At 49.0% G+C, this 67459-nt stretch overlaps 3 protein-coding genes and 1 long non-coding RNA gene across 5 annotated transcripts in view; 2 read left to right on the forward strand and 2 right to left on the reverse strand.

The window, feature by feature from the left end:
• The first annotated feature begins 2215 nt into the window (after nucleotides 1–2215).
• Nucleotides 2216–37212, forward strand: LOC144159282 (uncharacterized). The gene is made up of 10 exons (XM_077690675.1): nucleotides 2216–2356; nucleotides 7975–8106; nucleotides 11965–12128; nucleotides 12202–13939; nucleotides 14949–16202; nucleotides 24053–24405; nucleotides 26473–27535; nucleotides 28327–28803; nucleotides 30130–30264; nucleotides 32188–37212. The coding sequence occupies exons 1-10, from the start codon at nucleotides 2332–2334 to the stop codon at nucleotides 32250–32252; spliced, it is 5406 nt and encodes a 1801-aa protein (XP_077546801.1). The 5' UTR covers nucleotides 2216–2331; the 3' UTR covers nucleotides 32253–37212.
• A 4861-nt stretch (nucleotides 37213–42073) lies between these two features.
• LOC144159283 (cytochrome c oxidase subunit 6C-like) lies at nucleotides 42074–48420 on the reverse strand. Of its 2 annotated transcripts, none has more exons than XM_077690676.1 (4): nucleotides 48294–48420; nucleotides 47319–47487; nucleotides 45720–45791; nucleotides 42074–42158 (listed from the first exon to the last, which is right to left on the reverse strand). In XM_077690676.1, the coding sequence occupies exons 2-3, from the start codon at nucleotides 47471–47473 to the stop codon at nucleotides 45722–45724; spliced, it is 225 nt and encodes a 74-aa protein (XP_077546802.1). In that variant the 5' UTR covers nucleotides 47474–47487; nucleotides 48294–48420; the 3' UTR covers nucleotides 42074–42158; nucleotides 45720–45721. The 2 variants fall into 2 exon arrangements, with proteins under 2 accessions (XP_077546802.1, XP_077546803.1); XM_077690677.1 differs by having other exon boundaries at nucleotides 47319–47484; nucleotides 48294–48385.
• A 6440-nt stretch (nucleotides 48421–54860) lies between these two features.
• Nucleotides 54861–61909, reverse strand: LOC144159285 (uncharacterized). Its single transcript, XM_077690678.1, has 5 exons — nucleotides 61755–61909; nucleotides 58011–58257; nucleotides 57257–57440; nucleotides 55760–55874; nucleotides 54861–55397 (listed from the first exon to the last, which is right to left on the reverse strand). Exons 1-5 carry the CDS (start codon nucleotides 61906–61908, stop codon nucleotides 55000–55002), a joined length of 1098 nt encoding a protein of 365 aa, XP_077546804.1. The 5' UTR covers nucleotide 61909; the 3' UTR covers nucleotides 54861–54999.
• Nucleotides 61910–65637: 3728 nt separating this feature from the next.
• LOC144159284 (uncharacterized) overlaps nucleotides 65638–67459 on the forward strand; it is a 2978-nt gene continuing 1156 nt past the window's right edge. Inside the window, exons 1-2 of the long non-coding RNA XR_013320272.1 lie at nucleotides 65638–66025; nucleotides 67241–67459. The exon at nucleotides 67241–67459 is cut by the window's right edge and continues 1156 nt beyond it. This is a non-coding gene — a long non-coding RNA (uncharacterized LOC144159284). The remainder of the gene's footprint in view (nucleotides 66026–67240) is intronic.

Below are 67459 nucleotides of genomic sequence, written 5' to 3' on the forward strand. Positions count from 1 at the left end.
TGTGGGGTGTGTCTCACCAAACTCATCTTTATTCCCTTCTCGGGTCAGTTCAGACAATGGTGCACAGCCTGAAAGATTTTTTTTTTGAGAAGGAGGATGGATACCACACCTTGGCATCCGTAAAAAAGCACAATCATGCGTGGACCCTGTGCATTTGTGGTTTAAAAGGAAACTGCCTCTCCCGCCAACCAACACTACCTACAGTCCTTCCAAGATGGTTCCAGGATATCTCTTGATGGTTGGGGGGTAGGCACCTACAAATGGAAAATGGAACGCACGAGAAATGAGGAAATTTGCGGTGGCTCGGTGGCTATGGCGTTGTGCCGCTAAGCACAGGGACGCGGGTTTGATTCCTGGCCGCGGCAGCCGCTTTTCTGGTGGAGGTGAGAAGCAAAAATGCCAGTGTGTTCGATAATTTAGCACACGTTAAAAATCCCCAGGTGGTCAAAATTAATCCGGAGCCCTCCACTGCAGCGCGCCTCCTTGCCTGTGCAGCGTCAGCGCGTTTAACCTTACCATCAATCAATTAATCAATCAGAAAGAGAAAATTTGGATGTATGAAGACGGGCACGTATGCAAATGACAACGCTTTATTCGCATTTCTGCACGGCTGGAGTGAGGCTGCAAAACACAGTGCTGCTCACAGCACAGCGACTCATGCAACCAGTTGTTGAAATACGAAGGATTGGTTGTTGTAATCCTTTATTTCAAAGGGAAGGCCATGCAACCAAAATACGGGGGGAGGGGAAAGAGGCAGGGAGGAGTAGCCGAGTAGCACAAATGGAAGAAAAAGGGGCGTTTGAGTACTGGATGGGAACTCACAACTTCCTTGCCAGTCAACGAAATTTCTCCAGGGCGGTTTTCATTCGCACATTCATGCATGTCTGAAATGGTGTGTACACAACATGCGCGGTGTGGTGGTGCCACTGATGCAGCTCATACTCAGTCAAGGGGGGATTGGCTAGGAAATGATCGCTCAAAAAGGGAAGCAATGTGGGGGACGAAAAAAAAAAAAAGGAAATGAAAGTCTGAAAACTTAACCAGAAGGGAAATGAAATTGGCGAACAAAAATACATTCCTACAAGTAAGCCAAACAACGGCTGGGCGGATTTTTTTTGTGCCTCTATTCCTTGAAGCCGCTTCCACCCCACCCCTTTTCGGCCAATTCCTTTTAGTGAAAAGCTAACCACCTGTCACCCCCGTGTCCAACGAAATCGGCACCCGCAGTAGGTTTAGGATGCTTATGGCATGATTTCGGCTTTTCCTGGGAGTTTTGGTTCGGTTTTTCTCCGAGTACCACCACGTGCCACGGAATGCGTTTGAAGAGCTCAGTGGGACAGGAAATAAATGCTGCGGGAGTGGCCGCAATTAAGAAAATACGAGGAGAGGCTATGTCGTTTTTATCACAAAATACGATACGCGATGTCAACAATTTTTCGAAATTTTGTACTCAAGTCACGACGGGCCAATTTCTCACCGAGGGAGACGCGGAACAGGACCACTGGCGGATTAGCGGAATGACGGTGCCTCTCTCGAGGTTTCGGTATCGTGATTTCCGCTACACGGATATCCGCGCTACTGATGTTTTGATCGCGAGGAGTGACAATCAGAACAATGATGCCCTCAAGGTGGGGTGACGAGCGGCTTCAAGAGAAAAATGTCCGCACGTGCGAATTACCAAACTTCTGTACGGCTCCGAGCTGTTAACACACACTGACACATTACACGCGTTTTATTAACGCGTGCGAAAGTTATAATGTGAGCTACACCTTCATTAATTCATTGCAAAGGTAACTTCCGCCGATGGTAACGCCAGTAACGCTTACACCGGGATCGGTTGTCATTGCATGGCCAGCAAGGAGTCGAACAGCTGGCCAACAGCCACTCAGAGTACACACAAACTTACACGTCGCAAAATTTCGAGCCATAACTACAGCCCGATCGCATGAAAAACACCACTTCTGTTCCGTAAAACACGCACAGCAGGCCACGCCGCAGACACCGATATGCCGGTACTTGCTCGGACAACGCGTGGACGGGCACAAGATCGCAGGCTTTTGACTACACAGCTTGTCGGGATCATATTTACGCTCTTGAGAGGAAGGGAGCGCTTTCTTCGCAATAAAACTAGACATGGGAATAATTGTGTTCACGAAACGACTACGCCCAGCCGGGAGTAGCAGAGTGCGCGGCGGACGCCAAGCCGCCAAGCGGTGCCCGAATCGGAACGTTCCCATGATTCCCGCTGATTAAATAACGCATGCGCACTAGGGTCATTGCAAATGGCGGATTCTGTTATTGTTCCATGGCGCACATCACAGGGATAAAATTATGCTCGAAAAAGTATCTCAAGCAGGTGAGTTGACGTTCATTTTGCTTTCACGCCGCATCGGTTAGAATTGAGGTGTCGTGCGGACCACTTTTTCAGCCGCTACAGCGCTGTGGGAGACGTGATTACCGCCGAGATCCATGGGTGTTCAGACGATTTTTCCGATCGACCCATTTGAGCCTTTTGAAAACTGTCCCCCGAGTTGGCGAAACAGTTTCGATACGTCATTGCACTTGAGTCGGATGCAAGCGCTGCATCGGCGGCAAGGTTTCAGCCACGGTCGAGCTCTGTGCGGAGCGGAGAAGTTTTGCCCAGCGGGGCAACTTCGAATCAGTCCCACTCCCCCCCTCCTCCTGTTTGTTGCGTTGGCTCGACTGGGATCGCAGAAGCCTTGGCACCGTTAGGCTTAGCCGGACCCCGAGTTTTATCCCGTATCGCGAACGAAAACATCCGCAAACCGCTCCAGACCCGCGGCATATTGTCGACAAGGCTTTAAGTGAGACGCGTGCAAGGCGATCTCGGTCGGAACGTGGCGTGAGAGCCGATGTCGTGCCGTCGCGCCGAGCGATCACCGCTCAGATGCGGTGCACGGCTCATCTGTTCGGTAACCTTCAGCAACCAAAACTAGCGATCGCCGCGATCAACATGCCGGACAGGATCAGACGCGCAGCGGTTTTACACTGGCAATGTCGCTCCAATTATTGTGGCAACTATTCCGCCTAAAAAGCGGCGTCTTTCATCGTCCTTCAAGCTGTAACCGATAGCTGGTTGCACGCAGATCGCGACGCTTTCCAACCAGACTGCAGTACCGCTTCGCCCGCGCTAATAAAGCATGTGATACGTCGCATCGTTTGTATTTGTGCACGCGACCGTGTTTTCACCCATTGCCAGGGCGCCCCGGCGCACATTGCGTTGCAAGGACGGCGTGCACTGTCGGGAAGGTCTGCATTACGGGACCTCCATCGATTTTGAGACACGGGACGGTGTTAGGCCTACTTCCCTACTAGTCCTAGCGTCGGACGTGCGGCCGCCGCTGGTCATCGCCGCTGATTCCGACCGCCCGGCGCTAGCGCCGGGTTCTCGCCGCACGCACGTGCATTGCACTTTCCGTTACACTGCCGGACGCGGCCAAGCCAATGCTTGTCCGGCCCGGTTGCCGCTGTTGCGAGCGTATTTTCGTGCGGCGCAAGTGCGCGTCGCGCGGTCGTCCGTCCGCGCTGCTCGCCGATGTTCCGACCCGAGGACATTTTCCGACGCTTATGTTGCGTGGAGAACGTTCACCGCCGACTCTTTAGCTGCCCGCAGTTCTTTGCATGTCCCTTTCGGCCGGGTATTTTAGCGCTGTCACTCCTACGCACTCGCTTTCGGACTAGCGGTTTTTTTCCGGGGTGGCTTCGGAGTGCAGGCATGGTTCCGTCGTGGTAGACCCGCCGGGAGCGTGCAATGGTAGCGTGACATGGCGCTGGCCGTATTTTAATGTCAGGCCCTAAAAGTGGTGTGTGCTTGAATGAAAAGTTACCGGAAGTGCGAGGTTCGCCCGCGTTTTTCGCTGTTCTCGGGTCCGACGCTGCCTGGCTTGACACCTAGGCACGCCCACTCGACCGAATTAATAAACCGGCAACCCAGCGCCCGTCGCATGCTTTCCTCGGGAGCGCTGTTCATAATTGACGTGCCTGATGCAATTTTTGCTGCCAGACAGGCGTGATGGCTTGGTGGTGTAGAACCTCTAGGAACTTAGCGCCCCTCTAGCGCGGTCCTTTCCTTTTAAGACTCGGCTTTCCGCTGTCGCGTGTTCTTTAAACGGGGGAAAAGTCGTTCCCGCAATTATTATGAACAAGAATTGTCTGAACAAAGCCCTCGTAATGTTATTTTTTTTTTCGATCACGAAATGAGCTGGTGTTTCAAATTAAACCAAACCCTCATCGAGGCTGCGCGATCTGCACTCGCCATTGCAATTATTTCATCACTGTCCATTTGTTAAATCACGAATAACCTCTTGTGCATAGTTTGATTTCTGTTTTTGCCCTGAACGAGAACGTTCTGCCACAGAGCCGCCACATGCCAGCAACATACACCGCTGGACACAAATTTACTGCAATCAAAACACAGCAGCTGGCAGATTCAGTCCACAGTACCGAGAGGCAGGCATGGCCTGGTTTTCCCCTAATGTGTTGCATGATTTAAGGGCCTTCTGTGGTGTCAGCCTGTGGGCCACTTCGAAAACATTTGGTTGTTGGAAACCTTTTTGACAACACTCTCACAGCAAAGTTGTCATCTTGTTAAAGATAATCCCAGCTGCCTGGCTGGGGCATCCAAGTTGTTTCACTTCTATGATGAAGGGTGGGAGATTCATTAACTTCAAGATGTGGAATCGCTGAGAAATCTTGTGCTGTAATCAACTGTCAGCTTGGGGGCCAGTTTCAGTACAATCGGATATCTGAGTGCAGCTAGGCGGGGTAAAAACATTTGAGATTAGCCATCGGCAGGAATGAAATTGATGATGTATTGACTTGTCACTTTGATTGTAAAACGTGGAGCTTCTCTACACTTTCGTCATATGAATCTTCTTCTAGTGCCTCCCACAAAGATACATAATGAGGCTAAAATAATTGCTCCGTGATGGACTTTGTTGGAAGAGTAGCTTCTGGGACGTGAAAAGCACTCAATGGCAAAGGGGTTTAATTTGGGCTTGTACCATGTAGCCTTAATTTAATGCAAAGTCACTTGGCAGCTCCCAGATTTATCGCTTTTAATCGCCCCTCTTGTGCCGTTGTTATGCAACAACCTTGATGACCAGAGGTCAGGGATGCGAGTGAAATCTGCTGCCACGTCTTGTTTCGCTAATGAGCTTGGATGCCTGCCAGTCATTTGTTTGTGCACGCTACGAAGCAGGAAGTGGCAGTGGTGTTGGGTTGTTGTGTTGCCAGAAATGTTGTGGTTGGCTCTGTTAAACTTTTACGCGCCATAAATTTGTGTCAACATCCTGATGGTTAGCGGCAATGCTCCGAGGAGCGGCGAGTATTTGAAGCACGTGTAAAATAATTGCAGAGCATTTTTGTCGTGTGTAAATAATTCTGTCTGTTGCATTGCCAGCCAAGCATTTAAACCTTGTTGTTTTTGTCTGTTTCACTACATTTTGCGGTCAACAAAACGTAGAACCTTTTTTCAAGGTCATCCGAGTTGCGGTGGTGGGGAGGTCTTTGTGTTTCCATTGCTGGCGTGCCCTGTTAAAAATCATTCCTTGAAGCACGCAGTGTCGTCGCTGCAAGCTACGCTGCGCTTTGTGTGTTGCATTGAAATCGTTGTATTGCTTTGATGCACGAACCAGGAACTGCAGTCACATTTGTCAGATTGTGAAATGGCAGCGAATGTGCAGAGAAGTACACTGTTAAAGGGGGTCTGAAGAGAGTTAAGTAATTACCTTACAAAAAGGAAGTCTGGTATGTGTAGTTTATGATCCAATTCGGCCCACATCTTATGATTCTTATTCATCGTAAAAGTGCCAATTCCCTCACGTCCCCGTAGCTAATTTTTGTTGATGTCGGCACTTTGAACTAGAGCAAAGGCTCCAATGATGTACTCGAAAGTGAAATTAGTGGTTGCCGGCCACAAACGAGTTCAACAAAATTTATGTCAGTCGTGTCCCTTTGAGTTGGGGCAATTTGTGAATGAGCTGTTGCAGCAACGCACATGAACCCCCCTCTCCAAAAAAAAACGGCTAATCAAGGTCGTCACGTGGGGCCACTTTCCACTTGTAGAAGTCAGTCAGTCAAACTAGCAGTGTACTAATGGCACGTGATTGCGTGGCACCATAATTGCCTCATTATAGAGTCGAGGTGCGTCACATGTGATGCAGTGGTGGTTGTGGTTTTGAAACCTGGGCACAGTGACTGCTCTTGCGAGGAAGACGATAAAAACCTTCTCTTGAGGATCACACTAGAAGCACGTTAAAGGCAGGCTGTCGACATGTTGGTTTGTATCAATGGATGCCTGGTTACTAGTTTGCAAACACGCTGTGCGCTTGGTGGCACGAGCTTGTTCTCGGGATAGAAAATAAAAAAAATTAAAAAAGCCAAACAAAACAAAGTAGTAGAAAGGTGCCGCCATTTTTCCTTTCTGCGGTTTGTCACCTTGTGAAACTTGTAGCCGCATTTGTGGAGCCTGTTAAAGGCCTGCGATAAGAAACAACCCGCTTGCATGCTTGCGAATGTGTGAACGGTGGATGCACTTTAAAACTTTCGGTACGTGGCCTTAACAACTGCTGCTAAAAGGAGTGTTCCCCCTTCCGGAGTTCACGGTGACATGATGTCGTCACGAAAAAAAACAACAAACAACAACAAGAGAAAACACCTTCTGCTACCAGATAAAAGCTGGGAAAGCTATAAAACCTAGTAGGATAAAAAATTGGCCATTAAGGCCCCTTTCATACTTACTTCTTATGGTGCGGATATTCCTCTATTTTTTCGTAATTACGTAAATTGTTTTATGCAATACACGCAATATATGCAATACATTGTTGTATAATAATGTGTTGACTTCTTTCCTTTTTTTTTTTTTTTTGTAATGGCACAAAGCATAAATTAATTGGAAATGCTCTTCTAAAGTTTCATTCAGCAATATGTGAGTCAGCCCGCAAAATTTGCGCAGTTAAAAGTTAAGTATAGCTAACATAGTTAAAACAAAGTTATAAATTGTATCTCTTGCCTGCAAGGAACTCCTCCATTCGAAAATATTGGTTTTTGATGGGTTGTAGGTTGTGTGATTGGTTTTTGACAAGCCGTAGTTGACGTCATCAGCAGGTGGCAAAGGTTGATCAAACAGTGGTGTACTGTGTCTGCTTCATGCTGGAAAGATGGAAATCTAGTTCTCATGAACATATTTTTTTCTTGCCACATATCACCCCAGTGTATGTTTGAAGGTCACCCTAGGCAGCAAAATTTCAAATATTGTGGTGCATTTTCCCAGGCTTTGCTGTTGCCACAATCTGTGTGACACCGCATAAGAAAAGTTTACTTTCTTCACCTGTCAAAAACTTGAGGCAACTACGCACATTTCAGAGAAAAAGAGAAAGGAAAAACACGTAGCAATGAGGAGTCACAGCTGAAGTGAAATCTAGGTGACCTGAGATCACGTATGTAACATTATTGCTGCGGGCTGACAGGTATGCTTGGTGTCCTACCACAACTTTGTTTACTTATTTATTTATTTTATTGGCGCACAGTGCAATCCTGGTGGCGTGTTACGACCCAGTGCCATTATTGCAAGGCAAACTTTTGTTCTGCAAAGCTCCTCCAGGTGAAAACAACGGGTGTAAAACCAAAACGGGGTGACCCTTTTCAAAATCCGTACCAAAAATATCCCAAATTAATTTTTTTTTTAGAAGTGTGTTCAGAATCATTGACCCTGCCAAATCGATTCCAAATGCTGGAGTAGAGAAGGGACTTCATAACATGAACTGCCCAAATTAGAGTCCTTCCACCAACCAGCCTTGCGAGATTCACTTTGGCACAACCAACACCGAACGTAAGGTGGCACGTATTTCTTGCCGTGAAAGTCCGTTGCTTAGCCTGAACGGAGAGATGTTGGCCCACTGCTCGTGAGGAGCTGTTTGCGGAGTGCTGACCCTGGGACCCTCTGCGTTGCAGATATGGAGGAAGGGGAAGGCGGCCAGGACCTAGCCACCACCGTTCTGACCTGCGAGGGGGACCTGCGCGACCCCGGCTTCCCGGGACGGCTGCAGAGCCTGGTGCTGCGCCTCCGGGAGCTCATCTCCGATGGTGAGTGCGAGGGCCTCCGGAGGGGCTCTCTCGGCTGCGAAGAGGGTCTCCGGAGAGTGCCTCTGGAGAGGTTTCTTGGCTACGAAGAGGGTTTCTGGAGAGGGTCTCTTGGCTACGAAGAGGACCCCTTCTGCTGTGGCCCTGGTGCCGAGCATTGCTACGCGGACATTTAGAGAGGGACACGTACGGCTCATTCAACAAAACCCTCGTATGTGCAGCCTCTGACTGCGCACAGTTTTGCACAACAATTGCGCCTCGTTTACGGCCTGGTATCCAGTTCAGGGGCATTCGAGGCAAACCTGAGTGCTGGAGAAACCTCTGCTCAGTCCGTTGGCTGCTGTCGGGTGCAAGTGGTTATGTGCCGATCCTAGAAGTTGAAACCGCAGTCGTCTTCAACAGTGGGAGGAAACGGGAGGAGGGGGTTTTGCTAAAATCTCATCCAAGCACGTGATTCGTCAGTTGCATTGTCATAGCAGATTAGCAGGATTTTTTCATACAATTAATAAAAGAGGAGAGGGCAATGATTTTTTTTGTGCCTATTTCCTTTTGTCCCTCCTGTTTTCTTTCCTCTTTTCTTTTTTTGTTCAAGAAAGCCTCAGTGTAGTACACCTGTCAGCCGCAGGAATTATCTGCACTATTAAATGGCACCGCTTAATCGGAAATTTGCTCAACCTCGTTGCGGAATCGAGCTGCATTGGTTGGCTCTGGCCTTTCTTCTCCCCATGTAATTTTTCTGCCATTCAGTCCGTGAAGCTATAAGCTGCTGTGGCGCTAGGAGGCACATTTTAAAAGAGGAACTGAAGAGAAGTGGGGATTGAATCACTGATGCTAATTATCAGGATTTATTAGACAAGGCAGCGCAGCTGCTGTATCTGACGCAGAGAGAAAAGGCAGTACGGCAGAACTACGCACCTGCAGTATGGGCTGTGTTGTGTAACCAAGCAATTTGAACCTGCCGTAACACAAGCACAAAAACTTATTACTTTGTAAAGTCAACCATTTTGGCCAGTCAGCACCAATTCTCATCCTCGGAAGGTTCCAAACGTATGTTCAGAGATGTCGTCAGGTGGGCTGCATTGAGCAGCAGTGCAGCTTGTCCTTAACCAGGGATTGTGCTTTGTTTTGTTTTTTTAAATACGTATGAAGAAAGACTAGGCAACAAAAAAAAGCACCTGCTGCTCAATAATTCCTAGAAGGTCGGAATTTAGGGATTGCCCTGCATTTCGGTTCAGAACGGGTTCTTACGAAAAACGAAACTAGACAAAGAATGCGTGCTTGCTGCATCAGCTGCAATTTCTAGCGGGCTGCAGTGTTTTTTGCAGTGTTTTTTGGAACTTGGCTACAGTAGATTTCCTTTTGCTGTAGATGGCTGTCCTGTTTTTTGTTCTGTGCGAGTGCAATTTTACCAAGAGAAAATGTCCAGTGGCAGAGCAAGAGTCAGTTGGTCGCTTTTTTCTGGTAAGCAGATTATCAAAGCAGTAAACTTTTAGGTAGTGCTGAGGTGTTGCTTATCAGTGCATGAACCGTGCAGTCTCTAGAAATACTTGCAGACATACTAAGGCAAGCATTACTAGACCAAAGGAGAGGGAAAGGGGGGGGGGGGTCATGTACATTTTGATGAGTGCATCTATCTCATTTGGCCCTTGTTTTGTATGGGCTTGAAGAAAAATAACTGAACCTGGTTCTAGTTACCGCTGAAGCCATTTCCCTTCCACACTGCTAGTGGTGGCCAAATACGTAGATTTATGGTGGGAGTTCTGTCTTTGATAACTAACACACAGCGTACCTGCCGAATTTGCTAGGAGAGGGTGCTAGGCATTTGCACAGGTGTTAGCAACTCAGGTGTCTTTATTTAGCCTGGTATGTTGCTGTCATGTTCAAGCTTTTATTTATTTATTTATTTATTTTGCTTGCGGCTAAAATTTTTATGCTCTCAGTCAGCTTTTTTGACTGCAGCAATTCCATCCCTGGGGCCACAAACCCTCCGGCCCCACTGTATAGCACTCATAGCAACACCAGTTGCTTTTTGGTGTATTTGTGCAAGCCCAGTCTTGTAGACACGGGTGGCCAGTGTTCTGAGGGTGTGTTTCCCCGGCTGAATTCCCTTCATCAGCGTGCCCCCTCTGTGGGGAGCACGGCTCACTAAGTCACTCCATATGGGAGTGCCCCAAGACCCCTTCTCTAACCACCAGCAGCGAGCTGTGGAGGGAGGCGTTGGGTAGCTCTTACTGGACTATACAACAAGCCCTGGTCAAAAGAGCCACCGAAGTCACCACCACCGTGCTCTGGCCACTTGCTGGAATAGAGCTCTCTCTCTCTCTCTCTCTCTCTCTCTCTCTCTCTCTCTCTCTCTCTCTCTCTCTCTCTCTCTCTCTCTCTCTCTCTCTCTCTCTCTATCCCTCCCCTCCCCCAAGCTAAACACTTCCTTTGAGTCATCCTGAGTGACACTTCTCGGCTATCGCCATATGTTGGCAGTAGATCTTACGTCAGCAGCGAAAGTAGCCAAATCTATTCTTGAAATACAATGCGTCATCAAATAAAGCCTGTTTTGCATAATGGTGTGCGAGGAATGTGGGTTACATTGCCCTAACTGTGATAAGTTCACAGCACAGCACAACCGAGACAGGTTCACTGTTCTGGCTTGTCTGGTTTTTGTCAGGCACCTTGTCAACATGGCTGGTGTGATGAAGAATGCGTCCGCAATGGATTAGAGATCGTTGATCTAGCTCCTGACAGTCAAGGGGTGTCTCTCGGTTGAAATGAAGTGCAGAATACAGAATACAAGGCTGCGTTTGGTGACAGAGTGTGACGTGAGCATTAATGGGATCCGCTACAAGGACGTGTTGCTACAGGGCACTTTGTGCTTTGTATAGCACTCCTGGCAAAGAGAAGCAGAGGCATGGGTGTCCTTATAATGCCGAAGCATTAAATGGTCCATAGAGCAGAAAAGCTGCCAACCTCTGTAGCAGTGAAGTGGCTCCTAAAATGGCCGCTAGAGTGAAGTAAAGGGATCGATCCGAAAAAAAAAAAAAAAAAGGAATTGGAAGGTTCAGGACTATGGGAATCGAACCCACAACCTCCGCAATGCAAGTTGATTATGCGTCCCCAACTCCACTATAGCTGACTAAAAGTGGACCCAGCGAATGCACTATGGCCGTTGACTTATAAAACTTGAAACCGTTGCACACAGCTTGACCTACAATGAGTTTGATGTTGCTTGGCATGTTAGCCTCAACGTTGAGGTAACCACACCTTACGGGCAAATGTAGGCATAACAGCGTAGTCAACCGTGAATTGGCCAGTGACAATGACAGCTGTTGTCGGAAGCTCGTGGGCGTTTCTGGGATGGCGCCTTTTTTCTTAGTGGGCCACCAAATGTTGTTGCATTAACAAGCGACCCGGCATATTTTTGTCAGCTCTGATTCCGTTGCACCACTATGGTTGTTCTCTCTCACTTCCACACGTGGGCTGTGGGAATTTTGAGGTTTTCCCGCACACCACTTGCCCTCTTGGATTTTCCCACCCCACAGTCCGCATCTGCTTGTTCTTTCTGTTCTCTCTCTCTCTCTCTCTCCCCCCCCTCACCTGATGCCAGCTGCATCCACGCGTTTCCCATTTTATTTGCCCAAGTGTTTTGTGATCCCCAAGGCCTGATGTGTAAAGCGGACTGAACTGACAGGTTGTGCATCGCATGGCATCATGTCAGCAATGTGCGTGGCCTGAACTGGCTTCGAATGGCGCTGGTAAAGTGTCGGTACTCAGTGGCCGAGCACGGGCCTCTACTGGAGAGGCGGCAGCACCGTTTTTCCAACCGTCTGCTCCCCATTAACCCTGACCTTTCTCTCCTCATGGGTGCAGAGGAGCAGCCGCTGTGGGTGAAGAAGGTGGAGCCGTGGAACAGCGTGCGGGTGACCTTCACGCTGCCCCGGGATGCGGCACTGCGGCTGCGGCAGCTGGCACAGCGGGGAGACCAGGCGCTGCGTGAGCTCGGCATCCTGTCGGTGCAGGTCGAGGGGGACCAGGTGGGTGGACTGGCTCTTTTTTCTTTCGTTGCTCGAAACTGTTCTGCCATTAATGCGACGAATATCCACGCAGATCATCAGCCTCACCCTTGCCGGCCGCTATGGAGAACCGCCCAAGGAGATCATCATCCAGAAGGCAGCGGAGGAGGGCGAACAGGACTCGGCGGCCTCCGCGGTCGGGTCCGGAGCGGCAGCGTCATCAGCCGTGGCCGGGCCATCGTCCAGCCGTGCCGGCCCCTCGTCCTCCCCCTCTTCCTCCTCCACGGTGCCCGCAGAGCCCGCCTCCATACCCCGGAACCCAGCCTTCGCGGCGGTGGCGGCAGCCTCTACCAGCAGCGGCAGCAGCTTTCGCTCTCCCAACGTAGTCGCCCCGCCTCCGCGAGAGCCGTTGCCGTTCCTGTCGAGTGGCTCGTCGCGTTTCGTGCGCCCTGCCACCAAGACGCGGCCACCGTTCCCCTTTGCGAGCATGACCCACTCGATGAAGCAGAACAGCGCGGCCGCGGCGGCCACGACGAGTGGAAGCCGTTTCCCCTTCTCGCCTTCGCCCCCGCTGGCCGCCGCGCTGGGGGCGGCGGCGCAGCGCATGGGGGGCGCGTCGCGCGGCAACGTGGCCCTGTCTAGTCCGCTGCTCGTAAACCTGCTCCAGAGCGAGACGGGCTCCGGCCCGCAGAAGCTGATGATGCCTCCGCCGCTCGACACGGGCCAGCCGACCAAGCGCAAGAGAAGACCGCCCAAGGGGAGCCGGGGCAAGGAGGGCTCCTCTCCGCCCGGCTCCCCGTCGCCACCACCACCGACGAGCCCCAGCTGCGACGCGGCCAGCATGCTGGGCACTCGCAGCTACCCTCTCTCCCACATTCCCCTGTCGCCACCCCGCACGGCACCCCCGTCGTCCACCGTGTCCGTCGCACCCCCGTCGCCTCCGACTGCGGCCGAGAGCCGCGCCACCACCCACCTCATCAACCCGTTCACGGGCCACCTGGAACCCATGGCCTCCGACGAAGAGGACGACGAGCCGGCAGTCCGGGACCTGGAGACGTCCGAGTCGTCCGAGAACGGCGGCCACTCGGAGCGCAGCCTCTCGGACGGCAGCAGCGGCAAGGATCCGGGCAACCCGTCGTCGGACACGGACTCCGGCATCGGCAAGTCGTGCTCCTCGCAGTCCCCCAACGAGCCCGAGCCGCTGGCGCGCGAGGAGGTCTCTCGCGTCTCCCTGCCCCCCAGCGAGGGCGAGAAGCTCAAGCTGCGCCTCAAGCTCGACTCCAAGAGGAGCGGCCTGCCCGTCAAGGCCCTGGACGTCGAGGCGTCGCCGCCACCCTCGCCGCAGGGAGAGCCACCGCGCGTCCCGCCCCTGCACATATCCCTGCGCGGCCCCAACGTGGCAGTGGTGGTGAGCCCCCGGAAGCCCGAGGCAGCGGCGGCGGCGGCAGCGGCAGTGCCCAAGAAGCGCTCCCCGCGCTCTCCCCGATCGAGCAACGCCGACAGCGAAGCGCGGAGGGGCTGCCGCGGTGCCCGGGCTCGGGGAGACAAGGCCTCCGAGCGGATGCGGGAGCTGAGCCTGCTGTCGGGCGGTGGCATCGTTCGAGTGCCCGTGTCCATGTCGCCGACCGTCGTGCTCACGCCGCTGCAGCTGCAGCACCCCCTGGGGCCTGCCCGCCGCACCCTGCCCAATGCCTCTCCCTCCTCTTCCTCCTCCTCCTCCTCCTCGCCCTCTTCCTCGTCCCCTTCATCTGCCTCGTCCTCGTGCGCACAGAGTACAAAACCCCACTGGTCTGCCACCTCGCTGGGGCCCGAGGCAGACTCCTCCGTCAGTGGTGAGTGCTGCTTGTGCGGCGTGCTGTGCAAACAGAGGGGCTTGCTTGCTTTCACTGCATGATGGCTGTCACACTATTCTTTGTTTTGACATGTTTTGGCAAAGCTGAAGGAACATCTTAGTTGGAGCTAGACCATCATTTTATCAGCCCTGATTTTTTTATTTCAAGCAAAACAATGTTTTCTGTGTATTTTCTTAAATTTTAGGGTCCAATAAGCCCCCAAAATAGAGCTGGAAGTGCAAGTAGTAACAGATTTATTAATGAGGCATCTAGGACATCAAGCAATTAAAAATTTTATGTCGAGCAGAGACATCACTTTTGCATATTTTTCTAAACTATATGGCTGCATGAACCTACAAACAAACAAACAAATTAGCTTCGTAATGCATGTATTTATAGATTTAAAAGCTTGGAAATAAAACTCGGGCCGCCGTTTTTTTTTTTTTTTCTTTTTCAGCCTCAGTGCCGTAATTTCGTCTTCACCAGAGCTTCTTCTTCTTCGTAGCGTGCAGCTCCACTAATGAAACAACAGTGATATCCATTACAATAGGCATCAATGAAGAACAGTTCCCCAAAAAACGAGCTGTTTTCGTTTCGTTCTCTGTGCACTAGAGGAACTGTTATGTGATCTCGCCAATTGACACCACCAGGGCGGACAGGGTTAAATGTCAGGGCAGTAAGTGAAAGTTTAGTGAAAGTTTGGTAACACAAGCAACAGTACTTCGACTTTGTGTGTGTGTAACTTGCACTTTACAATGGAGCATCAATTCTCAATGTTTGTTTATACTCTGTTTATTTTTCTTGCTTCGTACTGGCTTCGGCAACAAGTGCTGATAAAAGCGGCACCTAATTCTGTTATTAGTCCGTGCTTTTTGGGTACAGTTGTGTCAGCGTTTTATTCTGTCAACGTTTTTCGGGATGGTGCGCAAGGGCCCATATCCCGTTTGTAGCATGCTCTAGAGCATTTGTCGATGTTGCAGAGAGACCTTCCTTTTCCCGCCCTCCGCAGATGGTTCAAGCCCGCTGCGAGACCGTCCCGATCTACCTCACGGCCTGCGGTCCGCAGACCACCCCGACTCTGGCGGCGGCCCCGCCGCGATGACACCGACACCGCCAACGGTGGCCACCCCACTCCTGCAGGCGGGAAACGGCGAGCCTGCCGCCGCAAACAGTGCCTTGGGAGCCCTCGAGTGCCACGCGACGCCCCACCGGACGGCGCGGCCGGAGGGCGCCTCCACCCCCGAGACGAATGGCGTGCTGCACCCCGACGACCAGGAGGAGGCCGCGCGGCATTCGCCCAGCCCCTGCCGCACCTCCCCTCCCCCGGCGGCCAAGACGACGAGTGCAATAGAGAAGAAGAACCCGCTGACCGGCTGCCTCGAGGGAGGGACCAACCACATCGGCTCGGCCGGCGAGGATGCCCGCGAGGTGGCCGAGCGGCGGCTCTCCCCGCCCATGGCGCGCATCATCTCCTTGGACACCGTCACCGCCAAGAAGGCAGCGTTCGGCCCCGTGTTTGAGGTCTCGGAGGTCGACGTGCCTGCGGCCTTGAAGCTCGGCGGCTTGGTGGGTGGCAACCACCGTATGCCGCTGCTGATCCCCCAGGGCGGTGGCGGGGCGGCCTTCCGCGGCGACGTCATGCTCCGGCAGGAGTACGCCGCCACGCACCACCACTTCCACTGCTCCACCACGGCCAATTCCGTCCTCAAACCCGGCATCGTTCGCATGAACCGGCTGAGGTTTGGTGCCGCCGCGGGCTTTGCGGCGGCGGCGGCGGCAACGCAGGCGAGGATGGAGGCGGCGCCAAGCGTGATGGTGAAGACCAACGGCATTGCGGCGTCGCCGCCGCAGAACGAGTGCGACTCGACGATGGACGCGGAGTCGAGCCTCGACTCGGACGACCTCGTCACCAACGGTCCGACGTCGACGACGCCCGTGTCGCTGTCGTCGTTGGCCTGCGTGACGTCACAGACGCTGTCGGCGACAAGTGCAATTGTGTCACGGTCGGACGGGTTTTCCTCGGACCTGCCCGCGTCGTCTCGGGGCGTTTGTGACTCTGCGTCCAACGGCAACGCGGAGTTTGCCGCGGTTGCCGGCAGTGACAACGGTGTGACGACGACGGGGCGGACTGAGGAGGGTGGGGACAGTGTGTCGCCGGACTCGAATCACGAGCGGCTACCGCAAGACAGGTTAGACCCCGGTGACACGGACAGCGACAAGAACGGCGACGGGGAGGCCAGCCCAGCCCTGTCCGAGGGAAAAGGTGAGAAGCTTGCCCTGCCAATTTGGCAGAAATGCCTAGTCTTGCAAGCCGACTTTGACTGCATCCTCTAGTACGGGATATGTGCATCCTCAAAGTACGCGTGTTGGTGCCAGTGGAGACTTGCAAGATTCCTCGGTTAGTGAACTCAGTGGGAATGTTTTGTGCAGCTCTTCTTCTGACAGCCAAGTACGGACGGTAACTGCTGGAAAGCATTCATGTTGTTCCCAGTAAAAATAAAATGTTCTTTACTCTGAGACGAAAGGCCGAGGTCCGGCTAGTTGTGGTGATAGCCGTCCAGTGCAAAACTGAGTCCTCTTTAGGAGTGTGGCCACTTATTTATTGTCCTGGCTGACCCATTATTGAGGTGATCTTCATTCAAGTGCTTGAGCTTTGAGGTGTGAGGGAAGCCACTGTCCACTGATCAACCTGAGATGCCTGTAGGGGGTTTCTGTGTCTTTAGGTTTATATCAACTGCCTCTTCCTTCTTCATCTGCTGTTTCCCAGTAATCTTTCCTGCTAAAGCATAGCTATGCTGATTCAGGGAGGTCTGTGTCAAAACTGGGCCTGCAGACTCCCAAAAGGAAATAAGCAGCCGAACCACCGTGTCATGACATTGACGACACAAAAACGGTGCTTGCAATCTTGGTCTGTTGGCAACAGGTTTGAAGGGACACTATATGGTGGAAACAAGTTGTCCGTATCGATGGATTATGGTGCCGAGAATCTATATACACCATTCTCGCAACTAGCAGTTGTTTAATCGGGCAGAAACTGCCAGAAACGTGAAAACACGCGTTGACACCCCGTAACGCATTTGGGTACTTTGTTTTGTGACGTCACAAAAGTTGTGAATGGTGAGAGTTCACCGGAGAAGCATCTATAAATGTTTTCCTCAAACGAACAGTTCCTAAGTGGTTGAGCTCGGGAAATAAATGTAAATCAAAACTTTCCGTTAGCCGATGTAGTTTAAAAAACACGAACACGGACTTTACATTGCAAGACAGGCTGCTTCTCTCACGCTTGTCAGCCATCATGCTTTCAGTTTCGTTATGGAAAAGCATTGGTCCGCAATTATTGGAGCCAGTAACGTATCACAGTGAACGCTCGAGCTTCTGCCAGCAATATCCCTGGCAGGAAGTGGCAAAAGGAACAAAATGCAGGTGGTTGAGTGACCGGCTGAGCTTTAATCCGTTCTCCATGCGGGATATTGCTATTGGTAAAGTGTGCCCGCACCCATTAGAACGTTGTTGCTCTTGAAAGGTTAGGGTACTTACTGCGGGGGTTATCCGATTGACCAGAACTTGTGCCTTTCTGTTTGCCATGCGCCACTGCTTATAAACAATCCATGAATTGTGTGGGCATAGCTCTACCCTTGTTGTGTTTGGGCCCGGCTGAGCCTTTGCCACGAGGACTACTTGAGACGGGTGCGGGGAAGCGAGCGTGTATTTCATGCTAGGTTTCTGTGAGAGAAGAGAGTATGAGATCTAATCAGCAGACTAGGTGAGATGAAGACACCTTAGCGACACCTATCCGGCGGTCACGCTTGCCATCCTGATATTTGAAACTGCGCTTGTCACTTCTGAACTTGTGTTACCGCCGTTATGGGGTCCGGGTGTCCAGCTTAGGCGGCCGGTTGAGCGTTGAAAAGCCTTTCTCGTTCCGTTAGTGACATAATAAAAGTGAAAGCCAGCCTCCTTGGCCAAAGAAACGTTCTCGCGGGTCAGCCATGGCTGGAAGCTGTAAAAGCAACCGTTGCCAGTTCGAGAGCGCCTTCCGCCAACCATTACACTCTAGGCGCCACCATGCCTCTCTCCTACTTTGTGACGCGATGTCTACGTCACGAAAAAATCGAAAGGGAAGGAGGGAGAGATCCCCGCTGTATTTACTTATTTCTCAGCAAATAACGCATCGTTGCTCGTCCAATAAAAGTAGAGTGCTACGATACATTTGATTTCGTTCAGCCTTTGGTGTCGCTTTGAAGTCGCAAACTCTGATTTCTTTTCTCTTTGTGTGGGTAGTGTTGTGTGTCCTGTCTTTCCAACAGCAAACCTTGATTGGCTGTCCAATGTTACTAGGAGATTTGGGCTACTACTCATTAGCCACCACTCTACTTATTTTGAAAAGCTCGCAGTGAGAGAATGCAGGTGGTGAAGGCAACTGGAAAAACTTAGTTGTAGTTTCCACATTTTCTCAAGGTGGAGGAGAAGGAGGAGGAAAGGAGACATGGGAACATAAAGCACCAAAGAGAGGGGGGTGAGAGGTGGAGAGTTGAGGAGGGGCCAGAAGGGAGGAGAATGCAAGGATAGGAGAAGATAGTGGGTGTGAGGGGAAGGCTAATTAGAGGGGGAGTGGGAAAGTGTCGGAGGAGGACTATGAAGATCACAGGGGAGGGGAGAATTTTAAAATTGTTTTTGACGTGAGGGCACTTGAAGTACGAAAGCGTGGATTACAAAATGTTTTATTTCCTCCGTTCACGAGTTAATTACCAACACCGATGAATGTGATAGTGGGGCTGGGGTGGATTTGTTGCCACAATCAGTAGTCTCGGACTGGAGCAATGGCCCAGCACGGCGGATAGATATTTGTTGCAAGTTAACCACCTGTAGCCTGCCTTATTCTTGCAGTTCTGTTGAGGGCTGCGATTCTCCTAAAGAATGCCGCTGAGACAACTGTAAAGCGTTTGGCTTTCAGCGCAGTGGATTCACCTGCAGACTCCTAAGCGCTTGTCAAAGTTCTCGAAATATTTTTCTTTCTCTTATTAACTCTTTCGTTACTGCGGAAAAACGGCCGATTTTGAGTGCTTCCACAAAACTATTTTTTTCTCTTGAGCTAGTGGACACATTTAGCATTGCTATGCATGTAATTGTAGCTTATAGATTGCTCTTACAAATGCATACCAGCAGTTTTGTAAAAGGTACAATTACTTACAGTTTATTAGTCAAATAATCAGAAAAAAATGCACAAAAAAGTATACCCGCAACGTATATAGGCGATTGTAATGAGCCTGAAAATTATTTTAGGAATTCTAAGATATACAAATTGTTCCTACATTTCTTGGCTGATTCAATATATATATCAACGCTGTACACCAAGGTTTGTATTTTTGTGGGCCCGTCAACCTAGCGGAACTGACGGCTGTGCCACTCCTCGAAGCCACTCGAGTGTAAGTCGGTCATGCATCCAAGCACACTTTTTTGTGTTCTGACCCAAAATCCTTTTACTTTAGTGGTAAAAAACCAGAAAAAAAACATCCAGCGACCTTGAGAAGTGTTGCGCATCGCTTTGTAGTGGTAATCTGGCACGAGTGCCAGGCTATCATGAAGGTGATAATGTGATGACGCGGCGCATTTGGCAAAATATCCCTACCATACATTGTCCAGACACTACACATCAATGTGAAAGCCGCAGTCGTCAGATAGGAAGCCCGTTTTGTTTATAAATATGCCCAAATACAGCGAATGCCGTTTTCACACAACTCGCCACTACCGCAGGTCCAAATTTCACTCTGGCGCGGTCTCTGCACGCGAAATATCAACAAAACATAATAAAATCGAAAAATGAGTTGCCAATAAATACACCAGGTGGCGTTAGTTGTCCGCCAGGCGCCGTTTTTAGCTTTCGCGGGACGTTTGAAATCATCGGACTTCCGTGTCCGGTGGCCTATGGCGCCGTACGGAAAGAGTTAAAGTACAGGCTCAATGCAACGCAGTAGATTGTTGCCTGTTCTTTTAAACCGAAGTTAGTGGCAGGCATTGCCTTTTAATGTCTGTGACAGTGGCAAACCAGTGATGACCACGATAATTGTGTTGGTAGGACCAGCTGTTGGTTAATGGAAAACCAGCATTGCGCTGTGATTGCACCCATCTGCAGGTTTTCTCGCTCTGTGTTGCCAGTACGGAAGGGACATCGAAAATTATTTTGAAATACCAGCTGGTCTGGAGAAATATGTAAGATTGTCAAGTAAAGGGATCAGTTTTTGTGCAGTCTTTCTAAAGAGCGAAAATGTGGAACAGCCATCGCTGCCACGGACCATTTCACCAGGCTCAGAGCAGCTGTGGTAAAGAAACCATGTGACGAACAGCACAGCAATGTGTCTCCGCATCTTTTTGACAGAGTTGTGCTTAAGCATCAGCAAATGAAAATAAACCTTGAATAATTTCATAGACAAGATGAGTTTCTGCAAGAAAAGTAAACTGCCACTTTTCCTTTTTCCTTTTTTTGAAATCATCCGTATAAGTCGTTACATCTAGTTGTACAATCTAGCTTACGAGCCAGATGGAAGGGAACTGGAATGAAATTTGGGATGAAGTCTTGAAAATAAACATCTCAGTTAAAATAAAAAACTCAGAGGCACTGCTTTTTTTTTTTAGCTTAGCTTCCTCTATTACAAGCAGGAATGAGACAGCTGCGCATATTGTGCAGTTTTGACACATCTCTGCCATGCTGCTCCCTAACCATGAAAATCGCAAAAATCGCGCCAAACTGCTCCAAAACAGACTGAAAGGCAAGGATTTTGACGCTTACATCAGTTTTGGTAAGGAAAAACGCGAAGTTGATAAGGTGGTTTTTAAAGTAGCCCAAGCTGTTTTTTGCGGGCGCGGGGTATTGCTTGGTCAGCTGAGCCCTCATTTTCTGCCTTCTGGTCACCTCTTTTATTGTAACTCGCTCGCAAACGTGCAAATGACAGAAAAAGAAAAACGGCGAAACAAAGCAAATGATAGTTTCTGTAACGTGATTGGCTCTCCAGCTGAGTTTGCTGGAACGGTCTTTTAAATTGTGTGTGAGGGTATGATCATAAATCCTTATGCGAAGCCAAAAATAGCCTTTAAGTCTAAAAATGAATTTTTAAAGCTGGCTTAACTTTGTTATAAGCGAGGAAACATCGCCAAAATGTAAGTTGCATTGTGGAAAGGCTCCATAAACAGTGGTGAGAAAAAAGTTCGTCTAAGTCCATAGATAATCGCACTTATAAAATGAATTTACAGATCTTGAATGTAGCCTTTCTAAAATAAATGGGAAAATGGGTAGACAAGTGTCGCCTCCTCAGGCCCAATCTGTGCAACTTTTATAGGGTGTGGTAAAAATAACACATTTGTAACACCAGTACGACCCCATGAGTTTATAAAAACGTGAAGTGGACGTTTCTATAGGATTGTGTTTGAGGTGCAGCAAACAAGAACTTAAAAATCACTATGATGATCGACGAGGGCAAGAAGTGATGTCATAGGTCATCGAGGTGGGTATGGTTTTAGTGCAGTGCTCGTTTTCTCGGTCAGATCATTGTATTGTGCAATACCGTACAGCATATCGTACAGATCATCGTACAGCCATATATACACATGGCTACTTTCATTAGGGCATCTTGTGGCTCGATGATGGAGGCGAAAAGCGAAAAACGCCCGTGTGTTGAGATTTCGGCACGCGTTAACAATACTCGGGTAGTGGAAATTCATCTGGGGCCCTCCACTACAGTGTGCCTCATAGCCAACGGGTAGCCTCGGCGCATTGAGCCCCGTTACCTGAATCTGAAATGGTCATTTTGCACGCTTTTGCTGCAGTATGAACCTCTTGTGTATGTTAATTTCAGCTGAAGTCGGTGTATTTGAAGTTGCTTTCTGCAACGAAGCACCTGTTTTCTAGGCGAGCTAATCTATCAATCCAGACAAACTTGTCGTTGCTTGTAATGTCCCTTCGATAAACTAGTTTTTTTTATCGGCACGTGTAATGCTAATTTCGAAATTACAGCCATCAGGGTGCAATGGTTGGTGGGGTGGGTCCCTGCAAACATGCTGCTGCCCAGAGGTTATTTGAAACCATGCTTTTTTCATGTTTTCCTAATGTAGGCGCAGTAAGTAACCCCCGGCTGTGCCACTAAAGCAACTTCTGGCTACTGCAATGTGTCCTGAAGGTGTATTTACCATATTTACACGATTGTCAGTTGACTCGAACTAGGTCGACCCCCCAAAATCACATATCTCAAAAAAGCGGTTTGACGTTTCGGTACCCCTACGGGTACCTTGATCACAATGAGATCAAGTCAAACCGTCAAACCGCTTCTTTGACTTGGTCAGTGACCTACGTTTCATTGTCACAACCATGCTCTTACCTGACCAGACGGTATTCCGTCAAACTCTGGACTATATCTCAAAAAAAAAAGAATGTGAGCGCCGCCTAGAAAATCATATCATCAAAAGAGGCTCTTCTGTCAACTACCAATATGCTCCATACAGTGGCTCTTCCATCAATGATCGATGCTCCCACAAGAGCCGTGCACTCGTGTGCGCAGTAGATGTTAAAAAAGAAAACCTTTTGTATAAGCACGTGGAATAACCATGCGCTGTGGGTTGAGTGAAAAACTTTATTCTCAATTAGGAGAACACATTCGCTGCGAGATGACAACCATCGAAGCTACCGGCAGTGGCCACTGCCGTGCGATACCAAAACAAACATGACGGCTGACGGAAGCGGCCGCTCGCGATTTCGTTTTATTTGCGAGTATGTTACTCGCATTCAAGAAGCCTTTTGTTCGTCTCGAATTAACAAAATAAATATTAGTGAATCCCCTTATTCAATGCACGGCGCTAACCTAGCCACAATCGCATCACATTGTTTAGTACACTTCCGCACACAACGATGGGAGGTTAGTCACTGCGTTCGGTGGACAAATGGCACAGATCGGAAACGCCAACTTTCAAAGTTGGTACCACCTTTATTTATTCCAGAATATGTGCAACAGTAAGTTAACACGCTACACTTCGACCATACCCATGGAAACGAAGTTGCTAAGCTTCCCCACCTCGTAGCACCCCTGATTTCACGTTTCTCTTGCCGTTATTAGCGGTACACAGTTTGATTTCGATTCTAAGTCGACCCCCCAACAGTGGATTGACAAATTTGAAAAGAAGGGTTGAAAGGCACAGAGCAGCAGATGTACGCTTATGCTGGTAAACCCTTACCTAACCCACAAATTATTTCTAGACTATCATACCAAATTTCCAGATTTCTTCTTCGATATTTTTCTTACGCAAAATGAATTCCTGTATTGACGCTACTACAAGTAAATAAATAAATAAAACAGCTCTTTTTCGGGAGATGTTGCCACCGAGTCACCATTTTCAAGCTGGATACATGGCAACGGTGCAAAATATGTATTTTTTGTTTGTTTTTTGCGATACTTCTGTTGACGTCAGGTGTTCGAAATGGAAACTGTCAGTACATTGCCTTTGGGGGTAAGAGCAGTACGGCATCGAGCTGGAAGACTTGTTGTTGGCTGTAGGGTGAAAATTATAAGGAAGAATACGGCTCGGGACTCGAGGTTAAACAGTATGATTGGCAGTGTCTTCTGCCCTAATCAAGCCATATAACCATACAGTTTCTGGAGAAAAAAAAAAGAGCGCTGTGAAGGCACCATAAATTATTTGAGTTGTCAAAGGTGATTGCCCAAGAAGGAAAAGAGAGATACGTGTACCTTTGTAGTTGCAAGGCAGTACACTACAACGCAAGCCTGATTCAGGACCTCTTCTGCAGTGCGGAGCTGATTGTTTGGATTGTTTCAGCATATTCTGGAAAGAGCCAGCCTTTGTGCAAAAGTTGTGCCTTGAACGAACGCGGGTTTTAACGAAAAAGGGATCCCCCGCCAAAGAAGGTAAAACTGCCGCTGGTGCTTCAATGTGAAATAAGTGCAGGAAGAAAATGAGGAACAGCACGGTCCTTGCTTTGTTAGTTCCAAATCTGGAGGCCTTCTGTCGCACGGAGACTCTCCCAACAGTTTGGTGACCTGCCGTGCGCTCTGGAGGAATCTATCTCATCATTCTTAAGCTGCGTGTTTTCCATCCCCCTCCTCCTTCCAGGGAGCTCTGTGCTGCCTCCGAGTGAAGAGCCCAGCAGCAACATTCCGCCAGACCGGCCGTCGTCTGCACCGCCACCCACCAGCACCAGCACCGCTGCGGCTTCCCCCCCACCGTCGTCGTCCACCCCGGAACCCGCCGTGGTGGTCTCTAGTCAGTCGACGGCCTCCCCTCTGTCCGAGACGGCGGCGCCCTCCTCTCCGCTCGCGGCCGGCGCCTGCCCACCGCGGCCGTCCTCTTCCCCGGCCACCTGGGACTGCGCTCCGACGGAGGCGGCCACCGCCGCACCACCCCGGACAACAAACCCCCAGCCTTCCGACAGCGGAGTGGTGGGCGTGCCTTCCAGCACAATGCAGGTGACCGTCTGGGTCGGGGAAGGGGGAAGGGCAGTGGTCACACAAACTTCCCTAGTTGCGGCTAGGTGAAGGACGGTTCCTTGCACGGCGTGGAGGCCACCCTGGTGGCAGGTGGTCGCCTGTCTCCCTAGTTGCAGTTTGGCAGATGGTGGATCCATACAGAGGAACTTGACTGAGAGGCATGCCTTAGAGTAGCGTGCCTCTCATGTTTCAGTTTGCTGGTGGAGGGGTAGTGTGTTTCCATAACTGGAGTTTGGCAGGGGATGGTTCTCCACTCGGGGGAGGAGCTATTTAGTTGGCGTTTCATGGAGCGGTTCCTTGCACATTGGATGAGAGGTCATACCTCCTCAAGTTCGTCACAAGTGCATTAGTGAAAGCAATTTGGGCACCGATTAACAGGCTGTCAAAATCTCTTTGAGAGTCTCCCCCCCATAAGAAAATGTCTTTTTCTGAAGTCTCTTGGGAAAGTGGCCACGACTTCTTGCGTGCTATCTATAAGAGTTTTTTTTATTTGAAACATTTTTATGCAACCAATTAAATGGGCTAAAAAAGTACTTGCCATTGTTTGCATTACTCGGGCCAGTCTGGCTGCACAGTACTGAAACCATTTTCTGTACAATCAGCTAGCACCGGAAAGAAGTGATCAGAGTAGCTGGGACGTCTTAGGATTGCTTGCCTTGCGAGCGAGCAAATCGTGCAACCTCCTGGGTGGGTGTAGTACCGTATTTTCACGCGTATAACCCGCCCCTGCATATAATCCGCACCCACCCCCACTTTCAGCCCGCCGGGAAAGGAAAAAAAAATACTCGCGTACTGCGCGCACATTTGATATAGCAAAGGCTGCACCAAAGCTACTCCTCAAGCAGCACGTCACATACTATGTAGACAGAAAAATTGTATATTTAGCAAGTAGAATACACTGACTGCAAGGCAGAAGTCACAATTCACTCAGGGTCACTGCTCTCGCTAGAGGTATCACTTGAGGCGCAGTCCTCACTGTTGTACACAAGGTCATCTCCACGGCACAACGCACATTGCTGTGAAGCTGCACTAAAGGAAAACCGCGCGTATTATCCGCACCCCTATTTTGCCACTGAAATTTTCACATTTTTGGTGCGGGTTATACACGCGAAAGATTGTGTCTTTTTGTGTGACTCTCTTCCCTATCGGTATTTTACTGCTCTCCTTATGTAGGACAATAGTAGCAGTGGACCCATTGTAGATATCCTCTAGTATTCTTACGTAATGCTCGTCTACACCCTGATTCCGCAATGCCTGAATGACTGCTGAGGTTTCGGCACAGTCAAATGCTTTCTCATAATCTATGAAGGCCATATATAGGGGTCGAGTATAGTCTGCGCAATTTTATATCACCTTATTAATAGTGTGGATATGGTCCATTGTTTAATAGCCTTTACGAAACCCTGCTTGTTCATTGGGTTGACTGAAATCTAAGGTGGAAGAAATTCTGTTAGCAATTACCTTGGTAAGTACCTTGTAGACAACTGACAGTAAGCTGGTCGGTCTGTAATTTTTCAAGTGCTTTGTGTCACCTTTCTTATAGATTAGGACCATGTTCGCATTCTTCCAAGAATCCGGTACACTCGCGGTCATTAGGCATTGTGTGTACAGGTTTGCCAGTTTTATTAGTACAATTTGCCCGCCATCCTTCAAGAGGTCTGCTGTTATCTGATCCACTTTCCTTAAGGGCAACAGTGGATCCCCAGAGAAGGTAAGCATGGCAGGGGGCAGCAGAAAGTTAGGTGGGCAGATGGGATCAAGAAGTTTGCGGGGATAAATTGGTCGCAGTTAGCACAGGACGAGAATAATCGCCCTGCAGTGGGCGCAGATAGGTTGCTGCTACTGATTATGATTATGATGATGATACACGCGAAAATACGGTATTTGATTTGTGGGCACAAGCGGTGATGTCACATTGGACTTGTCGCTCGTAATCGCTGAGCGCCGTTTAGATCAGCGAGCCAGTCCCCTAGATTCAGTGTGTGTAGTAGCTCGGTCGAATACGCCATTTACCTGAATCGCCTTCTGCGGATCGCCCGATTGCAGGTTCCAGGGGGACGAATGATCTCGCCTTCCAAGTGGAGCGGTGACCCTCAGCAGCGGCTTACCTTCATCCTCAAGGGCAGCCTGCCGACCGGAGCCTCTTCGTTGTCATCCACCGCCCCTACTCACCCCATGCTGGCACTCCCTGCCGGCGGCGGCGGCAACGCAGCGAAGCCGGTCCCCATGCAAGTCGTGTCGCTTCCGCCGGGCACCTCCAGTCTCACCTTCAAGTCGTCGCTGGCCGAGCTCGTGTCACCGCCAAACCAAGTCGCGTCGAGCGGCTCTGTGTCGCCGCCTCTCCGATTGGTCGTTTCCAAGGTGGCTCCGATGAAGGCGGGTGATGTCAGCAACGCTCCAACCGCATCGTCATCCTCTTCGCCGAACAACACAGTTACGAAGTCGGTGGTGGTGGCTGGTGCGTCTTTGCAAGCCAGCGAAGAGGCCCCAACTTCGACGTTGCCGGTCACCGCTCCGTCGTCAGAGGCCGTGTTGTCGTTTTCGGCGAGTGCGGCCGTGTCTGAGCCGGTCGCAAGTGGTGTCTGTGAAGTGCCGGTTGAAGCTCCCGTAGTATCTCGGGAGCAGGCCGTGTGTGCAGTGGTGACGACGACGCCGTCTGTGGTTGTGACCGTGGCGGACACGCGTGCCGCCGGGGCGGGCGGTTCGGGAGAGTGTGTGGTGGACGACGACGACCTGTTGTCAGTCTTCGACCATCCCGCGGTGGCGGCCAGTTGTGTGACGACCGGCAGCGACGAGTTGGCGGCGAGGTTGAGTCCTCCCGCTACGGAGGCATTGGCCAACCACGTGGGGTCGCCCCCTCTCCCTGACTCGCTGTCGAGCCTGCTGGATTTGGCGAGCGAGCCGCCCGAAGACGACGAGAGCGAGGCAGCGAGTGCGCAGGGCTCTCCGCTGCTGGAGGCGCTGGTGAACCACAGGGACGACGAGGAAGGGGCGCGAGAACACTTGGCCGACCTGGAGTTGCTGCGGTCGTGTTCCGGGGCCCTCGTCATCGCTCCTGACGACCTGGGAGAGACCGGGCGACTGCGGAATCGGCGGCGAGTAACCCAAGGTGGGCGACAATTTTACCAAGATAATAGACCTGCCTTTATCAAAATAGAGTGCTGACTACGTCATTTGCTCAAAGAAGCAGTTGTGGCACGAAGGCTTGAGAGATGTATTTTGATGCGGCACTTGGCTGGCCACAACACGAGCAATTAATTCTGCAATTGATTAGGCTTCATATGTATGGGCTACTGTGGGCAGTTGTTGCCAGCTGAGTGAATGCGTTGATAGTTGGGAGCGCGTTCGAGTGTGGCTACCCAAACACGAGGTCATGTTGTTTAGCGTAATGTGGTAAGTGTCTTACAACACATGGTTTACAGACCACCCACAAGCAAAATGGAAATGGTGTCGGATGGTTGGGAAGGGGAGGTTTCGGGTATTTGCTGTCTGCACGGCAACGAAACATGCAGGTTATTCACCAAGTGCTTTGAAATGTTTTCAAATGCTAGCTTTACCTGTGTCGACATTTCGGAACTGTCACAGTGGCTCAGTGGCTAAGGCGTAGTGCTGCTGAGATGAAGGATGCAGATTGGAATCCCGGCCGCTACTTTCCAGGTGAAGGCGAAAAGCAGGAGCGCCTGTGTGGCAAGATTTCGACGCACATTAAATGTTCCCAGGTGGTCAAAATTGGCACGTTAAACCCCAGAATCAGTCACTCAGTCAGATTGTCAGCCATTGATTGGCGTCTTAGCCAGCATGGGGCACCGAACGGAAGCCGCAAAGGGATAGACACAAAAGCTCGAATAGTCGCTGGCCTCCGAGGCTCACACCGTGGCTCCCACGCATTGCCGGCTGCAGTGCTGTCCCCGATCCTGGTGGAAGGCGACGAGGAGGAGGGGACGCCCCTGCTGGCCGCCTCGCCGTCTGACCACTCGAGCGAGGAGGACCTGTCGCTGAGCGAGCTGGCGCACAAGTCGCGGGTTCGCCATCCCCCTCCTCCCCCTCCCCCCTCCCGGCCAGTGCGGCAGGGTGGCAAGGAGAACGAGGCGCTGGCGGCGCTGGACTCTCCGGCTCCGACGACGCGGCGCGAAGACGGCGGGCCCGGCCGGCCGCGGCGGATGGCGGCGGGCGGCGTCGAGGCGGCGTCCCGGGTGGCGGCCCGCTTGAGGCTGGGGCAGCAGCAGCAGCCGCAGCCGGCTGTGCCACCAAGCCAGCAGCCACAAGCGCCGGCGCACCTACCGCCGCCGTTGGGCGGCCCCACCGTGGCTCCCTTGCCGGCCGAGGAAGCCCTGAGGAGGACGACGGCCGACCGGTCCAGGCGGTCTCCGGCCACAAGTGAGTGAGCAGGGCAGAGGGTGGGCTCTCACCGGCCTTGGGTCCTGTGCTGCGCATCACATCACGGCTTGGCCAAAGCAGATTGAGTGGGAAAACTACCACGTGAAAAACTTTTTTCTGCGGGCCTAAGTAAAAGATATCTACTGAGGCAAAGAAACAGATCTGAATGCAAAATTTAAGTCGCCCATTGCAAACTTTTAGTCATACGGATATCTGGATGTCTTGCGAGGTGAAAAAAAATTAAAACAATTATGACGTATACGAAATGTTGGCACAGTCGTTAACAAACAGTTCAGCAGAAATTGGTAGCCTAGCTTGAGCTGTTCATCAAGGCAGGACCGCAGCAGGTGGTTGCGGATCTCTGTAGAGTTTCAACCCAAATCTATGTCTGGATCCGTTCCAGTGCGAAAAAACCAATCTTCGCTGCCCAGTTGGCATTAAATCTATCGAAATGGGCAGCAGTGGGCTGTTTTCAAATTAGGTAACATTTGCAACGCACATAAAACTACTGAACTGACCTGTAAAGCGAGTGAAACCAAGCCAGTGATCAAAGGCAAACGACAATTAGCTGCCACCGTTGTTCTAAGCTGGTTCCTGTTATCATCAATGACCAAATTGGAATTCCGACTATCTGACAGCATCCACGGAGTGGTTAGTGGCGTTGTCATTGCACAAACCAACTCCTGAGTGTAGCTGAATACTGATGTTAACTCCACAAGTACAGCGCCGGTGTGTAAAAATTGCTGCTATGTGGAAGAAGAGTGTGCTGTACAGAAAGCTTAACTGCAGTTCCCAAACTGTGAACCAGGAATCGTCAACGCGTGACTAAAAGCGCTGAGGGAGGTTTTGAAATAAGCCTTTGAATGTATCGTTGATGAGGCAACTGTAATTGAATGCGGTAGGAAAAGTTTTGAAGGCCGGAGAATGTTTTTTAGTCTGCACTGCTATTCTGAATGTTTGACGTGCGTAACTCAGTCAGAGCGTATTGTCTCGTAGAAGTGCCGGAATTCTCTATTGTGGAGCTCTGCTTTCGCATTGTGCGTGTTACATGCACGATAGACTGACTGACACACACTCCCCACGTACACTCTCTGGCCTATAAAACACCAAGTTAGCTGCGCTCGCGTCTCATGACAAGCGGCGAATTGGCGTTTGTGCTGTGTTGTGTGGCAGATTTCGCATTTTATAGCTTGCTGTACTCTATGCGAAGTGGGTGTGTTTTCACTTAACCGGATATTTCGGGGACGGCAAAAAGAGTCTGTTCCTTTTGTGGACACGACGCACGTGAATTGATGTCGCCTGGTTCTCTCCCCCTCCCCATCGCAGCGCCAGTCGGTCGCGACCATCGGTCACCCCCGCGGCAAACGAACCAGCGCAACTTCCGGCGGGACTCGGAGGTCAGAGACGAGGACGCTGTGGTTGTCATGAAGAGGAAAACCAGGGCGTCGGGCCCCTCCACGGGTGAGTCGCCCTGCCCGCACCACTGGCGCATTACTTAGAGCCACCCGGGATGGGCATCTAATCGTAGCTTCAGCACATCACTCACACTATTCGCAGTGTGTGACGATTTTTCAAGCGAGGCAGCCAAATAAGGGGGAACAGCAAGTGTTGCTGCATTACTTTCGGAGGGTGGCAAGGTGAGCAGGTTTGCAGACACGTAGTTAAGTTGGCACGGGGGTCTTGGGGACCGAAAAATTGCCCAAAAAAGCGTTTTTTTTTTAGTTATCACTTCTCTCTTGAGGTGCACAGTTTTTTCTCCAGAAATTTTGTACTTCGGACAGTACCAGGTACTTATGAAAGCCATAGAGGCCCAATTTCAATAAAGAAATCACAATTTTCCCACAGGTTCCCACTTTTCCACCACGGGTGGTATCGTAGTGATACGAAATTCCCGAGAGGTACATCCCAGCATGTAGTGCAGCCAGGAAGATCATTTCTTTTGCACTGTGAAGCGGAATGTTTAAGCCATCCCATAAGGAAAGCAGATTTACCATTTTGTGTTTCACTAGTTGTTGAATTAGCGTTATCTTTAATTCGTTAGCAGTAGTAGTTCAAACCTAGAAGTTAGAATTGATGTAAACATGTACTTGATTGCAAAACAAAGAAACTGCTTCCCACATTTCATTCTCCACAACTTCTGGTATCTATTCATGCCTTGCTGGGTATCTTTTGTTGGATAGTTTTTTTTTCCTATTGTTCTCAAAAACAATCAAGGAAGATTTTAATTAACTTGAAAACTGCTTACCTCAAATAAAAAAATGAATTAGATATTTGAATTTAGCTAAAACAACTGAACGAGCCCATGAAGTTTCATTAAAATTGGTTGGAAAGCAAAAAAACAAAGATAGTTTGCAGCAGTTTGCAGACTGCTTTGTTGCCTCTTATTACCTGATACAGCTATGCATGAAAAGGGTTGCTCATTTTCGGGTAAACCCTGATTTTACCTGATCTCTCCCTGAATGTAGCGATCAAAATAGCATTCCGCGCAATTGTGGGCTAACAGTCTGCCGTTCTCAACCAGCATTTGCTGGAAGCAAGCCACACAAACACAGCTTTCGAACTCGTTGAGTGTTGGCGTGACTCTGCCGCTCGCTACCCCAGGTTGGCAAACGCTGCACTGACATTGTTGCGCCTACCTAATGGAAGCGGTTATGTCGAGAGAAATTTCTCCCGGCTGAGATGCGTTCAGCGATCGGACAGGTCTCGAATTGAGACAGGCATGTTGTGTGTGCAGATGATAGTGTATGTAAACAAGGATGAGTGAAAAATCTTAAAGTTATCAATGATCTTTACTGTCATCATTACTGATTCGTTTCCAAAGAAACTCCAAACACCAATTTTTATGCGTTAGCGTTTAAAAGCTTGTGATACATATACTGATAAACTAAACTGAGTGTATTACTTAACACATCTGCAGAATTAAACCCAAAAAAACCCCTGAATTTTGCAATGGTTTTACAAAATAACCCGTTTTCTCCCCGATTATCAGTTTTTAGCACCCCGATTTTAAAACATAAAATCTGAAAACGAACAACCATATGTATGAAGGGCATTGGCTTGGCCTTCTGGAGCAGATTTTCTGGTTACGTGGAGAAACTTTAAAATTAGCTTGCGCAGCATTCATAGTGAGGTTTCATGCATAGCTTGACGTGAAATGCGAAGTGGTAAATCGCACGCATGCACTCACGAAGAAAGTAGTTTCGCATTCAGATTTCGCACCTCTGACATAAATGCGCTGTTGCTTGGTGATGCTTTTGGCCTACTGCTAAGAGTCTGAACGCAGCCATGCATTATAGCAGCCTCTGTTTGTTGTTGTCGCGTGTCATTTATTCGGACGAGTCTAGGTTCACTGATGTCCCCCTTCCCTCCTCCCCCGTTTTGCAGATGCCCAGCAGGAGGCGGCAGCCCCAAACAAGCGGCGGCGCTACTCCAAAGACAGCCATAGGTAGCAACCACCCACGGGGCCTTAGGAATGCAAAGAAGACACACACGTTCACACACGCACACACACACACACACCCCGGTCGACGACGACACTGTCGCTGTGTACCAACACCCACACCACTGCTGCTACTGTTGTACTACTACTACCTGCTCTGTACCACTACTAGCGCTGCTGCAACCGCTCGGCTGCGTCCCTGGCCTCCTCGCATATTTTCGACACCTGGGGAGCAGGGAACGCGCATCATCTCTCTCTCTCTCTCTCCCACTACTCTCCTCCTGACACCGCTTCTTCATCGGGCCAGCCCTTTTCGTTGCCACATGGCCGTCGTGTGAGGGTGACAGCTGCGTTCCTTGCGCGGGGCATGTTTTCCTCAAAGACTGCGCTCTCTGGACATCCGTATGGTTTTTAACTCGTTGCTGCGGCGAAGGCGAAAGCACACGTAGTCTTGCTCGGCAGATGTCTCGGAGCGTGGCCTGCGAAAGCAGTTGGGTTTGCACAGCTGGGGACCGACGCCTCTGGTTCGGCACTGTTGTTTCGTATTCGACCAACGCGTGTGCGGGTAGCGACCAAATCGAAGAGTGGACACAGTGAGAATAGTGAAATCAACCCTTTCATTCTTTTGCGCTGTGTGGTAAACGTACGTAATTATTAATTTCGTTATTTGGGCAGCCTTTATTTATAAAGCTCGGTTGCAGGCAATACGGCGGCTGTTTGCAGTGGCTGATGGAAGTAAGCTCCTTCAGTGATGTCATATTGGCGTACAGTGTAATCGTATGGTACCTTGTGCCTGCTGTCAAAATGTTCATATTTACCTATGTCAAGGTTGGTGTCTACTTTGTTATGCAGGCGAAAAGTGGTTTAAATCTGTTAGAGCCCTTCCGCAAAGTTGCCATTTTGAAAAAGATCGTAAGGCGTCATCACTTGGGCTGTGGAGGAATTGTCAGTTTTGTCCATTTTGTGTCCGTTCCAAAGTGTCCACTTTGAGCGAACCCTGATTGGCTGAAAGCAAGTGGCTTGAATGATCGCATACATCAATGATCGAATACATCATGCGATACATCATGATTGAAATGGACATTTTTGAAACGGACACAACTCGAAATTCCGCCAAACCAGTGGTAACCGGTGTCCAGCTGTGCATATTTAGCCGAGGGACTCTTCATTTTCATCCGCTGTGCTGCAAATCTCGAGGAGCATCTTTCAAAAGTTGCCCAGTTCCTGCGTTTTTCTTTCAAGAAAAATGACTAAGGTGAGGGAAAAACAAAAGAAGACACCCCAGAACACAGAGACAACATTAGTGACTAAGGCAAGGCCTAGGTGGGTTGCGCTGCAATGATTTTCCCCCTTTTTGTTTTTCCCGCCTTCTCACCCCCTCTCCCTGGTCAGAACCCAAGAGAGAGAGAGAGGTAGGGGAGTCTATACATAGGAGGACAGGATGTACTATATCTGTGTACAGAAATGTGAGTGACAAGAGAGAAAAGACGGTAGACACGCGTTATATCTCTGCTACCCACGAATTTTTCCTCCGCCTATTCTCCGATTTTTTTTTTTTTTTTAATTCTTGTCATTCACCGTTTTCTTAGCTGCCTTCGCAAACGTGTTTTTCATAGGTGCGTGTGCGGACGGGGGTATAGAGAACCCTCGCGGCGTTTTTGTTTAGTCTGCGCACCTTCGCTGCCATTGCATTGTAAATATATCATGCCACAAACACATTGTAATTGTACAGAGTGCAGAAGTTCGTCTCTCTTTCTGTTTTTTTCTTGTTACTGAAGGCACAAGAGCTGTGGGGGGAAAAAAGTACTGTAAGATTTCGTTGTTCTCCAGTTTGCTCCTGTCGCGGAATTTTTTTCTTTGCGTGTCCATTGTGGTGAGAGCATTTCACTTTCTCGGCGACGCAATGTTGGCTTTCTTTTTTTTCCCTCGCAAAGCTGCTTATTATTATTATTATTGCCCCCTGTACATCGAGAGAGTCACCCCTTCGTCGTTTTTTTTTTTTTTCCCCTCCCATATCTTTCACCTGTGTGGGAAAGGCCAAGAGAGCTTGGAACCGCCACAGGTCATCCATGCATATGGCGGGCGGCGCGCCTTGGCTTGGATTGCGTTGGCCTTGTAAATAGCGAGAGGAAAAAAATAGTGATGCAGTGTTTGTGTTTGTGACAACCTTTTGTAATTTTTTTTTTCCCCCTGTTGTCCCATTCTGTCTCATTTTCTGCTTAGTGCCGTTGGAAGTTCTTGCAGAGTCAAAGAACCGTAGTACTGTAATGATACATTTTTTTCGCCCCCCTCCGCTCCTGTTTTTGTTTGTTGTTGTTTGGCAGGTTCTTGTGTGGGAGTCTGTGCGTTGTACATTTAACACTTGCTTGTTCTCTCACCCCCCCACCCCACCCCACTCTCTAGTTCGCCGTTTTGTGCATTTGTTTCGAGTTGCGAAGCCCAGCCCTCACCGTCCATTGTTTTTATTTTTTATTTTTTTCAAGCCAAGTTGTTTTTCTTCTCACCCTTTTTCCTTCCCTCTTAGCCATCATCTTCATGCCAGATTTTATCAACATGCGAGGTACGGGGCTTGGTTGTTCTTCTGATCATGAAAGAGGCTTTCACGGAAACAAAAAGAAAAAACGAGTGGGATTTTTGAAGGTTTTCGAACTTAAGCTCTGTGGTTTAGTGAAAGCTCAGTGTGGAAATAGTTTGTAGAAAGAGGACCGGAAATGGAACTCTCTCTATTTTTGGAAACTAAAGAGAGTGTCGCCCCCTTCCTTGCACTTTCAAATCCCGAATCACCAGCTTCCTTCTTTCCTTTCTTTCTTCTTGTTGATTGTTAGCACTATTTAACCGCATTGAGGTGCACGAAGAACAAATTCACAAGCTTTTTTCTCCTTTTTTTCCCTCCCCCTTTCGATGCCGGCTGTGGCGTCTGCCATTTCATCCACATATTCATCGATACGACATTCGCCCTAAGTTAAAAGAAAAGTTGGTTCCTCTAAAGACAGTCGGGAAATCTCGTACTTGGTTGTCGTCTTGGTCTCTGTGGCCTTGGGTTGGGTGGAGCCACGTTTTAGAGGCGCATCCACGCTTTAATTTCAAAAGCATTTCGAAATGCATTCACTGTTTGTCTTTCTTTTTAGCTCTCCAAAGTTGAAGATTGGTGAGAGATCTTAAAAGGCTGTTTTAAACTTTCCAAATTAAAAAAAATTATTATTATTTTTTTCGTAAGGGGGGTTTTATTTCGGCACTCGTGGAGGGCTTGTGCGATGGATTTATTTGGGCAACACTGCTTGTGAACGGCAAACTCTTCTAGATCTCGATGTTAGGGTCAGAGCAAAGGCATGTGCAAGAAAAAAAAAAAACTAGGCATAGAACTTGCAGTGGCGCGATCTCCACGAGGAGAGAGACAGCTGCGTTGTTCAGCAGGACACAAAAATTTTGAAAAGTTGGAGCAGGAAAAGTAGACTAATCTTCATCTAGCTAATGATTGTGCGATAGCGACCGCGAGAACTAAAGATGCTACGCCACGTAGCTGTACCAAAGCATTTTCCAGGGTCGGTGGGAGGAGTTGCGTTTAAATCCAAAAACTTTGGATTTAAAGCCGTTACTTTATTTTTTTTTTCTCTCTCTCTCTCTGCTCTTCAAGCGGTCTCCCAGACCTCTTCCTTTCCCCCTGACTTGAGCTGTACGTAGGGCTTGCACGTCGGCCTGCCATTTACAGTCGCGCTCAGTATGAACTACAACACTCACTATTATTCGCTTGGTATCCGGGGCTCAAAAATCAAGTACACAATTCTCTAATGCATCGAGCCTTATACTAACCTAAGGGAAGAGTTGTTTTAAGGATATTGCCTGAACTTTAATGAGCGTTGCAGGTCTCACTAAGCGCGACTGTACTTAGGATTGGTTTCCTTCTCCCACCATGGTCTCTCTCCCTCTCTGCCCGCCGTACAAATTACCTCTGGGCGGAAAGATTTCTCCTGCGTTCAAGCTTGGATGCAAAGGCCTTACGACGATGCAGAGATGTTTGCCATGCTTCTTAGCAGAGTGGCGACACCCCAGTTTCCCAGTAAAGCTCTGGCCCAGTTTGCCGTCTGCCTCCTGCTTTTGCTCTGACGACGCCGTTGCTTGATGTTTGCACCTGTATCGTTGCCGTTGCTCATTTGCGCCGTACGTGTCCCAAGTTTGTATGCCGCCATTCATCCACACTTCTTATCCTTTCCAACAGCCCCGGGCTCTTTAGACAGCATCATTTTCTCGTTTGCATCAGTGTAGACGGCTTTGCCAGTGGGCTTCTGCAAGTTTTCCAGGTGCAAGTTGCGTTTTGCACCTGTGGATTGGATTGGATTGGCTGCTGCCTGTGTGCTCCTACAAGCTGACTCCAGTGCCCCCACAGTTGACCGAAAGAATGCTCTGCGAATTTTAGAATGAGTTGTCGAAGTATCTCGTAAAGTGGCCTTTGAGAGAAATCTTGAGTTTCCCTTAAATTGCGAGTCCCGTACCGCCGGTTTGAAGTTTGGCCTCACTGTCGTGTAGATAACGCTGCTGCTTGTGCTACAGAGTTACAGCCTTCGGAGACGCGTGATTACAGTTAGTCTCTCATGTCCAGATGTATTGTGGGCTCCTCTGAGCTCAGCTTACCAAGTGCTTAAGAAAAAAAAGGACTTCAGCGTCGCAAAGCTTCCTTGCCTTCACTCCTCTCCCACTCCTGTCTGCCCACCTGTTTTTAATCGTCCCGGTCATTCTTCATCTTTCTTTGGCTATTTGTTGTTGTTGCGTCGATGTTCTTTTTTACCACTTTTTTTTTTCCGTCGGAATCTTGTAACTGCCTTGTGAATATATTTGTACATTTGCTGCAACATCTCTGTATAGAAGAAAAAAAAAAAGAACCACAGACACTATGCCTGCAGATTGTAATGAAGAAAAAACTTTTTATGGTTTGTTGTGAGTTTTCATACCGGTATTAAAAACTGTCACTTGAACACATTGGATACAGATTTTTTTTTTTTAACCTTGTGGTTGCGAAGTAATGGTGTGGTAAGGCCGCTTGATGCCCAGAAACTGTCATTGTTGTCTTTAGCAACATAGAACAGGGGTTGGCAATCTTTTGAGGCAGAGGGCAGAGTTTTATGAAGCCGACAACGCGGGGGTCAGATGGCAAATGGGGGGGGGGTGGGGCACCTGTTCAAAAATGCAAGTCAAGATGTTATCTGGCAAAGTATGAAGATTGGGGACAATGCCAACAGAAAACGATCTGTTTCTGTTCCTGTCTAACCCCATTTGAGGTCAAAACGGCCACGTCTGCCTTTATATAAGAAGTGACAAGAATGGGGGGCGAGTTTCGACACCCTGACAAGCACCTCGTAATACTGCCCCACAGGCCACACGTTGCCAATGCCTGGCATAGAAGATTGGACAAAAAGTAGAGTTGTGGTTTAGAGGGTAACTAAACCACAAAATTGGGTCTGTCAGCATGCGAAAAGCCGGTAGCCAAACTTTGGCAACGCAAGTGTTTGGTAGAAAAGCCCATTCTAAAGCTTCAGGCTCATTGCCATATCTGATGGCAGTGAGATTGGCCAAGAAACTATCAGTGCAATCGCCTCTATTGACTTTATGTAGCAAGGTGGGCACAGGCGTAAGTGGCACTTCTGCACAAAATGGTAATTAAACGTGATAATTCCCCGCAACTGAACTGACCTAAACGATACCCAACCACTCGTATGAAAATAGTGTGCAAAATTGAGCTAGGGGAACATTTTTGCAGTAAAAAAACGTCGCAGGACATCCCAAAAAGTCGATAGGATTGCTCCAGCCCAAATCCAAAACATTGGTTTCGGAAACTGGCTCTACCTCGTGGCTTGGAAGCCAAATAGTCGGTTCCTTTTAACAATTGCTCAAGAGAATAGCGGGCCTGTGCAAAGCAAACTGGTAGGTGGTGAACGGTGAAACCCATCCTTAAAGACGCAAACACGAGAGGGAGCAGACAACACACGCTGGGTGTGTCCTCCAAAGTATGTACCAACAGGCCCAACACCAAACTCTTCTATGGTAGGTGGTACTAGGTGTACACTGGAAATGCCATGTGTGTGCCTGTCTCGGAACAATGTTGCCACAGTCGTCATCAATGACATACGGACAGTTGGCCAAAACAATCTTTTGTCCGAAATCCAGAAGGGGATACTCTCCCCTGACCCAACTACTAGCACACGTGAACAAGCTATGAGGAGAGAGAGGCCACGTCCCAGATTAGCTGAAGCCTACGCTCGTCCATCCCATTGACAAACCAGAGACCCATGTGTTATCGCTGACTTCAGCCAATTTCACTCGATGCCCGCGCACTGTTAATAGGACGTCGTGTCAATACCAGACTGCAGCACTGCCTTTAAAATGCTCAACTTTGGATTCACCCATCCCAAACTGGCTTTTGCCCTCATCTTGGCCAGTGCCGTCTTGCATGTGTTGTTGATTGCAAAGCAAGGAGTTGTGGCCTACCGGGCTTCGTTTAGGCCGTCAACACTTGTGAGGCATACGACCGGGTCAGCCATTCTATAAGAATTAACAAAAGCGTGTCGAAGCAAAAAAAAAATGCCATATGCCACACAGAGGTGGGAATCGACGCAATACAAAGCTGTGGCATACCTGGGTTAAAATGAACTGATGTACATTTTTCTGGTGCTTGGTGGTGTTGCTGATATTTCAGAACGGTGAGCCCCGGTGAGTGTCAAAAAAGACACAAAAAGAAACATTCAAAGTTTCAGTCTTCCTGGCGGAGAGACTCCATCAGCCCCAAGCGCACAGACCGTGACACATACAGGAACTGGGGCTTGCCTGGGCGCCATGCAGCCAGCCAGTCACTGCTCTGGCTGGCTCCTTGCACGCTGTACAAAGAGGCCAGTGTTATGTGGCGTAACTTCCCTGTAAGCCGCTTTCTCAGCCCTGCGGTTGCGATATGCCGAGGCCAGCAGGAGAAAAGCCAACGACAGCTTCACTTTAAATACTTTCAACTGGATATATCAACTGCTCCAGAGCAGTCCTATAAAAATTAACTGGTGGCCCCGTACCTACTTTCCGGACAGGGGTGTACCTCAAGGCTCCGTCCTTAGACCAGTCCTCTTCAATCTGGCAATGACCTGCACGGCTTGTCATTCGAGCAAGACACATCAGCCTGTCTCTCTACCTACGGCGACAGCATTACAATCTTGACAGAAGGTCAATATTTTGATAACGTACGGTACGATTACTGTACTTCAGGCCGTTATGACAAGCTACGATAACCATCTGCCCTACTCGGGCTCAAGTTGGCACCTGAAAAAACCGGGTTTCTCGTCCGTGGTACCAAGTCCTCACACTCTACTGAACCCACAAGCTCACGCATTGCAAATTCCACCGTCCTTGCCACCTGTAGCCAGGTACGGCAGTTTGGCATCTTAGAGGGCCATCACAAGGGCTCCAAGTTCCGGTTAACCCAACTCCAGAAACAATGAAAACCAATGCTGAGGCACACAATATAGCTCAGGTGTTACCGTAGCTCGCACTGCGGCCATACGCATCTTCAAAATGGTGCCCCCATGCAACTTCAACAGGACTTGACCAGTTCCTGCCCACCCTTTGTAGAACCGCACTCTGAATCATCACCAGCTTTCCTTGGCATACAGTTGAACCTTGTTGTAATGAACACTGATATGGTGAATTATTGGCTATAGCGAACTAAATACAAACTTTGGTTAGTCACGCTTTATTTCAGTGACACTTTTATAATGTAACTGCAACCGTGAGAGCCGCCCATGATATCGGATATAACGAAGAAATATTTGATCAGGAGGCTGAGAAGGTACTAAGGTACTTGTAAAAAAAAAGCCCGCAGCATGAGAGCCGCCCGTGATATCAGATATAATGAAAAAATATTTGATCATAAGTCTGAGGAGGCATTTGGAAAAAAAACGCTGCAGTCCGAAACTGCAGAAGTATAAAGGCCGTTTTGTTTGTGGAAACTGGAAAACTTCATCCTGCTCAGTGCTGTAAGTAGCCGCCAGATGAAGTTCACATCCTTCATCAAATAAATAAGGACGCAGGCCTGTCTTGTCAACTGAACCTTGTTCTGTTGTAATTTCGCGTGCTCATGTTCTGGTTCCTTGAGCTTGAAATGCAACATGGAGAAAGGTAAGGGTTGCCTTGTTTATAGTGGGTTCGAAGCCTTTAAAAATGCTATTTTGTGTCAAGTATTTTTGTGTGAGCCCGATTGTCGATTTGTTAGAGCCGATTTTTACCTCTACTGTTACAACTAATTTGCTGTCCCGATAGTACTTTTACATTTAACGAGGTTCGACTGTACCATAATTACAGCACTAGAACGAGCCACACCGTGTCTCGACAAACTCGGACTGAAACTGCCTTAAAATGTACTGTTGCCCTATAAAGGAGTGGCACTTTAAGATTGGGCCGCCAATGGCCCATCCAGGTGCACAATCTGCTAAGCCCCAGAGCTCCACAGGCTCTCTCAGACGTTGCACCCACAGCACTTCTGAAACCAGTCTCGCGTGGCGACTCGACACTACTGATCACTCGGAAGTTGGTCCTGCCCACCTGGTGAACTTGACATCTATATGACTGGTGCCAGTGTCACGGACCACAGCTTTGCTTTGGCCTGGCCACTCTTAACACAATCCAGGGGCGGTATTCCCGTGTTTTGTCCCTTTTCTGTCCCTTTCAAAAGTTTCCCTTTTGAGCAAGCCCTGATTGGCTAAAAGCGAACACCCGGATGTGACGCCATGCAAGCACGGTGGAGCTATGAGCCGTGGCTACACGGAGCAGACGATTTGGAGCAGACAATTTTTTGTCGCCTTATTGGTTCGCTTGCGGAACAACAAACACATAAAAGGTACTCTGATACGGTTTCAGTTCTTTAAATTGTGTTTGCAAGAACAGTTACGGTATTTGAATCAAAGGCCCACTGCTTAACCGGAAGTACGTCACGACGAAAGGGACTCAAAAGGGACGTTTTCAAAAGGGACAGTTACGAGAATACCACCCCAGGTGTTGGTTGCACAGCAACCTAGCCCACAGCATGCTCTCGGAGGCTCAGCTCCATGCAGTAATCGGAGCTTACAACCGCATAAGCTCCGACCACCCTCAGCAGCAGACTACTTCATCGCAATTCGAGGGACTACTACAATGCTTGCCTCTCTCTCTCTACAGCTGTGGCCATTTTCTCAACTGCACAAAGGCTTTTTCGCAGAATAGAGCACTCAAGGCTTTTGCCTTAAAATGTGCTCAGCTCCACTTCTGGAAACTCCTGAAAGCATTGCACTTGTCCAAGGGGAGGCCTTCCCCACAACGGCGACATGGCTCATTCCACAATGTGGTCTTAGTAGCGTAGTAGCGGATTCTAGCGACGTCGCTGCTGCAATTCCTCAGCTGTGAATTGTTTCCGAGAGGCTAATTGCAACTAATGTACCCCAACTGCCTCAACTAACACTTCACTGTAGACTGCATTCTCTGCCAATTCCCCTGAACAAGCATCTATCATAGTGCTGTGATGACTGGCCGAAGCAATCTCGCCTACCGCACAAGTTATACACTGGAAAATATGGGAGGTGCTACAAAAGCAGCTTCATGAATGCCGCTGTATCAATTTCCAACTAAACCAGAGGTGTAGGCAAAGAAAAAGCACATCAATACAAAGATGGTTCACATGCTCAAAGCAGAATGGGATGAAACTGGACCTCTCGGGCAAGATTCCAGACACCTGCCTTTTCCTAGGTTCTGTCAGCGGCATTCAGTCAAGACATGGCCAGTGCTTTCTGCAAAATCCACTGCAGCCGGTCGGAGTGAGCAAAACAAAAGTCGGGAGGAGGCGGCCACTTTTATTATCTACAACCCCAGTTGAAGTTGACCCATGTGGAAGTTGGCGACACGAGGTTTGGGCACCCTGGAAAGAAAGCATGAAACGCTGTTACAGTGCGAACGGTGTGAACCACAGTGTCACAGGAAACCAAAGTACCATTGAAACGAGACAAGCGAGAACTGGACAAGAAGAAGTCACAAAAGGAGATGCCAAGGCGACACTTTCCCTATCAGGATTACAAGCCGAACATAGTCTTGTTGCTTGGATACCTGAAAGCTTGTCCTCTATGCACTCAACACGTTTTCAATTGTGTGAGTGTGGGCTCACCTTTTATTGTCTGCCTGTACTACACTGTCACCAAGTTCATTTCCTGACTGAAACTTGTTGCACGCATCGCAAAAAGCTTTCAAAAAAATTTTAATTCTGCAAATGACACCGCAGAGCTGCTCAATAAACTAAGTCACTGAACGAATACAAAGGAAAAATTCCTTGAAATCTTGAGCGTGGTACTATTGGGTGCTAGCTAGCAAGTGCTGCACGTAGCATGTCACCACTTTTCAAACAAGCCGCTTCTTTAAAGGCAATGGTGAGACATACCGACTGCTTTCGCCATACCCTAGAAGTACGGGTCACTTGATTGGCACCCAGTTTACTGCATCTTTGAGCGGCCACAAGCTGCCACCTCAGTTCAAGAACTCCGTTCGGCGAATTGGAAACACAACCCAGTTAGACTGTCATTTCACTAACTACATAACGTGAAGGCATACTCGCAGTCAACCACTTGAAATTTCTTAATGGGCGATTGCATGACAAGTTTTAATCAAGAGCACACAACAAAGGCAACAGTGGCCTCATAAAGCACGCAACAAAATTTGCGCAAACAAAACAACGGCGCCTCCCAATGAACTATTAAAGACCGTTTCGGGGCCACAGATGACCTGCCATGCTCATGCGACAAAGACGGATTCGTCCCACCGAGCACTACATTGTTTCGTGTGACCTTTGAACTTCACCTATTGACAGATCAGCCCTTTTTTAAACTTATACTATTGTTCACTTTCATTTTTTTGCTGATATTTCACTAAAACATGTACCTCCCCCCTCTCACTTGGCCTTTGGCAAAGTCTGGTACATCCTCTTACGAGGCGAAGTACTGTGGGTGGTCGTACAAGAATAATAGAAAGAAAGATGAACAACAGCGCACACAGCCTTAGATGCACACTGCGCTATTAGATTGAGCATTTCGGAGCCCTGCATATGAGCGGGCTTCTCACGAAGCCTGAGAACACACCCTCTGCTAGACCGAATGCCCCTTCAACGGAGTGACCCTGCATACATATCTAGTTGTGGCTCTCAACACTGCTGCACCTTAATGCCGCAAACGAATTTTGGCCTGCAGCATGAGTCACATAAACTGTACTCCTCTTATCTAGCAAGTTCCATTCGTGGGAAAGGGAGGAAAATATTAAACCGCAGCTTTGTGCAGTCTTGCATCCCGCTTTTGAACCAGCGCGCATCAGCATGGAAACGCGTGTGGGCGCAGCCCTTACCGAAAATGACGAGCCAGTCTTATACTTGTGCTACAAGAGCATTTCGAAGGCCTTCGAGTCCAATGTCATTTGACTCAAATGACACCTTTGAGCTGCTGCACTACGTCTTTCGAAGGCATTTGACTGAAATGCCATTTGAGTCGAAGGAGGACGACATCCGACCTTTGAAATTCTAAAAGGCCTTCAAAACACGAACGGTCGTACTCTCGGGAGAAGTTTGTGCATGCCGCAATTACAAAAACAATTATTTACGAGTAAAAATTGGGGTTTAAAGTGCTCGGTCTTTATAATTTCTCACTTGTTTTTGTCTTCTATCACTCGCTCTATGAGCACAAGATAACTTAATACTCTCAACACCAGCGCTGCGAAAAGAAAAAAAAATCGCTGTCAGCGCATGTTTTGTGAGCGCTTCTCAATTGTTTGATCGCTAATAACTGTTTTTTTGCTCAAATAACTCTAAAATTGAATTTTTGTAAATAACGAAAGGGGGCTGCAGTGAATCACCAAAACCTGGTGGGCGAACATGGAATCTTTCAACTGCCTTTGAGCATTGTTGTGTAGATCGGTGGAACTCCTTCCACTTCGAATGGCATTTGAAATTTCGAAGGCCATTCTAGAGAAATGTCCTTTGAAACGCTCATGTAGCACAGGTATTATCTGCCGCTGCAAGCAAAATGGACTGCGCGAATGTGAAACGTCGAGCCTCCACCTTCCCTTTTGAGCTCAGCTGTGCAGTGGTGTTGAAACAAGCAAATGAGAAAAATTTCTCGAGGCACTCACGTTTGATTCTGTGCTTTGAATCAAAAAGTGTTACGGTTTCCCCGGGCAATATACAAGTAGACTTAGTGCCCCAAAGAATTCACTTCATGGTACTATTTCTGCAGAATTAGTGTTCTTTGTAACTGGGGTGCATACCGTCGCGTGTTTTCCCCACACACTCCGCTTTGGGTAGCTTTCGGCACCATTCGCTGAGGGCAGTCAGCTATGTTGGATTTTTTGTCTCATGCGGTGTAGAAGGCTGTCGCCTTAGTGAACAGCATCATTGCATTGAGCAGGCTGACCTAAAGGCAGGATGTGCTCTCAAATGAGTGAAGGTCCAGCAAACCTGGCACCAAGATGATTCCGGATGTCTGCATACTCCACTGTTTGTATTTCTTTTTGTACCCTCCCCACATCTAAGCCTAACCCTCTTTGTGGTCAGAAACTTTTACCCACTTTCCAGCCATCCCGGTTCGAAACTATTTTGCCAGTTTGTGGCACTGCGAAGGAAAACACAAACTGTGCAAGAACAACTCACAGGATATATATATTTTTTTTTTTGCTCTTGCATTCTGCTTTCAACTCTTTTAGTGACTGAGCAGCGTGTGAAACCGCTTGATGGATTCTCCTGGGTGCAGGCCAGGACTGTTACTGCAGGTTTTGCAGAAAATTACAGCTTCCCTCTTACCTGCTTTTGATTTTCTACCACTACAAACAGCACACCTGATGGACGCACGTAATTCTATTCCTCACTGAAGTCATCATCGCTTTCGCCAAGTGCACCACTGTAAAGGCCCGTTCACACTGCGACGACAGCGACAGGAATTCTGTCGCTTCATTGCGCAGCGACAAACATTCGTCCCAACCATTCGCCAAAAACGATCGTCGGGCGACAAAGCGACGCAATTTCCGCCGCTTTCGTCGCAAGTGTGAACGGGCCTTAAAACGCACGCGATGAGAAAGTGGCCGTGCTTCTCAGAGAACAGCGCGCATGTGAAAATGCTCTGGGATCCAGAAGGGCAGGCTAACATTGTGCTGCACCTTTGTGCAAAAAGAAGTAAACAGATGGCGCATCATGTACACAAAGAACGTGAGCGCATCGCAGTGAGAGAAACTGCCAAATTTAACCATGAACATTCAAGTCGGGTGAAACTCGACAGCGAACTGCTACGGCCATGTTGCGTTTTCAGGCAGGGCCCGATGACAGACCAAAGTCACAGCAGAGATTGCTGATATGGTTAGAACGAGTGCGTAACCGGTCAAAACAACATTCACATGACCTTACCACACTAGGTACAAGTAAAGGACATAAGAGATTTAAAAAAGATTATCTTACAACTACAGCTGTGAACTCTGGAATACGCCTAGCTTGTCCATCTTGTCGAACTCGGCCTCCGGGTCATAGTTCCTGCAAACGGGCAAGGGAACACAGTCTTTGAACAATTGAAGCTGCACCAACATTTTCACATTCTCGCAGCAGATGGAGACAGTGCACCTCAGGAAGTTAATGCATTCAAAGAAAAAAAAAAAAAAAACTGATTATTCTTTGCTTCAGCTTAGAGCAAACCGAGAACATTTCCAAGCTACATTAGGTGGGCATAAACAGTTCACCCTCAAACGCAGACAAATCGGCATCGCCCAGTCTTTGAAAATCTAATGACAGGAACACTGAAAGCTGCAATGACAGATTTTAAGCATTTTTTGCTTACTGAAAATAAGCCCTGGTTTGTACCAACATAAAGGGAAAAAACATGCAATTGTGCGCACGCGCTTTGCAAAAAGCTGATAATTCCACATTGCTTCCGCTTACACGTCACGGCCCATTTGAACAGCAAGCAGAGGTTGAATAAAGGACAAACTTCACATAATTCCATGAATTTCCCATATTAAAGCAAAGGTTTCTATGTCTCACTGATGGCTACGTTGCCCCAAAATGCACCGCAGGAAAGCCTGGTGATGATTATAATCGCGGTTAAAGTGAAAGACAGTTGAAACGCGAAGCTTTCTCTGGTTGAAAGCCAATGCCTCCAAATCCAAAGTCAAATTCCAAATTCCAAACTGTTACACCCCCTAAACGCGCTGCAGGAAAGTCAACTTACACAATGAATCTTCACAAAGGCACATCAAGCGCCCCAAGAAAAAAATACTTCCCGTGTTCGGAATCGAACTAGGGTCCCCCGTGTTATGAAGCCAATGTTTTTCGAATGCGCCATTTGGACACGGTCGAAGCAGCTTGGAATTTGGGCTTAGACTTTCACTCAGGTGGCATGGAAGAAAGCTTCGCGTTTTAGCTATCTTTATCTCAAAGGCCAACTGCACTCAAAATGTCCACTTCTTGAAAACACTATTTCCGTGCAGTCTGCCGAAAAAGAAAGCAAGATGCAAAATACACCAGCTGAAATACGCGCATGGACGCCGCAAGCGGTCAGCAAAAATCGGCGATTTTGAAACTGCAACCGATGCGAGCGCGGCCATTGCAGTGACGTTGCAGCCGTCCAGCGAGCGGCCAGACGGTCAGCAGCTCGGGAGAAAGCCTGCGCGCAAGTTCTACACGGGCACGGGGCAGCAAATGGGTGAGGCGTTCGCAGCAGAGCTAGACCGGTTCTCCAGCTGCGGCTGGCCAGAGGAAGAAGCCCCAGAAGGCAGGAGCATCACAGGTACGTCATGGCTGTCTACGCGATCTGCCAGCAGGTGCAACGTAGTCTGCGGTGGAGCTTTTTTAACCCTTCTGACTGATTAACGAAGCGTTTCACGGGGCTACCACTCGTGTCCAAGCTGATTTGGTGGTACTTACTACACATTAAAAATAAATTTGGCCGAGGTGAAATTTGAGTGCACTTGGGTTTTAAGAAAAGGGCTTTGATTTTTTGCAACAAGTGCTGCCTTTGTGCTCTAGTGAATACTTAGCATGCCAAGGAAGCAACGGGGCGCGTACTTGTAGAACTCAGCGTAGCGCTTCTTCCGGGCATCGCAGACAAAGATGCGCCAAGCGACTCCCGCAGCGGCGGCCAGGGTCAGGCTGATGGCGATGTGTTTCCGAAGGTGGCTCTTCAGGAGTCCATGGAACTGCGGCCGCGGCAGGGCAGACATGGCGCCACACTCTGCTGCAAAGAGAAGGGGATGAGTTTGCACTTGGCGCCACTGAGTGCCTGCTGAAGTACTGTTAACCGGGGACAAACCGGGGCGGGGTAGAGTAAGCATCGACAAATCTCGCCCTGCGCCATAAACCCAGTGTCACGCCCGCTTCAGGACTCGGGGTGAGATCAGTCTGTTTCGATGTTTATTCAACCGCTATTTCTCACTGACTAGCAAGTCACTGATAATTACTATTTCTTACTGTAGTTAAGGTTTCGTCTGGTTACATCCATCATCTGTAATTATTATTAGTAGTTAATAATCAGTGAGCGGCAGCGGTTTCGCCGGTAGGGTAAAAATCAAGGCACACGGCTCCACCCGCGAGCTGTGCAACGGTCGTGATGAGCTGCTGGGGTGTGGGAAGGATTTGGCAACGCTTACTAGACTCCAGCCTATAAAGGAACGTATCGTGGCGCGCAAAATTTCAGCGGTATTTTCTGGCCGGTAGCTCGAGCCGTTCGCAACGGAACGCTCACGTGCCTAAGGTTCGGAGCCAGCCGGTGAAAGCTTGAAACTGAGCCTGTTGCTGAAACCAGAACGAAACTTGTCACCTGTATTCGTACAAAAAATCGCTGAATTACACGTGAGCACTTCTAACAAGGAACTGTATGATGAGTGGGGCGAAATCGATTTCAAGCGAACCATTGACCTTCAAAGAGTCACTCCGGCAAGATCGTTTTTGTGGTGAAACAGGCAGAGATTGTAAAATGAAACGCTTCCAAACACGTTATTTGCTCCTCACACAATCTAACAGAAAACCGAAAGCGAAAATCACCTTAGGGAGCTCCTTCCAACAAAACGTGGAAAAGCGGTAGACGAGAAGGCGAATGAGCGAACGCTTTCAGCAAATGGCCGCCTGCTCAACTAGACCGCAGATAAATTTTGTAAACCTTTTGTTAAATATTTTACAAGTTTTTTACTTTAAATTTAACTATTGGTTTTTTTTGCTTGTACTAAATTTTACAAAATATTTTAGTTAACTGCGCTTGTTCTGCGGACCTAACACAATAGAGAAACGCGCTCGCTTCGAACCGTGTAGATGCCGTTCTCTGGGTTTGTAAACAATGTCGTCATGATTTGTTGTCTCAGAATATTTCTAGATTTACTAGTGACAGCTGTTACTGTTTAAATCAATAAGCGGATGTTTTTGGTGTCGTTACTGCTATTTGGCCGTTCCCAGCGCCAAGGGCGTCCGCAGAACTTTTTGCAAGGGGGGGCATCCATAGCTGGGGGGGGGGGGGGGGGCGGGGGTATGGGGTATTGTTGGGTAGCACCAAAAATGCGCTATTTGTGGTTTGAAGTACGCATATGAAACAAAAATGATAAACAGCAAATTAGAACCACATTTGGAGAATATACATCGGATTTTATTACCGAGCAAAGAATAAAGTTAATAACGTAAATGCGAAAAGTTACTGTCCCTTCGTAAATAAAAGTGGTAAGTCTTGCTGCGTGAGGCTCCTCGACTCACGCCAACAGGTCACCTGCACACAGCAAAATACGTTCACAAACGTACAACTGCACTCCGTCAATCTTCCTTGAACAGCAGCTGCAGACGCCTCGGGTTTTTCTGGGCAAATTGCGAGATGACATGTGTGATGAAGTCATTCTTATGTGTCATTACACGCTCTCTGTGCACACTCATCATACAAAGGCCGTCCAGCCTGTCATTTGTCATTGTAGATCGTAGCTAAGTTTTCACTCTTCTCATTGTGCTGAAGGAGCGTTCGACAGTGCAGGTGGTGGTAACTGGCAAGGCAAGTGCTACCTCAATTTCTTTTGCGACAGCTGGAAAGAATGGCTTGGCCTGAAGCAAAAGTTCGGCGTAAGTTATTTGTGAGGGGTCCCCCGTTTGGTTGCGCCACATTTCGTACCAAGAGATGCCTTCTTCCTTGAAGTTTTCAATGCTGTAAAAGCCTTGGAGCTCTTCAGCAATACCATGAAATTCAACGCAGCTCAAACACTTCATTTTTGCTGGATGCAGTTGGAGGAGTTTAAAACTCTTCGCATTGCTTTCAGAGAAGCGGCGAGCCAAAGAAGCAGTAAGCGAGTCCAAGTATGGCACATATATTGCCACGCGGTAGTATTCCTCCGGTGACTGAATCCTGTAGTTTTGTCGGTGGGCCTGACGAGAGACTTGCCTTGGCACAGATATCAACCCGTTTAGGTGATCGGCTGCCTCACTTGCTGTTTTCATGATGTCAGAAAACTGCTCTTCAGCGTTAGTCCGGTGGCCACCAAAAATATTCTGCAACTCAGTGATGTGGTCGTGTACAGAATGGATGTCCATGGATACGCTCTGCAGAACGTTCGTAACCGTTCCAGCCGTGCGCTATACTTCGCTACAATGTGCAAGCAGACAATAAAAGATGAACTTGTTATTGCACAGTAGAGGATGTGAGCTCGTTGCCTACTTGCAGCGTTAGATGTTGATTCCATTGACGCGAGCTGTTCGAGTGCTTCGACTATGGCCACGTAATGCTGAGAGAAGATCCTAATTGACTTGTATTTTGCAGACCACCTTGTTTCATAGAGCATCAGAATGTTGGGCACTAATTTCCTTCGAAGCACGCTCTCACGGAAGAAGTTTATGGTTTGTTTGATAACCCCTATTGTGTTACGAATTTCAGACACTTCATTCAAATCGTTGATCACAAGATTCAGCTTGTGACTTGCGCAATGGAAGAACAGTGCCTTTTGAAGCTCGTTCTGTATTAATCTGTTGATTCCAGCTTCTCTTCCAGCCATTGTAGAGCATCCATCGTACCCTTGCCCAACGAGGTTTGAAAGAATCAGCCCGGCGTCCTTTAAAACTTCATGATCGTAGCAGCGATGCAAGCAGAGTTCAGTTGCTCCAGCTCAACAAATCCCATAAACTGCTCTCGAACGTATACATTAGTTCCCGTCTTGTCAATGAAGCGAATACCTATAGACATCTGCTCTCTTCCTGCAATATCTGCGGTTTCATCCGCGAGGACGGAAAACGCAAACGCTGTGTTAGCTTCGGCGACTATCTGCTCTCTCAGGATGTCGCACAGATTGTGATGATCTCGTTCTGGACTCGTACGGACGTGTACTTAGCATTGCCAGCACCGGATGCGAAGTGTTCCTGAAGACGAATATCTCCAGCTTCTACCCGAAAGTCAAGGAGATCATTGAAGACTCCACTGCCAGACTGCTTCCCGCGAATTGGCATGTCATGCGTTGCGCAAAAGATGATGGTAGAAACAATCGGAAATAGTTTCTGGCGGTTCCTTTCAGCTTGATCTTGGAGTGATCTGTTGAGCTGCTGAACAATGGGTAGCTGCTTGCCTGTCATCACATTCATAAAGTTCTTGAGGCTGCCATTGCCTCCTGGTGCCATTGGGATTTTACGTGATCCCTGCAAGCCTCGTGAATTTTTTTGTAGTTGGTGAAAGCGCGCACGATAAAACTACCCTGGGTACCCCGGTGAGCATTCGGCGGAAAAATGACGCAGAAATGACAAAGGGCGCCTTTCAATGTCGCTGAATACTTAAGCCAAGGGGCGTAATCTGCCAGCCATTGGTAGCGAAATGTCCTCTTGTCAGACATCTTTCTTAAAGTCGTATGTAACATTTGGCGACCGTAGTCAGAAGGCGTAACTTCAAACAGTCCGAAATGCCCGTTTGTTTAGCTTTGCCCAGAAAGTCTTCTAAACCGTGTTCTTGCAACAAGTTGGTTGCTTTCTTGCTACTCTCACCGCAATTCAATCCCAAGGAAGGACACAGGGAGTCATCATGACTTACTACGTCACGGGAGCTCACTGATGACGGAGTCCCTTCCATGGAGTCGACGACCTCAGCTACTGTCCGCTGATGAAAGTCTGCATCACTCTGGTCAAGTGGTGCAATGCTGTCACATGTCACACTAGATTCTTCGGCTCGGCTGCTGGATAACCCTTCGTCAGACGCCCGCTGACGCTTGAAGAAGCGTCGGATATCCGTCATTTAGGCCCTCACGAGGTAAATCTCGCTAGAGAGTTCCTGGTGGTTGATAATATTAGAAAATATACGCCAATTGAGTGGATGGATAAATAGTTATGCGGGAGTTGAAAACAGAAAAGCGCCTCATTTACAGGGAAAACTTATTTACAGGCTAAACTACACGCTCACAGCTTCGTACATGTCGCTCGATCTCGCTCGCGCACCCACACAGTCGAGCAACCGCACACACACTGCTGGCCACTGTCGTTCTCTCGTCGGCTGTCCTGGTTGTTCCCAGCTCCGTTGACAGCTGGACACTTAAAAACACCGAATCACACAAACACACACAGAAACGCACGTGCAGGGGCTTACTATCGAAGAAACGCCACAATGTGCAGCTCAGAAACACGTTTCCGTGTCGGCTCTTGTAAACGGGTGTTAGAGATGAGGGGCTATTGGGTTGTCTGACTCGTTCAGGCCCACAGGTCCCGGTTCGGCGTGGTGTCGGACTAGAGACTCGAGATGACTGCTTAGGAGGAAAATGTACAGTAGGTTTATTCACATGGTGACGGTCGAGACAGGAGTACCAGAATAACACAAATACAGTCGTTTAAATAAAGTTCGTATTCCCCATATCCCTACCTGGGGAATTCAGCTTCACACAAGTTGTCCAATCAGGTGAGCAGTTGACGGCACTTAATGTACCGCCCACGACATGAGGCGGGGCTGATGCACACGGGCCACTTGGTCGATGGAAAGGGTGAATGTCCACGTCACCGATCATGCCTTGTGCCGGAGTTGCACCACTTTGCGCAAGTCTTGATTTTGGAGGCCCCGTGAGAACGGAATCTCAACTCGCCTCCCAGCATGTGAAGACGAGTGGCCTCCTGCTCTCGCCGACGGTTGGAAACCGAAGAGCTTGGGCACTTGAAACCGCAGCTTCCTTTCGGTGAACCCTTCTATTGTCCGGGTATGAAGGAAAGAAGTGGCCTGCAGCGTCCGGTGAACCGAGGGTAGAAGACGCAACTTGAAACCGTCGCCGCCGCCGTTGGCGCCAGCGGTTCTTGCTGCCTCGTGCCTCTGGGTCCACGTACACCTTGCTAGAGAGCTTGCGAGGAATTTTTCCCAGGCCCGCGTTGGCCGATCCTAACACGGGGTATTGCCCGCCGCAAAGTGGGCGGATGGTCGGAACCGTTTACGCGCAGCCGCCGCTGTGGCGAGGTTCCCCGCTACGGAGAGGTGGCATAAATCTAGAGTTTAGAAAAAGAAAACGTAAAACCTTTAGAACTGTTCGCTATCTTCAATAGCCAACACAGGCAGTCTGTTTCACTCCTGTATGACCGTGACAATGTTAGTCAGTGTTTAATGAGCAATGTTGACTCGCAGTCCTGAATGGCGTTTCATACGGATACGCAGGACCTGAGTGTGCTGTCATTTGAATAGCGTGGATTGTTGGGCTGGTTGGTTCACGTACATAATTTTAAAAACTTTGCGCTAAAGGACTGGACACAGGGGAGAACGTCGATGTTCTTCTCTCCTCTCTTTCGTCCTTCAGGGCAAAGTTATCTTTTACGGGCCAACAAAGATGTGCAGCTTTTATGTAGTGCATGAAAATATCCGAAACTCCAGGGGGGGGCAGTTGCCCCCCCTTGCCCCCCCTTCCGGACGCCCATGCCCAGCGCTGTGTGCTTGGACGACTGTTCTGGAACGGCCTTTTGTTTCGCTGTAATGTGTGAGTTTTACTGTATTACTGTAGGAGTAGTAGTAGTAGTATGAAACTTTAATGAGCCTTATAAAGTAGGAGTGGTTCCCTAGTCCGGGAATCCAAGTGACGACCGGGCGACCGACGCCCTAGATGCCAGGCTCCTGCGTGCTGATTAGCTGTTACTCTTTCTTCAGCAATCACATTGCTCAGCCGTATTAATATGTTTTTGTCTGTCTGCTTTAAAGCGCAGCTTATACGGCTAGGTGAAAAGAAATCCGGTGGCCCCTCGGACCCCCTCCGGCGCAACTCCATGCGCCTGTGTGAAAAAAACTAGGTTTAAGAGGAGTGAGAAGCAAGGGGAGAGAGATTCTCTTGGTTTGTAGATGACGTAGCCTTCCTTACTTCTTTTGTCGTTACTGGTGGGATGTCTATCTCCTCTGTACTTTCTCTTTCGGCATTACCCTGGATGTCCCGGGTACTGTACAGATCTCCATAGAACTCCTCGGCTACTATGACTATTTTATCACCATTTGTGATGACATTGCCTTGCTTTTCTTTAAGTGCATACATCTGATTTCTCCCCACGCCTAGACACCTCTTCACTGCTTTCAGGCTGCCTCCGTTCTTTACAGCATATGCGAGCCTCTCCATATTATACTTCTGTATGTCAGCTGTCTTACGCTTATTAACTTATTACGCTTATTGATTTTATGTGTGAACCCGTATGAAACAAGATGACACTAAAGTTTTTCATCATCATTATCGTCGTCGTCGTCGTCGTCGTCATGGTAGTCCCAGGAGTAACACAGTGTGACCAACTTAACTACCTAGCGCTTATACTCTCAGCTGTGTCGCGAGCGCCAAAATGCAGGCACAAATAAAGTTTGTTACAATCCAATCCAGAGGCTAATGCCACCGACCATGTAGATGCCTGTGGTGTAATAACCAGGAACGTAATGATAATCTTCGCGTCTACCTCACTCCCGGAAATTCATAACAGACATCGACCCTTTCAAGTTCATGCATAGGCCCTACATGACCGAGTCAAGAACGATACGTCCACAAGCCGACATTAGGAAACACCAGAAGGACCTGTTCCTCACCTTTATGTGGGACAACTTTGGACTGGTGTGGGGACAGTTGAGGTGCGCCAGGAATGCAGTATTAGCTCGGTTCTGTTGGAGATTGAGGTCTTGGGCTTCAAGGCATGGCACTCGGAAACCGAGTGGTTATCCAGCCGGCTGGTAATGTTAAAAGCCTAACAAGCGAGTCGGGGCTGTTGGACAAGATAAGTTTTGCATTCTCAGGCGAGCAAGCTATTCGAACGCCACGAGCACAGACACCACACATCTTCCCCCTGGAAGCTGGTTTGAATGTGTGCATCGCTGCGCACATTCAAGAAGCGAAACTAATGTCTGCACTGCGCCACCGGCAGACGAACTGTGGTGATGGGAGATCTTAGCAAAAGGAGGGGGAGGTTAATCATAGCAATATTCAAGAGTAGTGAAGATAGGGCTGCTCCTTGTGGTGTACCTATGGAGAGGAGCGGAATGACGTCGGAGCGGAGACCACTAATCTGGTTGACAGACGGAAAGCGGTCCAGAGAAATAAGTGGGATGGAGATGCCACGATGTACGCATACATGTACGAACGGACGCACCTTTCCTTGGAACCAGCCAAATAGTCCACAATGAAAAGGTTTTATGACCAAAGTCGATAAAATGGAAATGAAAAAAAAAATTCAAAGCACGACATTTAAGTAGCCATTGTGGACATCTACGTGAAGGAACAATATGAAACCGTTCATAAATAAAGTCGACACAGTTTTTGAATCAGGCGTGGCTCGCACAATCCGGAAGCAGCTTTTCAGCGACATTATCGTCCCCTGCTTCCGGACGTCGCCCGAGGGTCCAGCTGCAGTTGCACCAGCTCCAACAGTGCCGAAAGGCAACGGCAAGCCACTGGGGCGGGGCGAAGCTGCGCCTCTCGTACAGGAAGATGGCCACCAGCAGTGTGGCGAGTGATGCCGCGAAGGCCGGCGTGACGCTGAACGCGTCCGGGAAGAGCACGGCCGAGGCGACCGAGTTGAGCAGACTGGAGGTGGCCGACAGGTGGTACTTGACGATGTTGTCCAGCCGCGCCACCACCAGCGCCACGCAGAGCCCGTGCACGCCGCTGGACACCACGGTGGCCACGAGGAAGGTGACCACGTGCCCCACCAGCTGGTCGCCTGCGAGTGAGAACATACAACGGCGATGCTCGCAGTTGTGGCAACAGTTCCTGCGTGGTGTATATTTTAGCTGCGATAGCTGTCACTTCAGCAGCATCTTCCCGGAGACATCCGTGGCGTGCCTGGAAATCTGCTATATACTGTCGGAGGGCTTCGTGAAATAGCCTGGTCATGTAAAGCCGACCTATGTGTGGTTGTAAAAGGTTCCTTTAGAGTTGGATCAACTTTTTTGGCTATGTACAGTTGAAAGGAAGATAAACAGTATAACATTTTGCCTGCTTAAGGAATACGATGACGACCACAAGCGGCTATATTGAGGGCTGCAAGCAAGGCAATAACGTAGGAATGAGTGCCGCCCTTACGCTGCACAAGGGGTTCCTTGACGAGTAGGGCGGCCGCAGCTGATATGAGGGCGCTGCCGAAGTAGATCTGGCTCTGCTGCTCCCACAGGGAGCGGCCGTCGTTCTTGAAGAAGTACTGCGAAGGAACGCGCGAACGTGCGGGAATAAAATACAATGCAGTGCAGAGCAGTGATTCGCCATAATGGGCGGTGGCGCCGTTATCCTCTCATCGCTTCCATGCACCACTCACGCTCTTTGCCTCCCTTTCTTACTCCTCTCTTAGTGAATTGAACGGAGGTTTGCCCAATGCAATTCAATTTTCCCGCCTCCGCAGTGCTCGCGCTCCCTCTGACTGGAACAGCACGAGCGGAAGTTCTGTCATTTTTATTTTGCCTCGAATGTACCTGTACTTTTCATTGCGCAAGCAGACGGGGACATGTATGACCAGTGCCAGCTGTTCCACGAGTTTCGAACGGTTCTGCTTATATAAACCTCCTGTTCAAGTAACCTCAACTTTGGCCGGAAGGCTGAACCGAGCGACAAGCGGGTATCTTTTAGATGCGAAGCATCTCATGCTCAGGGCTGTGTCCCTCCCTCCCTCGTTGTCCGCCGTCCGCACTCTACCGCGCATGCGCGTCTCTTCAGCCCCGTCAGCGTTTGGGCTGACGTCAGCGCAGTCCACTATAAAAAGAAATAGTTACGCGGCGCCCGGTTTCGATCCCACGACTCTCAGGCCGCAACGGGAGGTACGTGGCGCTCTTCCCACTGCGCTACAAACCGAGATTGGAGCATGTGCTACGAACGCGCCTTATGTCCTTCCCTCATTCAAACTACGTCAAGAAGCTACTGATACAACGAAGGCACGCGAAGCTGAACGTCACCGGAAACGACGAACTGAAAACTAATGGGAACTTTAGTCGACCCCATGGCTGCTTCGCATACTACTCAGGGTTCCCCTACGGGAAGATGGTGTACTTTTTTTTCGAAGCCTCGGTTACGGTGCGTGATTCCTTGTGGCCATTTTTGGGTTGATGACGCCACGTGATTGTGGTGGCTAGATAGAGTGACAGCGGACGAGCTACAACTACAAGCGGGGCACCTATAGTGCTCTGCACTTAGAAGACGCTTAACCGTTGCACAACAACCCGACTTCGCCTAAAGTGTTAAAATCCGAATTGCATGTTGTTAGTCTCGCAGCGCCCCTCGTGTAACCTATAGTGCGCTCAGACGAGATGGCACGGCGGACGAAGGTGCCGCTGGGGGCTGACTCATTCCCACCTCAACGTATCGGCGCACACGAAGGCAGAGAATTGCACATTGTGGGCATATGCTTATGCCGTAGTAGAAGCATTACATGTGCGTTTGGTGAGTAAGGATTGATGCCACTGGCAAACTGGCGTGCGTGACTGAGTATATAGGAGATGTGTTCCGATTTCGAAACGGCTCTACTTGATCATCGGAGTTGCCAAAAATACAGGAACGCCACCACCGTGACCGACATTTCTGCGGGAGCCGTACCTCTGTGTAGACAGCTGCAACGGTGGAGAGAGATCCGCACATCAGCGCTAACAGGAGGGCAGTGGGGCCGGCCGAAGAGGCGTTTCCGTTGGCAAGCTTTTCGCCCTGGCTGGTGAGAACAGCCACGATGATGAGTGCCCCGCCAACCCACTGCGCCAGCGTCACCGTTCTCTTGAAGAGGTACCTGCGCACGGGGACGAGATTTATTTGAAGCCTTTGAAATGCTGCAAAATGCTGTAAAATGTAAAACTGTAAAATCCTTTAAATCCTCAAGGGTGTAAATTTACACTCCTACACCCAGTGATTTCAGTGATTTACTCCATTAAGGGTGTAAATCACTGCCTATACCGAACATTCTTACAACCTAGCAAAAACAGAAGAAAACACCATTTCGGGTGTTTTTTCGTTTATAAAACCCTTACAGCCTAGCAAAACCATAAGAATACACCCTTTTAAAGGATGCGTTATTGTTAATTTTACCCTTTAAAGGGTGTTCGTTGTTTTTTGATAGGGTGTAAGGGTGCTATAGGTGATAGAATGTAAGGTTGCTGTTAACCGCTGCAACCAGCAGTTCAATGCTCATTTTTCGAAAACACAGACTAGACAAGATGGTCACGGGACAAGCGCCATCTGCAAACCACCTTTCAAAGTTCATGGCATATGCTTCGTTGGTTGTCCACCCTCCCTGTGTGAAACAGCTCATGATTTTCTGTTCAGCCGAATCTCGGCGCAGAACCCCCAACTCCCGACTCACCGGTAGACGCAGAGCGTGATGATGATCTTGCACTGGACGAGCACGATCCAGACGGCGGGCGTGACGTAGTGCAGGGCGAAGAAGAAGATGTTGTTGGTGAGCGTGTAGATGAGAGAGGGCAGCAGGAATTTGGGCGAAGGGCGCATGCGCAGAGAGCCGCTCGTGGCCACGTGCATGGCCGTGACCAGGAGACACTTGAGCGCCTCGACGAGCGCCACCAGCAGCGTCTGCTGCACCGGGTACCGGCCTGCGAACCACGGGGAGGGACGGAAGCGGGCACCACCACTTTACAGGGTCGACTGCAAACTCCGAGTGGACCCCAACCTTCGCGTGCAGGATGGCCCCTCTCCCCATGTGCCCATGTGGGACGGATGCGTACAGTCACGGACACTTGAAATGAAAACACGATAATATTAGCCAAAACAGGAAAAATAAAAGGATATGGATAGTGGAGATGTAATAATGGCTCGCTAGGGGTATATCTGGAAAGACACATCTTATATCTTTGTTTACGTAATAAAGCCACTGGAAAAGTTCACTTGCATGGAAAGAAACCAGGCTGTTTGTGTGTTTTGGTTCCTATTTTTGTGTACGCGTTTCATTCGTCCGTGCCTGTACATACAGGTAATCAAGTTTCTGGAAAGTAGGGAGCAATGCTTCCAGCCATAAATTATCTCCCAGGGAAAAATTACCCTACCTGCCCTCAAGCTTCTACAAGCCCTATAGCATCTCCTCCTATCGTCTGGACCCCAGCTCACGTCTCCCTCTCCAGGAACGAAGCAGCACGTTGCTGCCCGCGAATTCCACTACCGGGCACTCCCGACGAGGCCGGACGACCTGGCCGCCATGACATGCACACTACACACATTACCAGCCACCTACTCCAATAGTTCATCGCACAACCACCGCACCACCGCACCCTACGCTCACCAACAAAGAATCCCGCATCTGGCGACGTTTCCAAACAGACATACAACGGCAGCACCCTTTCTCAAATCTCCCCCAGCCGTTTCACCTGCAACTGCCCTTACTACCAGACCCTAGCCAGTGCCACAGCCCCCACCTCGTACTCTTTTGACCACACTACCCCTTCCCACTCCCCTCACCAACTACCGAGCAGAGGGAATGCGTCCTGACCAGCTCGGACCTGCAGGACCAGCAAAACCTGATCCTGCGGGTAATCCGAGTAGCGAAAGCACGCGACTATCTGGACTGGGGCGGCCACCAATCTGCTCTAAATTGGTAAAATAAACGTTTATTACTCCTCCTCCCAGAGACGATAAGACGTGTAGGGAGAGATGAATTCAGAAAGACGGTGAAGCTACCTTCGGTGGATGTCAGAACTTCGGCCAAGCGCCAAGCACAACCCGAGGTTCTTTCCTCGAGTTGTACTTGGCGCTTGATCGAAATTCTCACGATGATGTACGAACTATCCTGCAGAGACGCGGTAATTCATTTTGGCGCAATGTTTGGAGACACGTACGGGGAATTTAGAAAAAAAATTGCGTTATCTGTGAACGTTCGGCAAACTTCAAATAGTTGAATTGTGTTGCCTGCACCGACTTCAAACCCCTTTAAGTTATGTCTTCTGTTTTGCGTATGAAAAGCCAATTACCAAATCAAAAACCAAAAATAAATTACGTTCTGTTCAACGTCGTTTCATTGGTTGTGCTTTCTTTGGCTTAGTGCTTCAGTTATTCAGATCTATGCAGAAAATAAACCCTCTAGTGCGAGCACTGAGAAATGCCAAAGTTTGTTTCACCGAAATACAACCTCATGTGTGGTGCTGCCTCTTTTTTGGGCAAATAGGTGATAGATGCTCGGCGTCAGAGCCTAGATAATCCCAGATACCGCAATTAGGACAAGTAGCCAAGCCAGGCTTCGCTATAAAAGGCGCCCATCAGTTTACAATGCTGCCCTTAAAAAAAATCACCAAGGCTGAATTGATACCTCTAGCCTGCAAGTCAAATTAATTTTGAGTGAATGTAATCAGGTAAAAAATGTGAGCCATGGAAGTGAGCTGGATTTCTAGCTCCTCGACGTCTATTTCACGGTATATGGGGCCGCCGTGAGGTGAGGCCGAGGTGCAATCAAGGTTTTAGTGTGAGTGATGTCACTACAACTTTATGCGAGTTTGGTAACTATATATTTGATGTACAGGTGTGGTATTCGTGTTTTCTATAAATTGCTTATCGCAAAAGTAGAAAATTCTAAAGGAAAGCAAATGAGTTTGATGAGCTGGACTCATGCGGCTCGCAGAAAGAAATTGATTGTTTCGAACCTTGCTGACGCATACAGGTTGGAAAATGATAGTCTGTGGAAGTTAACCAGAAATGAAATTTATTTTCAGCCAGAAGTTTCCGCGCCGGTTTATTATACACTGCTGGTAAACTGCATACCCTTCAGAATATGCATTTATTCTCTGTTCACAAAGAGAGAGAAAAAAAAAGAAAAGTGTTTTTATCGACATCCCTTCGTCGTTAAAGCGGGATTCACACGACGGAGGAACCCTCTCTTTTTGGCCCGCGAGACCCGCTCACGTGACCGGTTTTAGGCTCCGCCCCGCGGTGGCTCCGCGAAAGAAAATGCCTCCGCATGTTTTCGCTCGACGGCGGTGGTTCTCGACGGGGAATGGAACCTGTTCCTCGGCGCTGTCGTCTGCTAGTCACTCCGCGTAGCTCCGCACGTGTGGATGCGCCGCCAGGCCGGATAATCCGGTCACGTGCTGTTGACGTCACATATCCGTCCGCCTCCGTGAGAGGGTTTCTCCGTCGTGTGAATCCCGCTTAAGTTGCGGTATTTTTACCGATTTACGAAGGCAGTCTATATCAGCTACACAATTTTCACTTGAAATTCAGCGTCAGAAGAAATGGTTGCACGAAATATGACTTGTTTTCAGTTCGTATCATGGGGCACAACAAGGCGCATCTAACTATTGGCGCACTTCAATTATGCTCACTGATGACGTTACTGATGACGTCGTTTTGGTGACGTCATCATTTACGACACTAATTACGTCACGACACACGCTGATTTGATAGCTTGGCTGCTTTAGTATGTCGAGGTTCGATTCGTGCAAGCGATCCTGGGAAATTTTGGACAGCTTTGCTGAGTTGGTTTCCTGATAAACATAGAGGAGTTTTACGGCACCTTCGATGGTACCGCGTATTTTGAGATCGTCAGAACATACTGTGATTCCTTTTAAAGCAACGCTTTACTACTTTCGTCCAGCGATTGCGTGGAGGATGCGCAAGTTCACCTTTTGACCCCACCCCTTGCAGTGCATTGCGTGATTCGCCGGGCCCGCTTTCGGCGCTGCGCACAAGTTTTCAGTCGTTCTGCTCAACTAGCGGCGGCGGCCGCGTCGGCTGCGGCCGCTCAGCTGACCGGCAGCCGACCAACTCCGCAGCCTCCCGCGCATGCGTCGCTGGATCATCTCGGGCTACGTGACTCGTCTTGCGCGCGGCGAAGAGGAACGACGCGTTCGCCGTGAATGAAAGCGAGACCGAGCCTCCTTCTGTGAGCGTTGCACGGGACCGAACGGCTTTTAGCCGTGGTCGGCCATACAGCTACATCAAAGGTTAACCAAGCGAAACCAAGACTCAACCAGACTAAACGAAGCTTTTGCTTTGCATATCCAAGGTTAGCTGACCTAAGCCACGGCCATTTTTTTCGTCGTGCCGTCATCGACAGAAGCGCTGGCTTCAGGTTATTGCGGGCCGCATCTGCGCGATGCGCACTGACCTTTGTTCCAGTGTTGTAGTGAGTAGCTGCCCACCATTTTACAGACTTCAGTCACAGCGGTGGCGACCGACAGGGCCACCACGAAGCGCAGTGACGTCACCTCCCGCTCGAGGGAGCTTGTTCTGCCGCCGCCGCCGCCGTTGTCCGACGCCATCCTGACCGCAGGCAACTGCGAAGTCGGAGACGACAAGCGCCGCGTTAGCCAGGCGCCGGGCTCAGGCGCTAACAAGAGCTCCGCCCTGCACGGCACTGTTCAACTGAACCCCGGGCAGCGTTTGTACAGAGGGCAACACACTTGTCTATAACACATGTTTCATACTTATAGCGTTATCTTGCCTCAGGTGAAAAGCATGTGAAAAAAAACTATTGTGCCATTCTGAAGTCTTAACCATATATTTTGACCTCAACGTTTTTTGTGACAAGTTTGAGTTCGCAGTTTTGAGAGGTAACTAGTTGAAGTTGAACTCAGTGTTTTAGACAAGGGTGTTGCGCACTGTACTTTTAGGGCCCTAACTAGGACTGCAGCTGCATAGCGCCAGCCAATGAGGGTAAGCCCCTGCAAAAGTTGATGAAGAAAGCAGGAGACAACACGGTGAGAGAGGATTTACGAGTTCAGAGGGAACGGGCGCGAATTATAGCAATTGATCGGGCGTTAGGGCACTCATTTCGGCGGGAGTGGTCGTTTGTTGCGCTGTTTGCCAGTGCGCACGAGTAAACGGCTTCATAAGTGGGAGTTACACCGTTACCCGGCAGATGGATGTTCCGGGGTAAGTGGCGAGGTTGGCGTGGGACGGACTCGTTGAGGCATCTTCGTGTTACCACACGCGCTGACTGCGCTGGCACACGCACACAAATGCGCACACACTCGCACGCAACGCATGCACACACACAAACACAGAGCTAAAGACAAGCAAACACACACGCGCGTGTTTTAATGGACCCTTTTAGGCGTTTAGCGGAGATAAGGTGTTGTTTTCGGGCGTTTACCATTGGGGTTTTACACTCCGAGGGAAAAAAAAAAACCCTAAGATGCGCCTGCAAAGGAAAGGTACTTATTTTGACTACTTTATTGAGACCACACACGCAATCCGGCGTTGTAGTATCCGGGATTTTCGCATCTCGGCGTTTCGGTAGTTCTACCACCAGGGGGCTAACCCCAGGCTATATATATGACGTCACTGAATAAATTATTCTCAATTTTGGCTTGACTCTTTCACCGGGCGTTTGTCTCCTGCTTCGCCCTTCGGGGCCGTCGCCGACGCGACACTACAATGGAGGGAAAAGGTAGTTTTCGGCATAGAGTTTCATACTAATATACACTAGAGGGGACACTGGCGCTAGTGTCTATGCGAGCCGTTGATCGTCTGCTTCAACCAACGTTTTTAGATTAGGTCAGTTTGCAAACTGCGCCTCGAGAGGCGGTACCATTTTGTCGCCATTCCGACAGGTGGCGCTGGCGTTGCGTTGAGATCTAGTTTGAGGAGCGAGGCTCGCCCCGGCCATGTGTTTTCGCTGTGCTGTTGGCGCTCGCCTGCTCGTCACGTCTGTATTAACGTATTAGCTCTGTGCTGTCATCGTGCATACATATTTTAGTGGATCTCTGAAGTGTCGGTGCGGTTTGTTGACGACCTGCGCGCCAGGCTGCCGTTCGGGGTATGCTTCGGAAGCGGCCAAGTCCGTGCAGCGGCATTTCTTCAAATCGCCAAAGGGTCCTGACGGATTGAAGGGGTGGGAAATCGCGATTCCGCGGAAAAACTTCAAGGTTACGCCATAAACATACGTTTGTGACATTCATTGTGAGCCTTCCGACGTCGTCAACTGTTACGAACACGTCGTGAACGGCCAAACTGTAAGGATACCGTAAGGCAGGTGGACTCTGAGAGACCGCGCGGCGCCCCGTATTTTCCCTGACATACCTGAGCATCTTTCGCCACCAAAGACGTCAAAGTCATGCCGCAAACCATCCAAATGGATGACAGTGGTTCCCACCTATGTTGCGTCCTGCCAAAATGATGGGCCTTTGCGCGAGGAAACTGGCGTAAGTGGCGCGAGTGGTGTAGGAAGCGCCGATGTCAGCACGTACGTTGGGAACTGCATGAGTTGTGGTTCGCAGTTATGCAGGAATTCAGCAAATGTTCGACATTTCAATCGTAGAATGTGAAGGCTTCGTCTAGCCAGGTTATCTTCTACAAGCTCGAACATTCTGGGTGCAATTGTGCTGATTGAGAAGGGTGCAGTAGTCGGGCAAAACTTGTCGGATGAAGTTAATTCAAGAGGTTTACTTGTACCGCCGTGTAGCTACAGCGATAAAAATGGGAATATTCACCCTCAGCTGTCAAGGCAGGAAAATGTAGCAACATTTATTCGCTACATTGTTGCCTTAAAGATCCGCCCTTGGAACAAATGTTACCTGTTTCCAGACGTTTCATCCGCAACAACTGCCTTGAAAGGGCATGCAGTGTGTGTGGCACAACATATTCACGGTGCTGTCAGATCAGATCCCTACCCGGCGCGGTGGCTAAGGCGCCGTGCTGCTGGGCGCAAGGACTCGGGTTCGATTCCCGGCCACGGCGGCCGCTATTCTGATAGAGGCGGAAAGCGAAAACACCCGTGCGTTCGAGATTTCAGCGCATGTTAAAGATCCCCTACGTGGTCAAAATTAATCCGGAGCCTTCCACTACGGCACGCCTCATCACCTGTGAAGCGTCGGCGCGTTAAACCGCTTATAAATAAATTAATCTGACTAGTCAAAACTGAGAAGTGTTGCCTATCTGTAGATTGCAAAAAGAAACGAGCAGGAAAAATCGACGCAGAAGACAGCATAAGCGATGGCTCAGCGGAAAAACTACCAGGCTAAACGCTTTAAAAAATCGGCATAAGCAGGGCCACAAGAAGATAAGTGAAGGCTAACGCTTTAAAAAATCGGCATATCAGGACTACAAGAAGATAAATGAAAGTGTCTGTGACCCTAACAGATAGTCCATCAGATTTACGATCCAACAAAAAAGAATAGCAGTACGACAAACATTCTCATCCGAGAAAAAACGTTTATTTCTTTTAAGAAACCACATTTATACCTGTCAGGGAAATAAAAAAAACATTGGTTTAATAATTGGTTCAGTTTTCTTTGTTAACAGCGAAGCTGTTTAACAAATCATAATTTTTCGTGTCCGCAGTTAAAATACCAAGAATTTGCTGAGCGCGTGCACGTGAGCGCGCACGTCAGCACTTGGTTTCCAATCGGCTCACTTGATCAGTTTTGTTGGGGTTGTAAATATGTTCTTGTGAAAACGTACCTACTGCATTGACTTCCACAGCATAAATAAAAATGTCGAGGCGCCTTTTCTTGATTCCAAGTAGATGGCTGACTATTGTAGGCTTTCCCGCAGTTTCAGAAGTGTAAGACGTGTTCGGGTATGCTTTAAACATTATTGAGCTATAAGGGATCCCGTACTGGGGAAAAATAAATGAAAAAATAAATAAATGGAACGGGAAGCAGCCGAAGACAAGCGGACTGTGCAGTGTTTGCCTTGTCTTTTTTTTTTTTTCTCTCTTAAGTACAGCTGTTTCTCGTTATAATGTCGATAAAATTGTAAACCCTCAGTCACTGAAGCGTTAGAGTAGAGCGAATTTTTATTTCGCATGTCAAAGAAGAACATTAACGGTGTGCGGTGGTCGTTCACCGGCGCCTTTCCAAGCAAGGAGTAGCAGACGACGCGCCGAGACCGATCTCAACGCTACCGCAGCGCCACCGCCTGGTCGGCGACAGCACCGGCCCGCGCCGCGGTGCTTGGAAGGCCGCGCTCTTTGCCAACTGACCTAATCTAAAAACGTTGGCTTCAACCCCCATGAGGGCGGCCATGCCAGATAGACGTGTGATTTTCGAACTTGGCTTGACTATGCCAACATCTTGACTTGACTCGAAATATCTTTTTTAAATTGAAAAGCTACAACTAATGTTTATTACAGTATAAATTATTAGTCGCATAAACAACTTGTACTATACGTTAAGTTTTAATTAAGGTTTAGAAGTACTCTTTTATAAGAGGGAAAGTGATTTGTGAACGGCATACGCGGCTGAGTTTAGCGGAGCCGGTGATTCGGCGGCGAAGCGTATTTTTTCTCGTTTTTTTTTTTTTTTTTGCTTGCGAGTCGGCGGTCATGGTCAGCGGTGGCATCGGTGGCATGTGTCTGCTGAAGGGCCGCTGCACAGCGTTAAATTTCGTTCTGGAAGACTACGAGTAGCGGAGCGACGCGTCATATAACCCCAAGTAAGTATACACGGTTGTTGTTCATTTCCACTCATAAGTGTAATTGTTGTCGCCTTACCCGACGTGCGGTCGGCATGCTGACAAAATCGTGAAAGGACGCTGAGTAACAGCTGATCGTTTGCTTTGGTTCCTTAAACAAGCCATAACGGCCAACTCGACCACGGAACTCGACTATATCACCTCTGTTCGTCGCTAACACGCAGACGATGTTTTATTGACCGGATGGTTAATCGGGTTCTTTCTTTGTTGTACTATTCGTGTATTCTTGATGTCTTGACGCACTGTAGAGCTGTTTCTGTGAGCAAATGTTAATTTTATATGTTGAGAGCGACAAACGTAGGAAACAGGGTATCTTATCAGGCCACACAGCGAAAAAATGCTCGTACTTCATTCGTGTTAACCTTCCAGAAGACAGCCTCGTCTTGCTAAGAGCGGCAGGCATGCAGGGCGTTCTGGAGCAGTGGGCTGCATTTTACGGGAGTTCCTAATTTTGTGAAAATTCCCGTGTAGAATGTTTCTATTAGATGACCAATAACGCGCACTGATATATCTAAGCACCGTGTGTGTACATTACACGCCCACAAGTACCAATCATCACCTGTCTAACCGAGGTCTCACGCCCAGATATAACCAGGTACGCGTGTGAAATTGAAGGCTCTCTATTTTTTCCGGTGCCTCTATACAAGCGTGCCGAAGCGCAGGAACAGTTTGAAATTACGTGCGAAGGTGTCAAACAGCGTAAATGTTGCTGATCAGACGGTGCTTGCCTAAATAGCAACTAAATAGTGCCTCTGGGGTACCATTTCCATAATACACAAGCTGCCTTCATGCATTCGTTGTTCCGTAGCTGTTCCACAATAAGTTCAAAACATTTACTCATTTTGTGTGGTTGTTCAGTCTTGAATAATCCAACTGCTAAAGTCATGTCTTGTTAAAGCACGACCTCTGAAAACATTGTTGGCGTCCTGTGAGTTTATTGTATGTGCCTTCTCTTTGGTTTAAGTAATGACTTCAGTGTCAACACGGCAGCGCGCAGCTGATCGTAACTGTGTGTTTTTATGAGAAAGCCAGAGTCATTGAATATGTTATGTTGCTGGAACCCTTTTTGTAAATAAGCATGCTGGTGTGCTGGATTTTAAGAGTGCATACTTGTGCTCTAAATATCTGTACAAAAGCCTTGCAAAACCTTCAATGATGCCATCCATTTCGATACAGGTCCCAGCTGTGTCAGCAGTGCAAGGAGCAGACCAGCAGGCAACACAAGAAGCTGCACCAGGCATGCAACCAGTTTCCAAGTCAGGGTCATTGGATGGATCATCAGCAGCACAAGACAAGGCAGGCATGCCGCCAAGCTGCCAAAAACACAAAAATTCTAGCAAGGGCCACTGTTGAAAAAGCAAAAGGGCTTGGGGAGAGGTTGATTGCAGCCTACGA

Source organism: Haemaphysalis longicornis, unplaced genomic scaffold (genome assembly GCF_048455015.1).
Source record: "Haemaphysalis longicornis isolate Haplotype H1 unplaced genomic scaffold, Haemaphysalis longicornis Haplotype H1 scaffold_10, whole genome shotgun sequence".
NCBI classification, from domain to species: domain Eukaryota; kingdom Metazoa; phylum Arthropoda; class Arachnida; order Ixodida; family Ixodidae; genus Haemaphysalis; species Haemaphysalis longicornis.

Excerpts from the sequence above, each read along its gene's own strand:
- LOC144159282 (XM_077690675.1), top strand. The coding sequence starts at position 2,332 with ATGCTCGAAAAAGTATCTCAAGCAG. Across the intron at positions 2,357-7,974 it reads CGAAAAAGTATCTCAAGCAG|ATATGGAGGAAGGGGAAGGC; the intron begins GTGAGTTGACGT and ends TCTGCGTTGCAG. Across the intron at positions 28,804-30,129 it reads CAGGCGGTCTCCGGCCACAA|CGCCAGTCGGTCGCGACCAT; the intron begins GTGAGTGAGCAG and ends TCCCCATCGCAG.
- LOC144159283 (XM_077690676.1), bottom strand. The coding sequence starts at position 47,473 with ATGTCTGCCCTGCCGCGGCCGCAGTTCCATGGACTCCTGAAGAGCCAC. Across the intron at positions 45,792-47,318 it reads CGCTACGCTGAGTTCTACAA|GAACTATGACCCGGAGGCCG; the intron begins GTACGCGCCCCG and ends GCCCGTTTGCAG.
- LOC144159285 (XM_077690678.1), bottom strand. The coding sequence starts at position 61,908 with ATGGCGTCGGACAACGGCGGCGGCGGCGGCAGAACAAGCTCCCTCGAG. Across the intron at positions 58,258-61,754 it reads ACTACAACACTGGAACAAAG|GCCGGTACCCGGTGCAGCAG; the intron begins GTCAGTGCGCAT and ends CGTGGTTCGCAG. Across the intron at positions 57,441-58,010 it reads ATCACGCTCTGCGTCTACCG|GTACCTCTTCAAGAGAACGG; the intron begins GTGAGTCGGGAG and ends CCCCGTGCGCAG.